At 32.5% G+C, this 53,785-nt stretch overlaps 1 protein-coding gene across 1 annotated transcript; it reads right to left on the bottom strand.

Annotated features, from left to right (window-relative positions):
- Window positions 1-16,464: 16,464 nt before the first annotated feature.
- LOC129232567 (neutral alpha-glucosidase AB-like) lies at window positions 16,465-43,851 on the bottom strand (the record flags this gene model as incomplete). Its single annotated transcript, XM_054866700.1, has 7 exons — window positions 43,770-43,851; window positions 41,587-41,691; window positions 38,438-38,674; window positions 28,342-28,515; window positions 26,557-26,596; window positions 16,888-16,981; window positions 16,465-16,561 (listed from the first exon to the last, which is right to left on the bottom strand). Coding segments are annotated over exons 1-7 (764 nt in total), but the record flags the coding sequence as incomplete, so codon positions are not given.
- Window positions 43,852-53,785: the final 9,934 nt, after the last annotated feature.

Genomic DNA, 53,785 nt, shown 5'->3' with positions numbered 1-53,785 from the left:
AAAAAAGAAACTGGTGGAAATTTTATTTTTTTAAAGTGAAATATAGTTATATATTCTGAATCCTTGCCACGTCACGAACAAAAATATGTCAAAAAAAGTCAGCTAAAAAATTTAGTTTTCCCGGAAAAAAATCAAACAGCTGCAATGCAAAAAAAGAAACTGGTGGAAATTTTATTTTTTTAAAGTGAAATATAGTTATATATTCTGAATCCTTGCCACGTCACGAACAAAAATATGTCAAAAAAAGTCAGCTAAAAAATTTAGTTTTCCCGGAAAAAAATCAAACAGCTGCAATGCAAAAAAAGAAACTGGTGGAAATTTTATTTTTTAAAGTGAAATATAGTTATATATTCTGAATCCTTGCCACGTCACGAACAAAAATATGTCAAAAAAAGTCAGCTAAAAAATTTAGTTTTCCCGGAAAAAAATCAAACAGCTGCAATGCAAAAAAAGAAACTGGTGGAAATTTTATTTTTTAAAGTGAAATATAGTTATATATTCTGAATCCTTGCCACGTCACGAACAAAAATATGCCAAAAAAAGTCAGCTAAAAAATTTAGTTTTCCCGGAAAAAATTCAAACAGCTGCAATGCAAAAAAAGAAACTGGTGGAAATTTTATTTTTTTAAAGGTAAATATAGTTATATATTCTGAATCCTTGCCACGTCACGAACAAAAATATGTCAAAAAAAGTCAGCTAAAAAATTTAGTTTTCCCGGAAAAAAATCAAACAGCTGCAATGCAAAAAAAGAAGCTGGTGGAAATTTTATTTTTTTTGAAGTGAAATATAGTTATATATTCTGAATCCTTGCCACGTCACGAACAAAAATATGTAAAAAAAAGTCAGCTAAAAAATTTAGTTTTCCCGGAAAAAAATCAAACAGCTGCAATGCAAAAAAAGAAACTGGTGGAAATTTTATTTTTTTAAAGTGAAATATAGTTATATATTCTGAATCCTTGCCACGTCACGAACAAAAATATGTCAAAAAAAGCCAGCTAAAAAATTTAGTTTTCCCGGAAAAAAAATCAAACAGCTGCAATGCAAAAAAAGAAACTGGTGGAAATTTTATATTTTTAAAGTTAAATATAGTTATATATTCTGAATCCTTGCCACGTCACGAACAAAAATATGTCAAAAAAAGTCAGCTAAAAAATTTAGTTTTCCCGGAAAAAAATCAAACAGCTGCAATGCAAAAAAAAGAAACTGGTGGAAATTTTATTTTTTTAAAGGTAAATATAGTTATATATTCTGAATCCTTGCCACGTCACGAACAAAAATATGTCAAAAAAAGTCAGCTAAAAAATTTAGTTTTCCCGGAAAAAAATCAAACAGCTGCAATGCAAAAAAAGAAACTGGTGGAAATTTTATTTTTTTAAAGGTAAATATAGTTATATATTCTGAATCCTTGCCACGTCACGAACAAAAATATGTCAAAAAAAGTCAGCTAAAAAATTTAGTTTTCCCGGAAAAAAATCAAACAGCTGCAATGCAAAAAAAGAAACTGGTGGAAATTTTATTTTTTTAAAGGTAAATATAGTTATATATTCTGAATCCTTGCCACGTCACGAACAAAAATATGTCAAAAAAAATCAGCTAAAAAATTTAGTTTTCCCGGAAACAAATCAAACAGCTGCAATGCAAAAAAAGAAACTGGTGGAAATTTTATTTTTTTAAAGTGAAATATAGTTATATATTCTGAATCCTTGCCACGTCACGAACAAAAATATGTCAAAAAAAGTCAGCTAAAAAATTTAGTTTTCCCGGAAAAAAATCAAACAGCTGCAATGCAAAAAAAGAAACTGGTGGAAATTTTATTTTTTTAAAGTGAAATATAGTTATATATTCTGAATCCTTGCCACGTCACGAACAAAAATATGTCAAAAAAAGTCAGCTAAAAAATTTAGTTTTCCCGGAAAAAAATTAAACAGCTGCAATGCAAAAAAAGAAACTGGTGGAAATTTTATTTTTTTAAAGTGAAATATAGTTATATATTCTGAATCCTTGCCACGTCACGAACAAAAATATGTCAAAAAAAGTCAGCTAAAAAATTTAGTTTTCCCGGAAAAAAATCAAACAGCTGCAATGCAAAAAAAGAAACTGGTGGAAATTTTATTTTTTTAAAGTGAAATATAGTTATATATTCTGAATCCTTGCCACGTCACGAACAAAAATATGTCAAAAAAAGTTAGCTAAAAAATTAATTTTCCCGGAAAAAATCAAACAGCTGCAATGCAAAAAAAGAAACTGGTGGAAATTTTATTTTTTTAAAGTGAAATATAGTTATATATTCTGAATCCTTGCCACGTCACGAACAAAAATATGTCAAAAAAAGTCAGCTAAAAAATTTAGTTTTCCCGGAAAAAAATCAAACAGCTGCAATGCAAAAAAAGAAACTGGTGGAAATTTTATTTTTTTAAAGTGAAATATAGTTATATATTCTGAATCCTTGCCACGTCACGAACAAAAATATGTCAAAAAAAGTCAGCTAAAAAATTTAGTTTTCCCGGAAAAAAATCAAACAGCTGCAATGCAAAAAAAGAAACTGGTAGAAATTTTATTTTTTTAAAGTGAAATATAGTTATATATTCTGAATCCTTGCCACGTCACGAACAAAAATATGTCAAAAAAAGTCAGCTAAAAAATTTAGTTTTCCCGGAAAAAAATCAAACAGCTGCAATGCAAAAAAAGAAACTGGTGGAAATTTTATTTTTTAAAGTGAAATATAGTTATATATTCTGAATCCTTGCCACGTCACGAACAAAAATATGTCAAAAAAAGTCAGCTAAAAAATTTAGTTTTCCCGGAAAAAAATCAAACAGCTGCAATGCAAAAAAAAGAAACTGGTGGAAATTTTATTTTTTAAAGTGAAATATAGTTATATATTCTGAATCCTTGCCACGTCACGAACAAAAATATGCCAAAAAAAGTCAGCTTAAAAATTTAGTTTTCCCGGAAAAAATTCAAACAGCTGCAATGCAAAAAAAGAAACTGGTGGAAATTTTATTTTTTTAAAGGTAAATATAGTTATATATTCTGAATCCTTGCCACGTCACGAACAAAAATATGTCAAAAAAAGTCAGCTAAAAAATTTAGTTTTCCCGGAAAAAAATCAAACAGCTGCAATGCAAAAAAAGAAGCTGGTGGAAATTTTATTTTTTTTAAAGTGAAATATAGTTATATATTCTGAATCCTTGCCACGTCACGAACAAAAATATGTCAAAAAAAGTCAGCTAAAAAATTTAGTTTTCCCGGAAAAAAATCAAACAGCTGCAATGCAAAAAAAGAAACTGGTGGAAATTTTATTTTTTTAAAGTGAAATATAGTTATATATTCTGAATCCTTGCCACGTCACGAACAAAAATATGTCAAAAAAAGTCAGCTAAAAAATTTAGTTTTCCCGGAAAAAAATCAAACAGCTGCAATGCAAAAAAAGAAACTGGTGGAAATTTTATATTTTTAAAGTTAAATATAGTTATATATTCTGAATCCTTGCCACGTCACGAACAAAAATATGTCAAAAAAAGTCAGCTAAAAAATTTAGTTTTCCCGGAAAAAAATCAAACAGCTGCAATGCAAAAAAAGAAACTGGTGGAAATTTTATTTTTTTAAAGGTAAATATAGTTATATATTCTGAATCCTTGCCACGTCACGAACAAAAATATGTCAAAAAAAGTCAGCTAAAAAATTTAGTTTTCCCGGAAAAAAATCAAACAGCTGCAATGCAAAAAAAGAAACTGGTGGAAATTTTATTTTTTTAAAGGTAAATATAGTTATATATTCTGAATCCTTGCCACGTCACGAACAAAAATATGTCAAAAAAAGTCAGCTAAAAAATTTAGTTTTCCCGGAAAAAAATCAAACAGCTGCAATGCAAAAAAAGAAACTGGTGGAAATTTTATTTTTTTAAAGGTAAATATAGTTATATATTCTGAATCCTTGCCACGTCACGAACAAAAATATGTCAAAAAAAGTCAGCTAAAAAATTTAGTTTTCCCGGAAAAAAATCAAACAGCTGCAATGCAAAAAAAGAAGCTGGTGGAAATTTTATTTTTTTAAAGTGAAATATAGTTATATATTCTGAATCCTTGCCACGTCACGAACAAAAATATGTCAAAAAAAGTCAGCTAAAAAATTTAGTTTTCCCGGAAAAAAATCAAACAGCTGCAATGCAAAAAAAGAAACTGGTGGAAATTTTATTTTTTTAAAGTGAAATATAGTTATATATTCTGAATCCTTGCCACGTCACGAACAAAAATATGTCAAAAAAAGTCAGCTAAAAAATTTAGTTTTCCCGGAAAAAAATTAAACAGCTGCAATGCAAAAAAAGAAACTGGTGGAAATTTTATTTTTTTAAAGTGAAATATAGTTATATATTCTGAATCCTTGCCACGTCACGAACAAAAATATGTCAAAAAAAGTCAGCTAAAAAATTTAGTTTTCCCGGAAAAAAATCAAACAGCTGCAATGCAAAAAAAGAGACTGGTGGAAATTTTATTTTTTTAAAGTTAAATATAGTTATATATTCTGAATCCTTGCCACGTCACGAACAAAAATATGTCAAAAAAAGTCAGCTAAAAAATTTAGTTTTCCCGGAAAAAAATCAAACAGCTGCAATGCAAAAAAAGAAACTGGTGGAAATTTTATTTTTTTAAAGGTAAATATAGTTATATATTCTGAATCCTTGCCACGTCACGAACAAAAATATGCCAAAAAAAGTCAGCTAAAAAATTTAGTTTTCCCGGAAAAAAATTAAACAGCTGCAATGCAAAAAAAGAAACTGGTGGAAATTTTATTTTTTTAAAGTGAAATATAGTTATATATTCTGAATCCTTGCCACGTCACGAACAAAAATATGTCAAAAAAAGTCAGCTAAAAAATTTAGTTTTCCCGGAAAAAAATCAAACAGCTGCAATGCAAAAAAAGAAACTGGTGGAAATTTTATTTTTTAAAGTGAAATATAGTTATATATTCTGAATCCTTGCCACGTCACGAACAAAAATATGTCAAAAAAAGTCAGCTAAAAAATTTAGTTTTCCCGGAAAAAAATCAAACAGCTGCAATGCAAAAAAAAGAAACTGGTGGAAATTTTATTTTTTAAAGTGAAATATAGTTATATATTCTGAATCCTTGCCACGTCACGAACAAAAATATGCCAAAAAAAGTCAGCTAAAAAATTTAGTTTTCCCGGAAAAAATTCAAACAGCTGCAATGCAAAAAAAGAAACTGGTGGAAATTTTATTTTTTTAAAGGTAAATATAGTTATATATTCTGAATCCTTGCCACGTCACGAACAAAAATATGTCAAAAAAAGTCAGCTAAAAAATTTAGTTTTCCCGGAAAAAAATCAAACAGCTGCAATGCAAAAAAAGAAGCTGGTGGAAATTTTATTTTTTTTAAAGTGAAATATAGTTATATATTCTGAATCCTTGCCACGTCACGAACAAAAATATGTCAAAAAAAGTCAGCTAAAAAATTTAGTTTTCCCGGAAAAAAATCAAACAGCTGCAATGCAAAAAAAGAAACTGGTGGAAATTTTATTTTTTTAAAGTGAAATATAGTTATATATTCTGAATCCTTGCCACGTCACGAACAAAAATATGTCAAAAAAAGTCAGCTAAAAAATTTAGTTTTCCCGGAAAAAAATCAAACAGCTGCAATGCAAAAAAAGAAACTGGTGGAAATTTTGTATTTTTAAAGTTAAATATAGTTATATATTCTGAATCCTTGCCACGTCACGAACAAAAATATGTCAAAAAAAGTCAGCTAAAAAATTTAGTTTTCCCGGAAAAAAATCAAACAGGTGCAATGCAAAAAAAGAAACTGGTGGAAATTTTATTTTTTTAAAGGTAAATATAGTTATATATTCTGAATCCTTGCCACGTCACGAACAAAAATATGTCAAAAAAAGTCAGCTAAAAAATTTAGTTTTCCCGGAAAAAAATCAAACAGCTGCAATGCAAAAAAAGAAACTGGTGGAAATTTTATTTTTTTAAAGGTAAATATAGTTATATATTCTGAATCCTTGCCACGTCACGAACAAAAATATGTCAAAAAAAGTCAGCTAAAAAATTTAGTTTTCCCGGAAAAAAATCAAACAGCTGCAATGCAAAAAAAGAAACTGGTGGAAATTTTATTTTTTTAAAGGTAAATATAGTTATATATTCTGAATCCTTGCCACGTCACGAACAAAAATATGTCAAAAAAAGTCAGCTAAAAAATTTAGTTTTCCCGGAAAAAAATCAAACAGCTGCAATGCAAAAAAAGAAGCTGGTGGAAATTTTATTTTTTTAAAGTGAAATATAGTTATATATTCTGAATCCTTGCCACGTCACGAACAAAAATATGTCAAAAAAAGTCAGCTAAAAAATTTAGTTTTCCCGGAAAAAAATCAAACAGCTGCAATGCAAAAAAAGAAACTGGTGGAAATTTTATTTTTTTAAAGTGAAATATAGTTATATATTCTGAATCCTTGCCACGTCACGAACAAAAATATGTCAAAAAAAGTCAGCTAAAAAATTTAGTTTTCCCGGAAAAAAATTAAACAGCTGCAATGCAAAAAAAGAAACTGGTGGAAATTTTATTTTTTTAAAGTGAAATATAGTTATATATTCTGAATCCTTGCCACGTCACGAACAAAAATATGTCAAAAAAAGTCAGCTAAAAAATTTAGTTTTCCCGGAAAAAAATCAAACAGCTGCAATGCAAAAAAAGAGACTGGTGGAAATTTTATTTTTTTAAAGTTAAATATAGTTATATATTCTGAATCCTTGCCACGTCACGAACAAAAATATGTCAAAAAAAGTCAGCTAAAAAATTTAGTTTTCCCGGAAAAAAATCAAACAGCTGCAATGCAAAAAAAGAAACTGGTGGAAATTTTATTTTTTTAAAGGTAAATATAGTTATATATTCTGAATCCTTGCCACGTCACGAACAAAAATATGTCAAAAAAAGTCAGCTAAAAAATTTAGTTTTCCCGGAAAAAAATCAAACAGCTGCAATGCAAAAAAAGAAACTGGTGGAAATTTTATTTTTTTAAAGGTAAATATAGTTATATATTCTGAATCCTTGCCACGTCACGAACAAAAATATGTCAAAAAAAGTCAGCTAAAAAATTTAGTTTTCCCGGAAAAAAATCAAACAGCTGCAATGCAAAAAAAGAAGCTGGTGGAAATTTTATTTTTTTAAAGTGAAATATAGTTATATATTCTGAATCCTTGCCACGTCACGAACAAAAATATGTCAAAAAAAGTCAGCTAAAAATTTAGTTTTCCCGGAAAAAAATCAAACAGCTGCAATGCAAAAAAAGAAACTGGTGGAAATTTTATTTTTTTAAAGTGAAATATAGTTATATATTCTGAATCCTTGCCACGTCACGAACAAAAATATGTCAAAAAAAGTCAGCTAAAATATTTAGTTTTCCCGGAAAAAAATCAAACAGCTGCAATGCAAAAAAAGAAACTGGTGGAAATTTTATTTTTTAAAGTGAAATATAGTTATATATTCTGAATCCTTGCCACGTCAAGAACAAAAATATGTCAAAAAAAGTCAGCTAAAAAATTTAGTTTTCCCGGAAAAAAATCAAACAGCTGCAATGCAAAAAAAGAAACTGGTGGAAATTTTATTTTTTTAAAGTGAAATATAGTTATATATTCTGAATCCTTGCCACGTCACGAACAAAAATATGTCAAAAAAAGTCAGCTAAAAAATTTAGTTTTCCCGGCAAAAAATCAAACAGCTGCAATGCAAAAAAAAAACTGGTGGAAATTTTATTTTTTTAAAGTGAAATATAGTTATATATTCTGAATCCTTGCCACGTCACGAACAAAAATATGTCAAAAAAAGTCAGCTAAAAAATTTAGTTTTCCCGGAAAAAAATCAAACAGCTGCAATGCAAAAAAAGAAACTGGTGGAAATTTTATTTTTTTAAAGTGAAATATAGTTATATATTCTGAATCCTTGCCACGTCACGAACAAAAATATGTCAAAAAAAGTCAGCTAAAAAATTTAGTTTTCCCGGAAAAAAATCAAACAGCTGCAATGCAAAAAAAGAAACTGGTGGAAATTTTATTTTTTTAAAGTGAAATATAGTTATATATTCTGAATCCTTGCCACGTCACGAACAAAAATATGTCAAAAAAAGTCAGCTAAAAAATTTAGTTTTCCCGGAAAAAAATCAAACAGCTGCAATGCAAAAAAAGAAACTGGTGGAAATTTTATTTTTTTTAAGTGAAATATAGTTATATATTCTGAATCCTTGCCACGTCACGAACAAAAATATGTCAAAAAAAAGTCAGCTAAAAAATTTAGTTTTCCCGGAAAAAATCAAACAGCTGCAATGCAAAAAAAGAAACTGGTGGAAATTTTATTTTTTTTAAAGTGAAATATAGTTATATATTCTGAATCCTTGCCACGTCACGAACAAAAATATGCCAAAAAAAGTCAGCTAAAAAATTTAGTTTTCCCAGAAAAAAATCAAACAGCTGCAATGCAAAAAAAGAAACTGGTGGAAATTTTATTCTTTTAAAGTGAAATATAGTTATATATTCTGAATCCTTGCCACGTCACGAACAAAAATATGTCAAAAAAAAGTCAGCTGAAAAATTTAGTTTTCCCGGAAAAAAATCAAACAGCTGCAATGCAAAAAAAGAAACTGGTGGAAATTTTATTTTTTTAAAGTGAAATATAGTTATATATTCTGAATCCTTGCCACGTCACGAACAAAAATATGTCAAAAAAAGTCAGCTAAAGAATTTAGTTTTCCCGGAAAAAAATCAAACAGCTGCAATTCAAAACAAGAAGTTCCGTCTAGAACTAGACGAGCCTACTTTCCCGTATACCCATACTACTTTCTAGTACCTGATCAATATTCTCAAAAATAGCTAAAATCGCAATTTTTTTCAAACATATTTTTTTTAATATTTTAAGCTGATTTCTAGGAATAAAATATTCCTTACTTTTCTTCAAAAAAACGAACAAATAAAATAGCAGCACCTTTTAAACAAAGCAGCTAATACACTTCTTTCCATTAAAAAAATTTTTTTAACAGCTTTCAAAACGAAAAAATAATAATAAGTTCATTAAAATAAATACATCATATAAAAAAAATCGTTTCTTTTTCCCCTGTTGCCGAAAATAATTTTTTAAACGAATTAATGCACTTACCAAAATAAAAAAAAAAACAATAAAATGTCAACTTAAAGAAATAATTTTCATTGTCAAAAAAAAAAAAAAAAATCGTCTGCGCATATTTTACGAGTTTATTCACCGAAAACTAAATACCTAAATTAAAACTTTAGCGTGAAAATAAAAACAAATCATATCAACAATAATTATTTCACAGTTAAAACCACAGCAGCGGAGTCGGAGTCGGAGTCAATCTCATTTTGGGATAAAAGAGTCGGAGTCAAATATCCAAGAATCGGAGTCAGTCATTTGTCCTCCGTGTATAAATGTTTGCCAAAGCTACGAAGTCAGAGTCGAAGTCGGGGAGTCGGAGTCCGATTAATTGTCGGGAACAGGAGTCAGAGTCAGTGTCAGGTCCCCCTAAATTCTCGGAGTCGGAGTCGGGAGTTGGTCGTCAAGAGCTATTTCCAACAAAGTTTGTTTGAAGTAAATCCGCCTTCAAGTACGGAATCTACATTGACTTTCAGTTTCCCCATAGGCGCTAATGTTAAGGGATTTGAACTGTTCAAAATTGAACGGAAAATTGTTCAAATCAAAAAGATATCTTATATACAAGTTTTTTATCAAAAGCTTTTTCCTACAAAGTTTGTTTGAAGCAAATTCGCCTCACAGTTCGGAATTGCTTTAAATTTCCCCGTAGGCGCTAATATTAAGTTTTTTTGAACTGTTCAAAATTGAACAAAAAATAGTTCAAATCAAAAAGTGAAATATGGGAATGAGGTGTCCTCGCCGAGATCTTTCGAACAAAAAAAAGTTTGTTCGAATCGGACTATTCATTCAAAAGTTATTAGGGGGGGACAGACAGACAGACCGACAGACAGACCGACAGACAGACAGACAGACAGACCGACAGACAGACAGACAGACCGACAGACATTTTTCCCCATCTCAATACCCTACTTTCCAATTTTTAATTTTTCAATATTCATTTAATTATTTTATTTATTTTTGACTTTTTTTTGTTTTTCACGATATTTTTAAGATGCATTAAGCCTTCTTTCATGCTTTTTTCTTCTTTTTCTGACTTTTACTGGGAAAGTAGGCTAAAAACGAATATTGTTTTATTGTCTTGATGATTTTTACCCCCTCCTTGTTGCAACATTTTTGTCACGGAAAAAAACATGATGGCAAACATAACATTTTTATCAATGACAGAGATCAGTTTCTAATGTTTCTTTGTGCATAAATGGGAAGGCATGTAGTTTCTCTCAATCCTCACCATGCAACAAAAATATTCAATCGGAAATTGTTTACGAAATTGAGAGTGAGGGGGAGCACCTTGCATGAAATGCCTGCATATATCTCTTTCTCGCCCTCTTCCATTGATAAGGTGCCCTGAGTACAATAACTTACAGTAGATACGCCACATCGGTATAATTGCCGCACCCAGAAAAGAGTATGAGTCTGTCAAAAAAATTTTAAAGAAAATGTGCGGAATGCCGCATTGCCATAAACGCATCAGCACATAAAAATGATAAGCAACACCTCGATCAGAGGATTATCAGAGTAGAAAATACCCATGAAAAAGAAGAAAAAATTCCGTAATTATTTGCTTGTGGCACTATCCCCCAACTTTTAAAAAAAGTCAAGAAATAAAAACGGAATCTAGCATTTAAATTGATTTCCGATTTTTGGAGAAAAATCGGAAACGTTTTGCTCATCTAGGTTTTGCAGTTTTTTTTTTTTTTTTTTTTTGCAAATACTCTTTGCAAAGGAAAAAAAATGAAATGTCATCGATTTTATAATTATGTTTACGATTTAGAATGAACATTGAACAATAATCATATTTATGTATGAAAAAAGTTAATTTCCTCGATTCGTTTTGAAGTGGTCCGTTTTTGCGAATTTCTGTTATCTGTAGCTTTTATTTTGAACTAACATTAATAAAATATGTACAGTGTACAGGTTTTTCATTTTTTGCTTCCTTACGTTCCTTTTAAGGTTTTACATTGCCTTTCTGTTTAAATAGAGCTCCATTTCACTTGTAATCAACAAAACAAAAAATTGGCGAATAGGAAATTTACGGCTTTTCCAGCACTTTTTGAAGTTGGCCGTTTTTTTTTAAATTAAAGCTTCTAATTGACGGGTAAATAATATATATTTGCATCAGATTGTGACAGTATCTATTTCTTTACTGTTTCGTTAAAGCAGTAGGAGGAGGAGATAAAAAGAAAAGTCGATCATAAACGCTGCAACGGCAAAAAAGTCGCTAACCAAAATTTAACTTTAAACACGCAAACGCCGCGCCGCGGCGTTCCTTCCAGAAATTACCGCAGTCAGTCAATGAAAAGCTCAGGATCCGCTTGTTCCTTTTGCTTTTCAAAATTGAAACATGTAGAAAATTATAGATGCGGCATTGTAAAAATAAGAATCAATGCACAATTAGAAATGCTATACTAAAGAAAGAAAAAGTAGGAAAAAAAAGGAAAGAGTAGGAAAATAAGGAGAGAGCTCTAAAAAGTAGGAAAAAGTAGGAAAAATAGGAACTCTTCGGGGGTCTGTATCAGACCCCGAAGTGGTTTTTTGAGGGGAAAAAGTAGGAAATAAGGAATCAAAAATTAAAAAAGTAGGAAAAATAGGAAAAAAATCACTTAAAAAAGTAGGAAAAAATAGGAAGAGATAGGACTACACACACGTCAAGACGACTGACAATCATTAGTATGAAATATAAACTGGAGGAAACAGATATTAATTACAAAAATATGAAAATAAAATCTAAACAAAGAAACACCTTTCACCAATACAGTAACAAAATTTTTAAGTGTGAAAGAATAAAATGCAACATAGCAATCGCAAAAAAAAAAAAAAAAAAAAAATACAAAAGCAAAGCAAATATTAAATTAGTTTTAGTTAAAAATAATCAGCTGCTGACATGCATTCTTGCACAAACAGAGGCAAATGTTTGAATTCGGGAAAAAAAAAAAAAAAGGAAAACCACTGAAAATGCAGAACTAAATTAAATGTGTTCTTAAATATGGGACATAAAATTTATAATAAAATAATTTTACTAAATAAATAACGAAATAAGTCAACTAAAGGTTTTGTACAATGTTATGTATTTTTAGCATTCAACATGCATTTTTACTTCAGGCACGTCATTTATGGGGGTCAATTTCTCCCCTCCCTGGCTTTGGAAAATTAATGCTTAGCTATACAAGTTGGTGCGGTTTTTGCTGTTTGAGGATAAAATTTGCATTCAATTTTCATCCTTCGCTAGCCACCTCCGGGGGGGGGGGGGGGGGGAATCAAAGTGATGAGCCAGCTTTAATTTTAATCAAGCAATAAAAACGAATATTGTTTTAATGATTTGATGATTTTTACCTCCTTCTTGTTCCAAAATTTTTGTCACGAAAATAAAAGGAAACATCCATGCATGGTAAACATAACATTTTAATTAAAGACAAAAATCAGTTACTAATGTTTCTCTGCGCATAAAAGGGAAGGCATGTAGTTTATCTCAGTCCTCACCATACAACAAAAATATTCATTCGGAAATTGTTCACGAAATTGAGAGTGAGGGGGGAGCACCTGGCATCAATGCCTGCATATATCTTTTTCTCCCCCCTCCCTTTGATCAGGCGCACTAAGTACAATAACTTACAGTAGATACGCCGCATCGGTATAGTTGCCGTACCCCGAAAAGAGTAAGAGTCTGTCAAAAAAATTTTAAATGTTCAGAAATGTCGCATTGCTACAAACACAGCACATAATGATGAGCAACTCCTCGATATTGATGATATATCAGAGTAGAAAATACCCATTAAAAAAAAAATACATATTAGTTTGTAGCTCTATCCCCCAACTTGTAAAAATGTGAAGAAATAAAAACAAAATATTGCATTTAAATTGATTTCCGATTTTTCTCCAAAATTCAGAAACGTTTTGTCCATTCAGGTTTTGCCGCTTTTTTTTTTTTTTTTTTTTTTTGCAAATACACTCTTTGCAAGGAGAGAAAATGAAATTTTATTCATTTTATAATCATGTTTACGATTTAGAATGAACAATAATCATATTTATGTACGAAAAAAGTTTCCGCGATTATTTTTGAAGTGGTATTTATTTTGTACTAACATCAATAAAATATGTACATTGTACAAGTTTTTCATTTTTTGCTTCCTTATGTTCCTTTTAAGGTTTTACATTGCCTTTCTGTTTAAATAGAGCTCCATTTCACTTGTAATCATACAAAAAATTGGCGAATAGGAAATTCGGTTTTTCCCGCATTTTTTGAACAGTCGGCCGTTTACTTTAATTAAAGCTTCTAACTGATGGGTAAATAATATATAATTGCATCAGAATGTGCCAGTATCTATTTTTTCATAGTTTCGTTAATACAGTAGGACTGAAGTCAGGGCGATAAAAAGAAAAGTCGATCAAAAACGCCGCAACGGCAAAAAAGTCACTCACGAAAATTTAACTTTTAAACACACAAACGCCGCGGCGCGGCGTTCCTTCCAGAAATTACTGTAGTCACTCAATGAAAAGCTAAGGATCCGTTTGTTCCTTTTACTTTTCAAAATCAAAACATGCAGAAAATTATCGGTGCGGCTTTGTAAAAACAAGAATCAATGCACAATTAGAAGTGCTATACTAAAGAAAGAAAAAGTAGGAAAAAAAAGGAAAAAGTAGGAAAATAAGGAGAGAGCTCAAAAAAGTAGGAAAAAGTAGGAAAAATAGGAACTCTTCGGGGTCTGCAGATAGTTTAAAACAAAATGTTGATTTAATTACATTCAAAATCTTCTTTGTTTGATACTTAAGTGTTATAAGAAGGTCGAGTGCTTAATATTTCGTTAACGTGAAGCTTTTCAAGTATATTTGGAAAAGTATTGAACCTTAAAAAAGCACGAGTTGACAAAAAAATAATTCTTTTAAAGCCGAGCGAGGCTCGGTCGTCCAGGTACTCAAGACTTTATATGTTAATAATATGCAATCAATATAACAGTAAGCAACTCCCACAAAGTAATACATTTAAGCCACATAAAATACATAACTACTTTTGAAAACCTGAATGTATAGATTTTGATTAAGTTAGATGCTTAAAAAAAAAGTTTGTGGTTATATTTAAAAACTTTCAAATTGTTTTAAACTTCTTAAACACAATTGGGTGATTCTCCAAAATCCTAACAATATTGTGTCCAGGTAGCACATAACACAAAAATTGTTTACATCAGAAAGTGTTTTTTAATAGTTAGAAATAAATTATCTGATGTTACTCTACACTTTTGGCAAGTCTGCGTCTGTTTTTTCAAATGGACTTAAATTATTTAAAAATTTTATATCAACATTCTGCACATTCAATTTGTAGTACAAAATTAAGCATACTTAAAGGTGTGAAATAGCATTTGTTAAATAAATTAAATTATGTAAATTATCAAGGTACATAGTTTTAAACTTCGACCCTAGGTTTTGATATCATTCTCCTGTCCTAGGAATGAGTTAAATTATTATAGATAAAACAAGACTTCCTTGATGCACACACACATCAGCTTCCTTCCGACATCAACCTTCCTTCTTGTGAACCGAAGCAAAAAATGTTTTACACAGATTTATTTCCCCATTATTGGCAATTGTAATGTGATTCAGTGGTTAACTCTTTAAATATCACCAACACTGGCCAAATTAAAACCAGATACAAAAATTTAAAATAAAAAAAAATCGCCAAATTTTTTACCAAGTTGCCGACAAAACTTGGCGGCAAAAAATTTGGCGATATATCGCCAAGTGTTTGACAAATTATAACACCACTTGAGTATACATCGAAATTAACAATGATTTCCCCCAAAAAGGTGTAAAAGACCCCCTTCAGAACATCCGAATGCAACCAAACAGGAAGGCACACAACTAGACCCCACTAGGAGTGTATGTACCAAAATTCCACTGAATATATACTAGGGAGCACCCATGAGCAAATTGACCAATTACTAATCATTCTGCAAAAGATAATCAGTTGATGGCAATTAATTGTAATGTCACTTAACATACATGGTTCCAGCACAATATAAGATTTTTTTTTTCAAGGAGCACTTACAGACTTTTCAAAATAGTAAAATTATAGAAGCTGATTAGTTTCAGTCCATATAAAAGTTTCCGCAATCGAAAAAATCCTTTATATCACAATATAAAAGTTTTGAAATCAATGTTTAATGGTGTGGGCAGTAAAGGTCAGATTGACTATTTATTGAGACTGACCTAAAATACACAACAAAAGCATAGTATTTATTTTAATGAAGTCTGATATAACAAATTCAAAAGTAAACTTAAATTTATTTTAAAAGTTTACGGTGCAATATGATGAAAGATATTTTAATTGGTTTGATTGCTTTATGCAGGTCATAATTTTGAGTCCTTAATGTCTACAAAATTTTGTACCTAATACATTCTTTTTCGCTGCAAGCAATTCAAGATTTCTTCAATTTAAAGCTGCAATTTCAGCAAATAATCGGGCTGTTTGCTGTGGCAAATTACATAACGAATTAAGTTTTTAAAAAATGAACAAACTCAAAATCAAAACAAATTAAGCAGATTTAAGGCTGCATATGTTAAACTACCTTCCAACTTTTAAAATAATTGAAGATTTGACAAGATGCAAAAGAAGTGAAATCATAAAAACTGCATGAAATTTTCGGAGCTCAGTGTTGGCAAAATTTTCATTGAATGAGTTATTAATTGTGAAAATTCAGTTTAGTGGAAGGTTTAAATACGTAGATTCCTTCAATGCACTAAATTTGACTCCAATTTTTCAGAAAAGAAAAGGTTTTTTTCAAATTAATCCAATTTTTCCAGAAATTATTGGACTTTTGGGGTACGCAAATAAAATCCAAGAAACTTGTTCAGTGAAAAGGGAGGCAAAAATACTTTTGGCAAAGTTTTTAAAGTGTCTTTTTCAAAATGAATATATAATTCAAGGACTAAACATGCATGTTAACGTTCTTCAGGGTTTTCAAGCACTTGAAAATGAAACTTTTTACTTCAAACAGTTTTCAAGGTTTTTTAAAAGTATATGAACTATCTACTACAATTTTCCGTCGACTTTTTTCTTTTTAGTTAATTTTAGCTCTTCAGAATTAATTTTTTATATATTTTTATTTCTGCGAGAGTTGATTTTATGTATTTTTATATTATGATGTAAATCAATCAATTCAAATTATTGGCACCTTAATTTTGACAATATTAATAGATTAACAATACACTCTAAGTCTATTCTAATCACATACGTAAAAGAACAAAAGAAAAAAATTATGCAAAAGAAAATAACTCTATACATAGAAAATTCTTCCTTACTTGGTTGTTCTTAAGGGGAAAACATCAGCATGTTCTGGTATGCCATAAACATGCTTGAATCCAACGAATGAAAAATCCATTCCAACCGAAGAAGGACCTAAATTTAAATCAGTTTTTTAAATTCAACTGCAATTTTAGGGGAAAGATGCACGCGAATACAAAAATAAAAACTTGTTAAATGTTAATTTCAGTGATTAATGAAAAAAAAAATTTACCATAAAATAAAACTAGTTTTGAAATTAATATTTTTTAATAATGTCAAAGTCTTAGAACATTTCCAGCTAAAATTTCGCATTCAAGGAATAAATAGTTTTTAGAAAAAGTTGAAGCTTAATTTATATCATACATTCTTAAACATCCTTTTAAGTAGTTTTAACACTAGTAAATTAACACAGCGGGCACAAATATTTTTAACATACATACCATATGGTTTAGAATCTGTATGCCCTTTGAATGTCTCCTCCCATAGTGTATCTTTAAACTGTTCTTCTTCAGGGGGTACTGGAGGCTGCTGCTGCTAAAACAAGGCAATGGGAAAATATCAAAAACCTGATGAAAGTTTTCATATTTCTTTTTTTACAATAACAAAAAAGAAATTGGACTAAGCATCAGCAGTCCGCAAAGTCCAGGCTCAGTATGTAACTAGCAGATCGATCTTCAGATTTCAAGTCAAAAACTGAGCCCATGCAAAAAAAATGTTGAGCTTTTATATCAAGTTGTGTTACTTAGAATAAAAACAAATTCAAAAATCTTGATTGGCACTGATAACAGAATGTTTAAAGACTAACTATCATTTAACATTCAATGAATTAAGAGCAAACAATTCTGAATTTAGCAGACATATTTGGATTTTTAAGAACATTTTAAAGTCTTGAAAAAATAAGCACTTATTTCAAACTGTTAAGATACCTTTCAAATCACAGGTAAAATTTTAGTAACAAAACTATTACTACCTATCAATTAAACGTTGAAAGAGCTTGATAAAACGTTGAAGAACTTTATAATCTTCAAGTATTTGTTAGAAGTTTTTGTTGACTGAGTTTTTGTTAAACATCTAATCCCAGAAGCAGAATTTGTTCAGCAGTCTGCAACGTAGATTTTTAAGTCTGTGTTAAAACCAAAAAATATTGCGCAAGGTAAACCAGAAAATTTTGAGCAAGATAAATGCCTAGAAATAGTGCTAAATTTTAAAATTACTGAAAAGCTGCAATATAAAAGAGAAAACAGAGGAACAGGTAGCCAGTTGTCAGAACAAAACTTTTTAACCTCACAGCTAGTTTTCTATCTGTTTCATTTTAAAGTTCCTTTTTCTACATGGTGGTAACAAAATCTGGGAAATAAAGTTCCCTGATAACTCCCAGAATGAGCTCCAAAATTTTCCCTGATTTTGCAATCGTGATTTTCACACAGATGTAAAGAATAACAACAATTAATGCAGCACAAAATTTGCAAAAATAACTGCGGACTCATTTTTAGATTACAAAGAACCTTTTTAGCAAAGCAAAAAGAGGAAGTAATTGATAAAAAACATTCGACTAGGGGCAACAAGCAATGTTTCAATGAACTGGGGTCTTTTATCCTTAAACTCCTCTCTTAACACAGAAAAGGGATAAATCCTTGCAACCAGGCTTGGAGTAATCGCCGATTACGTAATCGTAATCTGCGTAATCGATTACATTTTTGTGTAATTGTAATCATAATCATAATCTGTAAATGGGACACTCGTAATCTTGTAATCGTAATTTTAATCAAGTGTTTCTTGCATAATCATAATAGTAATCTAAGTTTAGATAATCGTAATTTTGTTCCGTAATCGTGTAATCCCAACTTGCTGAAAGTGAAAACTTTCAAGTTGCGTTTCTACAATGCTATGCAGACGATGGGATCTGGACTGAGGAAAAGATAAGACTTCAATAGAAACGTACAAAGGACTAGACAGCAGAGCCTTTAGGCCCTGCTGTTAAAAGGGCTCGTTGGCGAAGGGTCATAAACATGCCGCATCTTAGTGGGTTTTGTACCCTGTAGGTGTCATTGACAGGAACGCGTCCCCAAGTTGGATTGGTCATCAATTTTCCTTTTCATCTGTGAAGGACAGACAAACAAGCGGAGCTACCGCCTCGGAAAGAGAACAATATCAACAGTGCCGTACAAGCACGTTTTCGTTTTGACAAAGTTCTAAAAAAACAGTTTTATGCCTTTGGTGTTTTTTTTTTTTTTACTTTCATTGGCGGAAGAGGAGGAATTTTGTCAAAAGAAGAGCGAATTTGGATTTGCACTTCAGTGCTCATTCACACGCACTATCTTAGCGTTTCTTTGATTTTTGTGATGACATCACACTGGTAAGTGATTTTTCAAAATATTTTCACATCTAATTTAATCTTAAATTAATGCTTTATATTTCAATGCTGATACTTTTTAATAGGTATTTAAGAGAAAAAAGTTTGCATTTAAAGAATTTAAAAACATTTGTTTTAACCTTTGTAAAAGCATTTGCTTTTGAAAAATATCATTATAAAATGCTTATGCATGTGGGGGAAAAAATAATGCCTGGAAATCATAGCAAAATTTATTATACTCATTTTTACTTTTTAAAGTGCTTTACAATTATATTGCTTTAAGAGTGTTCAAGCACTATCTTGAGGACCTCCTGACCAAAAATTTGCAATACTGTAATACGACAGTAAAAAAACTGTTGTCAGCACTAACTTCTAGAACGGCGGTTCCCAACCTTTTTCTCTTTGCGAACCCCTTGGAACAGGCAAAAAAGTTCGCGAACCCCCTGATGTTGAAATTAGTAACATGTAAGAAACAATAAAAAAACAGCATGTTTGCTTTCCATTTTTTGCAGCATTTGATTGCAATAAACAAAAATATAATTGTAAAATATCATTAAGTGCAAACATTAATAAAAAGTTAAAACTACATCTACAAGAAAAATTATAAACAAGAAGTTTTATAAAGCAACTGTTTTTTTTAAGCATACTTTAAATTGGGGAAAAAATCCTTAATGCGATATTTGTGGCTGTTTGACGGAACAAAGAAACTGAAAGTTTGGTTCAATGTCTGACAGTTTGAGTCTTAAATCAGGCTCTGCATTCAATCTGCTTCGGTATTTATCTTTGAGATAAGTATAGGAGGAAAATCCTTTCTCGCACAGATATGTTGTACAAAATGGTAATAAAATTCGGGTAATAATTTTGGTAATAATTTTTTGGACAAAACGGTATTGTCATTTCTTACACTGAGCCAGAAGTCAATTAACGAGAGCTCTTTAAAGGTAGTTTTCAATGAATTATCACAGGATAACTCGATGAGCATTTCCTTTTCAGGTAATGTCAGGGTATTCTCTAAGCATGGATTTCCTTCAAAAGGATTGCGTTTGAGAGAGGGACGTTACCCCTATTAGGAAAATACTCGTCAAAAGTTAGTTCAAGATGTTGCAGATGTTCACATACATTTCTTTTAACGCTTTCATCAAGTTTCATTGAGTTTTCTGATAAAAAACTACTAAGAGAAGTGAAACAAAAAAACTCGCCCATTTCCAGGCATTGGATCCAGAAATTCAATTTTTTTACCATAGCTTCAATTTTATCATATACAACGAAAATATTAACAACTGCACCTTGCAAGGATAGATTTAATTCATTTAATTTTGAAAAGATGTCAGCTAAATATGCAAGTCTTTGCATCCAAAGAGGATCGAATATGCAAGTGGACAAGTGAAATGGATGATCAACAAAAAATGCTTGGACTTCTGACTTCAATTCAAATAAGCGTGTCAAAATTTTGCCACGGGAAAGCCATCTAACTTCTGTGTGAAGAAGTAAAGTAACATGAAGGCTTCCCAATTCCTCACAAAGCGCGTGAAATAGACGGCAGTTTGTGGCACGTGATTTTATGCAATTTACAATTTTTACCGCATCATTTAAAGTAGCGGATAATTCTGCGGGAATACGCTTACATGCTAATGCTTGTCTATGAGTGCAGCAATGAGTCCATTCAATTTTCTCGTTGATCTTCTTTACTCGCACCACAAAGCCAACAAATTTTCCTGTCATTGATTTTGCACCATCCGTGCACACACCCACACACAAAGACCAATCTATTCCATTTTCTTCAAAGTAACTGTTGACCAGTTCGAAAATTGCTTCTCCAGTTGTGTTGGTTTTCAAAGGTTTTGCAAATAGTACATCTTCTTTAATTGTATCATTAAAAATATACCTAACATAGACAAGTAATATTGCAGCGTTTGCTACATCAGTCGACTCATCAAGCTGGATCGCAAAATTATTCTCTTTTATTCTATTCACAAGTTCTTTCTCCACATTACTTGCCAAATCAATAATTCTGTGTGATGCTTTGTTGTTTGATAGCGGAACCAGGTCAATTTTTTTTGCTGACTTTTCTCCCAGCATACACTTAGCAATATCTTTAGCACACGGTCCAATTAAATTTTCTGCAATTGTATGTGGCTGTCCAGATCTTGCAATTCTATAACTGACTCGATATGAAGCTTCAAGGGCCATTTTACTATCTTCGTTGGATTCTAACAGGAACGTAGAGACGCTACACTTTTTATTATATTCCAATTTTCTTTTAAAATATTCGATAGGTTTGTCCTTGTGTGTCGGATGCTTTGTTTCGAGGTGTCTTCTCAGAAGTGACGGTTTCAAACTGCTGTTCGCTAGAACTTCGTTGCAGAGAAGACAAAGCGGTCTACGTTCAGACTCTTCTCCAGTAAAATAAAAGCCCATTTGTAAATAGTCACTGTCATATTTTCGCCTTTTTCCTTTTTTCTCCCCTAGTTCACTTTTCTGTTTAGTCGGGGGAGGCGGCAGTTCATTACAGCTATCTATTTCAATATCCTGTGTTGATTCGAAAGAAGTTTGGAGCCTTTTGCTGTCATGTCTGCTATTCGATGACTGAATTCGACGGAAATTCCCGAGTTATATTTCAACCAGATTAGAAATAATACCCCTATGATGCATTGTTTGAGAATTCTTTATTTTTTTCGACATATGTATATTATGTATATTGTTTGATTGACTCCACGCGATGGCGCCTTTTTAAGGTCATCGTGATCCCCGCCACAGCTTAATACAACGTTTCTGCATGGCGCCTCGCAATAAAGAAGGAAGGATATCTCTTTTTGTTGTCTATCAAAAAAAAAAAAAAAAATGAGAATTTCTTTTTAACCAAGATTATAAAACCGCTGAAAGATTTTTTTTTTTTTTTTGAGCTTAATACAACAGTCTGGCGCGTTTTCAAATTAAAAAAAAAAAATTAGTAACTATGTGTGCAAATTGAATATTTTATAATTTTTTACCAAGCTAGGAAAAATCCACCATTGCATCGAAATTTTCGCGAACCCCCTTCCTTCACCTCGCGAACCCCTGGGGGTTCACGAACCACCGGTTGGGAACCTCTGTTCTAGAATGAGTCACTATGAAGAATCGGAAGCATTTCAAGTGGCTTCATTTTTAGACCCAAGGCTCAAATGCAACTGGTACAATTCAAGCACAAAAAATAAAATAAAAGAAATTATCGAGGAAGAAATAATGTCTAACAAAGACTGTCATAACATTTGCACTGAATCAGAAGATAAGGACACAAAAGATGTGTCACCAAAACAGCCTGCAAAAAAAAAGGGAAATTGTTCGCATTTTTAGAAAAACCAGCCAGCACTTACAATAATAATAATTCTTTAATACAGGAGAAAATCGAAAGCGAAATAAATGCGTATGAAACTAGCGTACCAAATGGGCATAATATTGATCCCCTATAATACTGGGGATCCAATATTCATGTATACCCATTACTGAGCAAAATTGCTCCCAAGTACTTTTCAATTTGTGCATCATCTGAACCTGTTGAGCGGTTATTCAGTATTGCCTGAAAGTTTTATACCTCACAGAGAATGAGGATGAAACATGATACATTTAAAGCATTGGTATTATTAAAATGCAATAAAAAATTGTCTTGATTGCAGTATTTATTTTGAACATTTATTTTCCTATCATTTATTTATACTATTTGAATATATTTTAATACTATGCATGTTTTGCAAAATTAAATACATAGGGTTTTTTTTTTCAAAAATAGGTTGAATTAAATAATATTATAGCAAATTGTAGAGAATAGAATGTAGAAATATAGTACATAAATTTTAGAAACTGTATTGGTTGTATGAAAAATAATAATGAAAATTTAAATCATGTACAAAATGCATTATAATGTGGCAAGTCATTTGGATATGGGACACCTAATTACCTGTGCAGGATATATGGTCAAAATAGTTATGTAGCATTTAAAAGCACAATCAAAAATCATAATTTTTTAACTATGACATTGTTGCCGCAAAATAATAATGAGAATAATATAGTATATGTGTGCATGTATTTTCCTCTCACGAGTCTGTAATCGTAATCAAAATCGTAATCGGCACATCGTAATTGTAATAGATTACATTTTTGACATAATCTAATCGTTTCTGTAATCGTAATTACGTTTTGGCAGAGGATTATAATCGTAATCATAATTGTAATCTCCTATTTTTCGAGCTGGTAATCATAATCGTAATCGATTACATTTTCTCGTAATCAACTCCAAGCCTGCTTGCAACCCTAAAATATGTGTCAGTTTTTTTTTTTTTTTTTTGCAAGTTTTATACTGTACTTAAATGGTTTCTCCTACTGTAATCCACTATAATATTAAAATCTGTTCGCGTCTGTCTGTCTGAAGATCTATCTTCTCGAGAACCACTGCAAATCGGAAGTCAAACGAGATACCGATCAATTCGAAATTTTCCAAAGAAAACAATAGGACCAATCTCATAATTGTATGACTTTAATTAGCAGAGATATTAATTAAAATGTTAATTAACATAACGCTATTCAGGAATTTTTATTTCTTTCCTGTTGCCATTTTGCATATGGTTGAGCAAATAAAATTCTAATAATTGTGTCAAAAGGGATTTTTTTTGGCTGCTGTCCAAATCTTAAAACAACGTTTCCATCTAGAATTTCATTTTTAATTAGTTTAAAATTGGTTGCTCTATTCGGACATTTATCGTCTGTCCTTTCTTATTTTTTCACATTCAACGTTCTTAACTCTTTGCAGCATATGAAAAATGTTTCTTTAGTAATGTTTATTGATAGAAGCGTAAGTTTATCATTCACCGGCCTCATATTTCGGTACATTTAGGATGTGCGACTAATTATGTTTATTTTGTTGGACTTTTTTCCGTCACATGGGTGAGTTTTTGAATTGTAATAAATCTCTTTTTCCTTCCTGTTTCGATTTTTGCAATACAGTTTGTATCGTTAAAAGAGCACGTTAAATTAAGATTGTTTGGATTTCTTTAAGTGAAACAGAGTTGAACAAAAAATATTGTTTTTAAGGATTTTAACTAAAGCTTAATTGGAATCTGATGGCTTGATATTAAATTAATGCTTACTGCTATTTAATAAGTCTTGGTGCTTTAGTTTCACGTAATCAACAAAAAAGTGTGTGTCATTTTATGTAAAAAGCTGATTGTAATTGTACATAAATATTTCAGATATATTCTATCAGATTTAATTCAGTTTAAAGTGAGCACATATTATAGTTGAGAATGCATATATTTTCATCTTTTGTGCTAATTGAAAATACTCATAACTTGTATTATTGATAAATATGGTTAACGTTAAAGAGGTTTTTGCCAAAAATATGCTCTACTGGTGTTTTGCAAACCTTGCATTACGCGTAATTATTTACTCCTTAGCGCTTTAGAAACTGATGTCAGAATAATACAAAAACATCAATTGAACAGCTCTTTCATTTTTTAAGTAGCCTGTGCAACGCCGGGCACGCAGGCTAGTTGAGTATTAATCTTTGAACATTTGCTAAAATTGATTGCTAAGGTTTCTCAAACAACTTACTATTTCCTGAACAGTAGATAACATAAAGTACAGCACATAAAAATACTAGGCTATTTTGTCCCATTTAGTTTTTCAATTATAGTGGTTTGTTGGGGAAAAAATTTCTTTTGTTTTGCTCAATGGAAGAAAATTTCAACAAAGAAAACTATCAAAACTAACTGATTTGGTGACAGAAAATAATAATTTTCCCTGATATAAGGAAAAGACTTATATCACCACATAATTCATTATTTAATCCAGAAATTAAAATATCCCTGAGAATACCCACCTGAGTTACCACCCTGTTTCTACTTTAAATTTAACAGATTTGTTTAGAAAGCCAAAGAAACAACAAAAAATCTTTTCAATTCAGAAGCAGACTTCATAAAGAAGCTATGAAGGGGGTCGCAGCATCGCTGTTTCTGCTAAAAGTCGTCTGAAAAAGGATATTTTAACGCCTTTACATATGTATTTCACTAATTGAAAACATGAAATAAGCATCAAAAATTTAGTCAAGCTTATTTTTATGCTTTGTATTCTAAATAAAAATTTAGCACTGCGAAAAGGGTGGGGAGAAGCAATTGGAAGGGAATGATTTTTTATAAATCGCAAATGTTCATCTTTATTTTAAGGAATTGATCACTATGGTTTTTATATATTTCACTCTTCCAAAATAAATTTCACTTCTCAAAAAAAACATCAAGTGTTTTCATGCCTTGAATAAAATCCTAGCTATATGTCTAGGTATTACCATTAGTCATGAAAAAAGTATCTAGATTTTTAAGCATGACAGCATTTTCCCCCCTCTAAAAATTTTAAGACTGCACCACAGGTTTTGTACGTAAAAATGACAGGAAATTTATGAGCAATTGTTTTGAAAGTGTAGTCGCATAATTCTGTTGAATTTAATTTTTTAAAGTAAAAAACATTCTCAAGTGAGCTAGTCTCTTTATAGTAAATAAAAGTAAGGTTTCAAAGAAATTCTAGAAGGAAGTCTGTGGCAGGCCAGCGTCTAGGAGACCCCATAGCACCTACAGCCTTGAAATTTTGTACGAAACTACTTCGAGCCCAGCGGATGTGCACTTGGGGTTTTGTTTCTTTTAATTCAAATTAGTTTTTTTTGTAATTAATTTTTCAAGCTTAAATTTTGCCTAAATTGGCTATTATTGCCCATTAAAGGGGTGAAAAATAATTTTAACATATTGATATTATATATGGTTGGAAAGAGTAGAATTTCCCCCGTGATACGCAATTTGTTTCAATGCTCTACCTTAAATACGGCGGGAGTTATTAGCGTTTTTAGCTCGAAATTTTTTAGGCTTAGCTAAAATTTAGGCGTTACTTTCTTCATTAAATCTATCAGTAAAAAGTGAATAATTGTCCCACAGTTTTCTTTTTGACTCCACTGGAAAGAGCTGATTTTTTTAACTCCAGATCTAACTCGACCTATGGTCGAAAAACTAAGCTTCTATCTCTGAAGGAAAAAAGTTACAAGTCTTAAAAAGCAAGTTAGAATAATATCTCCATTAAAATTATTAATGTTTTATTTGGCGTTGTCATAGTTACATGTTTTCAATTTGCTTTCTTCTTCTTTCTTATTCACAAACTTTAAGCATTTCGATTTTAACCGAAAATCTTAGGTTCAACTCAATTCAAGCTCCGAGCTACAGAGCAAAATATGTTACTAGAGACCACGAATATGAATGCGACTTTTCAAATGCACAAAACCGCACTTTTGCAATGTTTAGAAGCCCCTTAGCCCTTACGGCTCTGCAAGTTGGTACAAGTTATTTTGAAACCAGGGGAAGGGGTGCTTTTCGATCCAAAGAGAGCTCATAATGTGTTTTTAAACTGTATTTTTCTTATTGACGATTTAAATCTTTGCGAATCAAATAAGATTGTGAAGCAATTTTCGGGGTTTTGTGAGCGTTAGCAGAGTTCCCTAGTGAAAAATTAGCTTTAAATTGCAGAGTAATTTTTTTTTTTTTTTTTTTGCTGATCAGTTGAAGACGAAACATTTAGCAGGGGTGAAATCAATCACCAGAAGTCAAATCCAATGCTAATTAGAAGCTGTTTAGTATTTTGATATCCTACTGTTCCATAAACAAGAAATATTTAATGTAAGATCAGATTTCATATACTTTATACGTACAAATATTCTCGAACCAAATAAACTAAAAAGTATCTTAATTACTTGTATTTCATTCTGCTCTTCTCCTTCTTCAGTTGGTTTCCTGTACAAAAGAGAAATGCATGATAATGTACTGAACTTGAAAATATTAAATAAACATGCAAACTTTTCAAATAATATAAGATCCCTTCAAGCACTTACATAACTAAAAAATAGTTGGAAACTTCTAAAAAAACTGAAGAAATAAAATGAAGAATCCTAAGTTAATAGAAAAAAACAATACATAAATATTTAAAATTTAGACTACTGTTCGCAAAGTAATAGCTATTCTACTTAACTACTTTATTAACTAACATAATTATTCAGCAAACAGAAACTAAATTTTCAGAAATTTCACAACATATACAATTATAAGAATTTTTTGTTTAACAGGGTTGATTCAAGTTTTCTTTCTTGTGTCTCTATTTGCCACAAGCAAAAACCAGGTTTGTGAATTTTCTTTATTTTTTCCAAAAAATTAAATCATTATATCATAAGGAGCATTTTAATTATCACAAAAATAATAATAATAATAAACCACTTGCAGAAGATCTTTTCTGCAAATGGTTTTAAAATTTTGGAAAATAAGAGAATTTATTTACATATGTTTTGTTTTTAGATGAGTTTATCAAGCTAAAAAGACGCTTAAAACAAAATTCTGTAAAAGGTACAATTTTAAGACACTAAATTTTGTGAAAGGGTCCTAAAGCGAACCCAATTTACGTCTGGCTTGAACAGTGGTTCAAAAACTTAAATCAGTAAATATCTAGGTTTTCAAAAAAAATATTATTATTATTATTATTTTAATGATTCAAAAGAATCAGTTTACAAAATAAAAAAAAATTTTAAAAACTGCTTTTTTAATATTATAAGCAACAAAATTTAGCCCCATAAAATAGATATTAATTTTTATTCTGTAATATCAGCTTAGCGTGCAAAAATTTTCATTTTAAGTTACAAAATTATAATAGTTTTTGAATAATGATATTTTTTTATCCAACTATAAAATGGCATTAAAAGATCTTTGCCTGCAAATGCTAAAAGCACATGGAAACATGAATAATGTTTTTAAATATTGATCACTTTATTTCTTTAAATATCTGAATATTTAAAAACATGTTAAAATGCACAAATGGCAATAAAAATTGCAGAAACCAAGTTTCAGGGTTACAAGTTTGCTTTTACACTTCAAAAAAAAAAAAAAAAAAAAAAAAACCCTTATAAAATAAAAGAAAAGAATTTATGGATGTTAATTCATGCAACAAATGTTTTGCTTTATTTTCCCCACAAAACTACTTCCTTGTAATTTTTACTGCAATTTGAACTTTAAACCTTAAATGTGTCTTTCTTTTTTTTTTTTTTTTTTTGCATAAAGGTTAGAACTTTCATTATATCCAGAAATTTATTTTTAAAAAATCCAAAAGCAAGAAATATAAGAGGCAAAATACTCGGAACTCAAGTATTGAACAATATAAATTCAATAAATGAGAATTGACAGGAATTAGTGCTGATTAGTTTTCTGTGTCAATCCCAAATCAAATACTATTTTGCGGCATAAATTCACTTTTAGATAAGTTTTTATTTTATTTATTTCTTTTCTCCAAATATTTTTCCTCGACACAAAATCCTGTTCCCTATCATACTGTTTCACAACCTGTTTCTATCAGTCACCACAGATGCTGAAAAACATGATTTTTTAAAGAAACTAATAACATTTTTAAAAAATATCAGCTACAAAACTAAAACCATTTTTAATGACAAATAAAATTCCACAAACATGATCCAAAAAAAGAAAAGTAATTTTCTTACGGATTAGATTTTGGACGATAATGTTCAAACTTCATTAATCCACGAGCATTTGCACTTATAACGAGTTGATCACCAGAAAAAATATCAATTCTAAAAGGACTGCCATTAAGAATAACTTTATTAGAACCAAATGTAAGGATTATTTTCTCTGAATCTTGAGAAATTACTTCTAACCTGTAAATGAAAAAAAATAAAACATTTAGAAATATGTTGCAAACTTAGAATAATTCATAACATTTAACACCTTCTGGTAATACTTTCACACTTTCCATACATTAACTTTTCAAATCAGTTTTCGGGCAAAAAAGAGAGCAATGGTCCTATGCTTGTGATAGAATAAACTAGGAAAAAATACTTGACATTTACTACAAATTGTTAGTTACATGCAGTCATTGTGAGACACATGAAGATCAAGTAGATTCTTTATAACAGCAGCAGTGGCACAGCACCTCCATTATCGACTACCTGTAAATAAGCCATGTTTTTTCTCCCAAAGGATTGCTCAAATTAGATCTGTATAGAACCCAAAAATCAGGAAGTTTAAAAATTAGAACTTTTTAAGTTTAAAAAAAAATGTTTAAAAGCAGGCATTAGCTTTTTTAGTTTTATAATAATAAACATTTGCTGCAGCAGGTAAAAATTCAGGAAGTCCGAGAAAATTGAGAACATTTTTCTGCAACTTTGAGAGGTAGCAATTTTAAAAAGGTTACTTAAAATAAAATTGTTTCAAAAATGATCAGGCAAATACATTTTCCATATTCGTGTGTGGAAGGTTTCGTTTTCGTGTTTGTGATTGTTTAATGTAGGGATTTTGATTTTTTCCAAAATTCTAATCACTGAAAAAACCCTATTTTGTGGAATCTGGTTGACTTGATAAAAACTCAGGAGATAGTTACTTCATTCAGGGAGAAGGCATAAACATTCGAGAGTCTCCTCGACAAATCAGGAGAGTTGGCAATTTTGTGATGTGACCAACTTGTTCACTATTTCTAATCAACAACATCGAAGTTTCTTAATTTGTCAGATCATTTTGACAACAAATATCAACTCAAATTTAGAAGTCATTCAGTATAAATTCCGGCCAACAATTTTTATTTGCCAACTAAATAGCCTGAAGTGGGTGCTATTTTTCATACCTGACTTAAACTAGCAAAGATACAAAATTTTATAAAAATCCGAACCTAGGTGTCAAACGACGTTTTTTACATAAGACAGACCCAAAACAATATTAATATAATTTGAAACATTACACAAAATCATTGCCTGGAAACCTCAATTATCTTCTTTATACAATACTAGCTGCATTGCCCGGCTTTGCTCGGTACACCTTGAAAATAAAAATCGTGCGTTCCACAGACCTAAATAAATAAAATAATTAAAAAAAACACCGTGCAAAATTTCCCTCCCAAACAATGATGACAGATATTAAAATACTTTTAAGAAATTAAATCGAAAAAGATGGATTTAAAAAACGTAACCATGAAAACTCAAAATAAAATAAGTTTAAGGAATTAAAATGCGAAAGAAAATGATTAACAATTTGAATGGACATGAGATGTTTTTTTTTAATTTAATTTAAAAAGGCTTGTAACTTTTTTTCCTTTTGAGACAGAAGCGTAATTTTTCGACCTTAGGTCGAAATAGATCTGGAGTAAAAAATGTCGCATTTTCCAATGGTGTCAAAAAGAAAACTGTGGGACAATTCCTTTACTTTTTATTGATAGATGGAATGAAGTAAATAGTGCCTAAATTTCAGCTAAGCCTTAAAAAATTCGAGTTAAAAATGCGAATAATTCCCGCCGTAATTAAGTTACAGCATTGGAATAAATTGCGTAGAACATGGAAAATTCTAAACTTCCCAACGATACATAATATTAATGTGTGTGCAAGTAATTTTTCACCCCCATATTCAGGAATTCGAGCCTAAATTGGAATTTAAATAATACCTACTCATCGTTTTTTTTTTTTTTTTTGAACTAGTCTGTAAACCTTTTCAGGACTTCCAGTGAATTCTGCCGGGTAGTTCTCGAGTTTTGCGAGTTCAAACACACAGACGCTTTTTTGGACACTTCATTTTATACTATGCAGAGAAACGTTAAAAATACATTGAGATGAACAATATTTCTACTCTTTAGCAATGTGGATAAAGTCACATTCATTTTAATCCAATTCTGAAGTGACAAAAAGCCATGAAGTTGCTTAAATGCTCCTAATCTATAGACACTTCCTGGGAAGTATGAATGACAGAAGTAGCATGTCCCTATGCAATATATACAGGTGTGATAGGAATATTATATCCTCATCCCAGATCACTAATTGATCTAAAAACATACAGATTTCTTTTCATTTCTTTTTTGGAAAAAATATCTAAACTAGACCCTCTTATGGAAGCCAAGAGGGCAAAACAAACTGGTAGCTAATGTAGAATCAGCACAGACCAGCCGAGTGACCGAAGCAATGGTTCGGTTCAACTCAAAAATTGATGGCAAGGCATTGTATATTCAGTAAATTACTGCCCATTAGCCAGGGCTAAAGCAGAAATACATGAAATACACCGCCAGCTCAGTCATTTCCAGCCGAGGACTGCAGTTTCGTGCTTATTAGCACTCATCAGCCTGGCATAGGAAAGTGACTGAGCTTCAGATGGAAAACCTCTTATGGAAGCCAAGAGGGCCAAACAAACTGGTAGCTAATGTAGAATTAGCACAGACCAGCCGAGTGACCGAAGCAATGGTTCGGTTCAACTCGAAAATTGATGGCAAAGCATGGTATATTCAGTAAATTACCGCCCATTAGCCAGGGCTATTCTACATTAGCTACCAGTTTGTTTGGCCCTCTTGGCTTCCATAAGAGGTTTTCCATCTGAAGCTCAGTCACTTTCCTATGCCAGGCTGATGAGTTTTAATAAGCACGAAACTGCAGTCCTTGGCTGGAAATGACTGAGCTGGCGGTGTATTTCATGTATCTCTGCTTTAGCCCTGGCTAATGGACAGTAATTTACTGAATATACCATGCCTTGCCATCAATTTTCGAGTTCAACGGAACAATTGCTTCGGCCACTCGGCTGGTCTGTGCTAATTCTTCATTAGCTACCAGTTTGTTTGGCCCTCTTGGCTTCCATAAGAGATTTTCCATCTCCAGCTCAGTCACTTTCCTATGCCGGGCTGATGAGTGCTAATAAGCACAAAACTGCAGTCCTCGGCTGGAAATGACTGAGCTGGCGGTGTATTTCATGTATTTCTGCTTTAGCCCTGGCTAATAGTGATGGGCATAATCGAGATCTTTTGATAATCGAGATCTCGGGAATCGAGTACTTCTGATAATCGAGTGATTGATAATCGAGATCTTTTCAAGTCGATCACTCGAGTGATTGATAATCGAGATCTTTTGAATTCGAGAACTCAAGCGATTTACTTCTCGAGATCTTTGGAATCGAGTACTCGAGCGATTGACTTCTCGAGATCTTTGGAATCGAGTACTCGAGCGATTGACTTCTCGAGATCTTTGGAATCGAGTACTCGAGCGATTGACTTCTCGAGATCTTTTGAATCGAGTACTCGAGCAATGGACTTCTCGAGATCTTTTAAATCGAGATCTCGAGATGTTTTAAATCGAGATCTCGAGACGTTTTTAATCGAGATCTCGAGATGTTTGAATCGAGTACTCAAGTAGTTCATTTTCTGAGCTTTTCCAGAATTGAGTAGACTGCTACAGGGGCGCCCCACTATAAGGGGGAGGGGGCATGATGCGGCCTGCGCCATTGGCCGGTTTTTTCAGAGTGTTTTTTATCTAATTTTCGGGTGGGGTGGGGGCATGGCGCAGCCTGTGCCATTAAAATTTTTAGGGCTGGGTTTTTGAGAGGGTTCTTTAAATCTCATTTTCGGGAGGGGGTGGGGGGTCCATGGCGCTGCCTGCGAAACCGAAATTTCTATAAAAGTGGTTTTTTGAGAGGGTTTTTTAAATCGCATTTTGGGAGGGGGGGGGAGCTCTTTCTAGGACGGATGCTCCGTAACATTTGAGAGGGTGCACCATCGCCCTGCGAAGGGGGGGGGGGGTGGATACCTTTGACTTTTGGAACAGTTGAATTCCCGAGTTGTATTGGCAGGGGTGCGCACGAAATAGGAATGGGCCATCAAGCCTATCATTTAGGGGTATAATAAGGGGCGAACCCTCCTGGCTTTTAGAAGTTATTGTACTCATATAAATGAAATTCTTACTCTTATTCGGCATAATATGCAACTCGTAGGATACTCTTTAATCCCTCCTCCTCTCTTGTAAAGTTCGAAATAACGGCCTGCCCCCCTCCCCCAATTCCTTGAAAAAGTCTAGTTTTTACGTTTCAGTGGGTCTAGTTTTTTTGTTGTTTTCCGATAAAATGAGCAGATACACCCTTGCCCCCCTACCCTCCGGAAAAGTTCGAAACGCAGTTTTAGGGGGTCAATTTGATAGATTTTAGTCTTCATTTAGGGGTCGCAATCTTTGGGGGATGCTGGTTCGACGAGATTCCCTGTTAGCTTGTCAGAAACTAGGAGTTCGGCATTTGGGCGACCCGGCTCGGACTAGTTTAAACTTTTATAGGTTTACTGGTAGCGGCTAGAAAACTGGCAATGTGCCCTTGACTGTTGGTAGCCCTCAGGGGGCGCCCCGTAGCGATTGAAATGGTATCACCCCCCTCCCCCTTTCATTTCAATTTCTGTAACGGATTGATTTCTCAATTTTTTTTTTTTTTTTTTTTTTTTTTTACATTCATTTTGAGTGATTTATTCGAACGGTCATGTATTTAAACTAATGATTCTCAGATATCACGTGGTTATTTCAAATGGTTTCGGGCACTCAAACACAAAGTTAATATTGTAAACAAGTAGGGGAATCGTTGCTCTCTCTGCGCAAAAGGACTCATTTATTCTTATTTATTGCTTTGCTTTTTTTTATGTTCTTGTTAATAGTGGAATTATATTTATCTGACTGATACATGTGGAGGGCGGGTAAAATATTTCTGGCTGCTTTTTCCAGCAGATTGGGATTCCCGGCACATTGAAAGTTATAAGTGTGGCTTGAATTGCATTGAAGTTCATGATTATTTTTTTTCTTTCTTGATTCGCTCTTTGTTATTTTTCTTTTTCATTCGCTGACTTGGGAAATATGTAATAACAGTATAAAAGTGTAGGGAGTAAAGTTGAAATATTTCTGAGAGCATTAAAAAGAAATATGGAAGTTTGTCGTGTGGAATTAATATTAGCTTCCACGCTTTGGCCCATATTTTTATAAATAAAAATAACATTTTATACAGATTTTTTTTTCTTTCAAATTCCATACGTAAGATATTTATGACTTTTGTGCGTAGCATTTATTTTCGCGTGCGTAGTTGAATTTAAATGTTTTTCTTGTTTTACTCGCTTCTGTTTAAGTCATATTCCTTATATTTTCAATATATTTTCATAAATGTTGATTAGTATATTATTCACTCAACTTAAAAATTTGGAGTCAATTGATGTGCTGATTTTATGAGATTTATTTATTTATTTATTTATTGTAAAGTTGAGGCAAAACTGCTGAAAATGCTTTGGCTCGCGACGGTCCATTTCGGAACTTAGTTTCACAGCTGCGCTTGATTTTCCGTGCGTTGGTCCTCAAAAAGGTTTAAATTGATTACCAACTTTCTCTAAAAAGCAGATTACGTATCCGGTTTTCAAATCATCCGAGACGCTCGATAACCGAACATTCGACAACAAGCAATATATTAAACAAGGATCCCCCACGATTGAGAGGGCAGAGGGGGAGGGGGGGGTTCATGGTGCAGACCATGCCATTGAAGTTTTGAAGAGGAGAGGGTAACTTATAAGAGGGCATTTAGTCTTATTTTATGGGGCTCTAGTTCTGGGGGTTCTCCGTCGCATTTGACAGATGAATGTCATCGCCAGGGGGGGGGGGGGAATGGGCACCACTGCATTTTAAACACATTGCGTTTAAACGTTCCACAAACGTTTTAACATGACTGTCACAGCGTTAACAATCGTTTTAAAACCTTTATCTCAACAAAGTGTGCTCTCTGAGTAACCCCATTCGAAAAAAAGCACTTGAGAAGCTATTATTTGATTCTGAAACTTTAGAGAATGAGAGGGGTGTCCGTCCGTCCCTGTGAGCAATGGCACGCATCTTATGAAAATTTCTCCCTCCCCCCCTCCCCCTAAGAAACAATAATCCGAAAAAGACCTAAGACCACCTTAAATTTTCAATTACACAACTGGTTACTTACTGGTTCAATATATTTTTAAGTTTAACAATTCTCAAGTTTAAACCTGCTAGTGTCGCCCAAAGACCCGCCCATATTATCGTTATCCCTCACTTTTTAATAAAATTTGTACATATTTGATCTTAATAATTGTCAAGTTCAAAACAGTATGGAAAGCGTTTCTCTACCCTTTGTTTCAAGATTTCACTACCGGATCACTAAAGGGCCGGATACAGAAAACCATTTTTTGGGGGGAGAGGGGGCTCATGTTGAAGAAAGCCCCCACCCCCCACGCCCCATGAACGAAATTCCCGTTTTTGGTACGAAAAATGTCTGAATCTGTTTGGGAGTCAATAAAAAGCACCAAATCGGTCAGGAATAAGGCACCTGATTGGGAATAAACGTTGCGAATTAATTTCATGAGCAATGAAACGAAGTAGTAGTAGTTCAAATATTTACTTTGAAAAATAATTAATGAGATGAAAAGATACTGTCATCGTTGACATTTTATGCATGAAGTGTTTTGAACACAATGTGTACGGATACTGTTGTCGACGGTTTTAGGGTGGCGGGACATGACCCCCATGATTTTCCCGTTGTATCCGCCACTCACACAACACATACCCCTCCATAAATCCGCTCATATGATAATAAACAATTTTCGTTCGAAAAATATCGTTTGATTATTAAGGAATCTCTCAATTATCGAAAATTCGACGCCAAACATTCAACTATATCCCCATTCGAATAAAGCAAGCGAAAAGCATTCATTGTATTTTAAAATCATTCCAAATCTATCCATCCCAAGAGCGAAGGCGCACCACCTATGAAGCTCTTCCCCAAGAGCAATACCACCAAATGAGACAAAATCCCCTAAAAATTACAATCCCGCAGTTTGCGTCAAAACTCCCCCCCCCTCCCTCCCCTCTTATTTGCACCCATAGGAAGGAATTACACAAGTAAATCACTTGTTTTACTAAGGAATAAGTAAATACTTTAGTGCCGAGAAGTAACATGAAATAACAAACGTTTTGTGTCCCAGAGTACTGCTGAAACGTGCTTTGGAGTTTTTTAAGGTACCCTTTTTTGAACAAAATAGTAAGCTTTTGCGTGCAAGGAGCCATTCATTAGTTACGTAAGGATGATTTTGGCATTTTTTTGACCCCCCTCCCACCATGTAAAAGTATGTAAGATTTTTCAAACCGCTCCCCCTATTCTTAGGTAAGATTGATTCCATTCCGTTTTTCAAAACAATAAAATAACGAATCTAACATCACTGGGAATCGAAATTAAATTCACTATCATTAAATTAATCCTTTTTGTGTAATGAAATATATACTAAAAAATTGGAATCTAGACTGAATGTTTTTTCGACATTTTTTTTTTTTTTTTGTGTATGATGCGATAATTATTAAAAATAAAACATGCTATGCATAGTGCGATTCTTTTATCATGTTTTACACGATTCATTCTTCGTAAAACAAATAAAAAACAGCTCATCCTAATAAGTTTTTTTATTTTCCAAACGCAAATAAAATATATAATTCCCGTCAAACTACTTGACTGCACAATTTCAAATGTAAAACATCAACTTGGAAAATATTGCGTGAGAATGGGTTTGAAGTCCCCCTCCCTCTGGGGACCCTTACGTAATTAATGAATGGTCCCTAAAGACATCCAGTAATGTTCTTACATCCACAATCTCACTATTTTGCGTTGAAAAAAGGGTTCCTTGAAACCCCGAAACACGTGTCTGCAGTAATCTGTATAGTTGGGCTCTAAAACGTTTGTTGTTTGCCTGTTACATCTGTATCATTACCTAATGGTATAGTCGAAGGTGGACGTAAGCGGAAAGACTTCCCTCAGGTTTTCAACTTAAGTATTCCACCTTTTTACCTGAAATATAATTTTAATTTTAATGCCTCTCAAGTTGGAACCTTATTAGCGCGCCCACTTCCACCAAACATATCATTAGACTACCAAAGCATCCCAAATAATCATTTGATAATCAAGCATTCGACAGCATACATTCAATTATAACACTAGTCGAATGAAACATCATTAACTTTTCAAAGCTAGCCCTCTGACCCCCCTAAATGACGGATCCGCCCCTGCAACTGAAACTCTTCAGAAGCAGAGGTGCCCACCCGCCCTGAGGACAAGGGCACCCCCTCAATATCGCATAGACCACCCCACCCGCCAAAAAAAAGCGAAAAAATATCCCTCAAAACACTTCCCCCCCCCCCCTCAAAAAGGACATTCCCTAAAAAAGATTAACGTCCATTGAGAATTTCAATGGCGCAGTCTGCGCTATGACCCACCTCCCCTGTGGGCACCTCAGCTCAACCCGTCACTCCAAATTTTTCTGGGGAAAGGGTTAAAGGGTCTCAATGCATATCTTTTCGGAAGGCAACAAAAACCATGACCATTCATAAATAAAATCATTAACTTTTCAAAGCCAGCCCTCTGACCCCCTAAATGACGGATCCACCCCTGCAATTGAATCACTTCAGAAGCAGGGGTGCCCCCTGACGACAAGGGCGCACCCCCTCAATATCACAGAGCCCCCCGAAAAATAAGAAAAATACCCCTTAAAACACCCCTTCTCCCTAAAAATGTCAATGGCGCAGTCTGCGCCACGATCCCCACCTTCCAAGGTGGGTACCCCTGTCAGAAGTCAACTATATTGAGAGGTTCATTCAATTCTCAAATCGATCAAAAATTACACTGCTCGAGTGATTGAGATCTCGAGAACTCAATATCTCGAGAGCTTAACATCTCGAGAACTCAACATCTCGAGAACTCAACATCTCGAGAAGTTCAAAGCGAGAACTCGAGCAGTTGATCGCTCGAGCACTCGGAAAGGACAAACGAGAACTCGAGCAGTTGATCGCTCGAGAACTCGGAAAGTGATAATCGAGAACTCGAGAAGTTCATCGCTCGAGAACTCGAAAAGTGATAATCGAGAACTCGAGATACGATAATCGAGAACTCATGATAATCGAGCTCTCGAATGATTTTGAATAATCGAGTGATTCGATTATGAGTACTCGATTATGCCCATCACTACTGGCTAATGGGCGGTAATTTACTGAATACACATAAGGGGTTTTTTTGTTTGTTTTTTTGTAATAAAATACAAATTGTATCTCTTAATGAGTTCTGCCAGGGGTGAAATGAAAAAACTTTTCAAAGGATAGAAGTTAAAATATTTTTCGGTAACTATCTAAAAACATTAGCAAAAATAATATTCAATAACTAAGGTGGGAGAACTCAAGTTGAGCATTATTTAAATACAGTGAATACCTGCCACCATGAATACCTAAACAGTGAAATATCGGCTTCAATAAAATCAATTTTTAGCATTTTTTAAATTTGAATTACATTGCACGAATTCTCTTACAGCAGACAAAATGTGTGCTCAGTTGAAGTTTGTTGTAATGGGATTTCACTGTAACTCTTAAACATTTAACAAATTGCTAAATTTATTACAATCAACAACCATCATATACTAAGACTTCAAATGAAACCATATCAAAAACAATTATAACATTTAAGTAGCTATTAGAAGTTCTAAGTTCAGCGTATTAAAATAAAAATGAAGATATTTGTAGAAGATTGGAGAAGAGGATCACATTTTTCTGTCTTTTATTATCTAAAATTTGTAAAAGACAGAAATCCATCTATGGATGGAAAACTTTCACGCATGCAACACAATATGATTTCCATCCATAGACAGATAATTTCAATCCTGAAAATATGCCTTAAAATAAATGTTTGTAATCTACAACTGTAAAAGAAATTTCACAAAAACTAAGATTAACAGTATGAGATACAATTAAAAAAGAAAAAATATATATTTACTTTGATTCTTCAATCCTGTCAACGAGAGCTTCCCGCGCTTCAAATCTGTGTCGAATAGTATTCAGTTCCTTGATCTTGAAGCGCATCGAGTTGTCTTTCAGAACTATTAAGTCAAATTTAAGCTGGATACCATTTTGGGAATTAACAATAATACCTTCAAGACTAGTTTCATAGATTTTGAAGCTGCTCATCTCCAAGTAATAGGGGGAGTGACCAGGAGTGATACTGCGATGGCGCCTGGAAATAAAGTTGGAAACTATTTTTACAAATTCAACAAATAGATATAAAACATTGAACATAAAATACTGATACTTTGAGTTTATACAGTACATAGAAAGTTGCCCTATTTTTACGAATCAAAGAGTCTGCATAAAAGTTGCAGTTTGGCTATCTTTTGGTATATTTATTATATTTTCCTTAAAAAATGCAATCGAGTTAAACTCATTGTTTTCCCTTTTTTAAAGAAGTTAATGAATTAGTATAAAATGAAAAAATCAATTATTACTTCAGAATAGGCAGTGTAGTAAAAATTATACATAAAAAATAGGACCCTGAAGGAAATTGCTTCTACTAATGAGGTGTTTTTGCTACTACTAAGTGAATATCAGACCCAAATACATAGAAAGCGATGCAAATGCCATATGCACAAAGTTTTCCAGAGTGTTTTACATTTTATCTGGGTCTGATAAGACTAATAATGAGGTTTTTTTATTTGATTTTTTTTTAAGAGTCTGTTCTTGTAAAAATGAATTTTTTAAGTCTGTTTCTCTAATGGGGAATGGTTTTGTAAATACAGTAAACTCCCGATTATCCGTGGAATAGGGTGGCACGCTATCCGTTAATAATCTGAAAATTAGGTTAGGAGAGATCGCAATCCTCAAAGTGAAGGCATCAAAAGTATAAAAACGGCTTGTAAAAGAAATATTTTTGATAAAATTATTTTGGGCCTATGATAGGAATATCATTAATTTCTTAAATCTTTAAAATTAAATCATCGATTCAGCATTTTAATTTATGACTCGTACTAGAAAATGGAATTTTGCTTTAAATATTTCAAATCAGCGTTGCAACAAAAATAAGAGACTTTTCATTTATTTGTATTTTAATAAAGCAAAGTTAGCTTGAAACAAGAATAAAATATGATTCTCATATTAGATGTAAAAACATTGCTGTGAATAAAAGAGTTAAAGTTAAATCATCCTTATGAACATCGAAAAATCAAATACATATAATTTTCTCCCAAAATAAGTTGCACATTGCAACCAACGTAGAAACGAAAATATTGCAAAGCTGGCAAAATGATGAAAACATTTTCTAAGTCACTATTAACACCAGATACTAAATGGTGATAATTTTGAAGTTGGTATATTTATTGCTTGCAGGAGTGCAGATTTTTTTTTTTTTTTTTTTTGCAAAATTAGCAGATTTTGTATAAGTTAAATTTACTACTCTCTAATTTAACTTTAAAAAAGGTTCCAAAATATATTGGTTTTATACACGAGAAACATGCATTATTTTGATTTCAGATTTTCTCTTTCAATAAACAATTTGCAAGATCCGTTTTTGTTTATCAGAATTTTGTGAAGGGTCCGTTTTGGTTGAACGGAATTTTGTGAAAGGTCCGTTTGGGTTGATTGGATTTTTGAGAAGGGTCTGTTAACGGACCCAAATTTCCTCTGGCCAGACCCCTGAGATTGTCAGGCATTTCTACACGATTATTTATTGATAACATTACATGTTACTATAATTATCAATCTGATAATTATAGTAACATGTAATATAATAAAATATAACATATATCAAGAAGAGAATTTATCAATTTATGTAAAATTACAGATAAATAAAAACCAAATAAATTATTTAATATATTAAATTGCTCATAGAATGAATTTTTATTTTTTATTAATTTTAAATTAATAATTACTTTTAATGGAAATAAATTTAGAATATTAAAAAAATGAATTAACATTTTACAAAAGGCAAAACAGATAAACATTTTCTGTTTTTAATTGGCATAAAGTAAAAATATAGCCAGTAAAAAAAATTTTTAACCAGGTATTCAGTATTCGTCTGAATATGCAGTTAGAATTCTGACCACCTATTCGGTAAAATATTGTATTTGATGCATCTTTAGTGAAACTGTCAAAAACCTGCCAACCCTGAAAAAAGGTCATACAATTTATTATGAAATTAATCAACTGCATTGACAAAGCAAATATCATATTTTACTTTTTCCCCCTTTAATAGTACAGTAGAAGACCGTTATAACGCCGACCTGTATAACGCAATTCTCTATAAACCGCACTACTTTTCAGAAGTAAACAATAGGTTTTAAAGTTTAAAAAATCCCTCTGTTTTGCTTTGCAAACATAAAAATGGTTAGGCAAATTAAATTTTGAAAGTTTTTCATCTTTCCATCTTATTTCAAAGCTTTTAAATTGAAAATCAGTACTCATAGTAAACAGAAAATACCAGATGGCTCTTGAAAATGCAACTGTTATGCAAACCATGAAGCTAGCAGAAGTGCAGGATTTTGATTGTGAAACATGTTTATTTGTAAATAACTAATTGTAATATTGGTGCTTTAATACTCATTGCACATAAAACTCATTCTGAAGTGCTAATGTATAGATATATTCTGAATATTAGTTTCAAAATTTATGAAATGATCTATATAACGCAAAAACATGTATAACGCAAAAGCTCTGATCCCAAGGTGCGCGTTATAACGGTCTTCTACTGTATTCACATACTTGAATGTTATATTTGAAATAATATTCTGAATCCTGATATCATACCAAAAACAAATAATATATTTTAAAGATTTTGTAAAGCATTTGGTACTAATGTATAGTCACAACAAGGTTCAAAAGTATCCATCGTGTTTATCTGACACTCTCCCTCACATTCTAAACATAAAACATCGCAACTATGTTTTGCTCAAATAGCATTTTCTCTTAATAAATAAAAAATTCTTTGAAAAAATATCAGCAGAAGTCAACCTTGTTGCAATAATATAAAATAGTCAACAAATTAGTTATAGGTACCTAATATTACATAATTTAATTCAAATAATTATATTAAAATGAACATAAGTGATCCAGTAAGAAATGAATTTTTTTTAAAGTGATAATTAAACAAAAGCTTACTTGCAAAAACCACTTTGATCGCATGTTTTGAAGTTTCCTCTGTCTACACAATTTACTAAGGCTTGAATGTTCAATATGATAAAAAGTTGAATAATCCAAATATACCTGAAATAAACATTTTCTATTTAATAAGGATTGTAAGTCCATACAAATGCTTTATGTTTTTGAATTATAAAATTAAAAAAACTACAAAGTTACTCAACATTTAAACGTTCTTTAATGTACGGAATAACATAAGTCATGGAGCCAGGGTAGTTCAGTGGTTAACATAAGTCATACTTGTCAACCTTAAGAAATATAAAAACTTTTTAGCATTTAACTTCCTCAATTTTTAATTTGTGTACCACAGAAAACGATAGTTATTTGAATGATTATTGCATTGAGCGACCATGTAGTTTCTTTCATTCAAACCTGTTTATTAAATCAAATTATTTACTACATTTACATTATATACGAACATTTTTTTTTCCACCCCCTTAAAATTTAAGAACATTTTACATCTATGTCCACCATTGTTTTTTTGACACAAAAAGAGAATGAATGTAAATTTGTTTCAAACCTTTTCTTTTAATGACTATCACTAAACCCAAAGCTGAGCTTCCTTATTCTCCAAACATTTTTTTTTTTTTTTTTTTTTCAACTACAACATTGCATGTAGAATACAAAATAAATACAATTGCCCTTTTAGCAACAAAACTTTCTGTAAGCACTCTTTAAATGGAAAGGGACCTTCATCAGGAAGCAATGAGCTAGGAAACACTATATGTATGCAAAATTTAAACTATACAATTGTAAGTAGCAGCGAAACAACCACTTAACATGATTTCACAGCAAGTATTTTTCTCTTTACAATGTTTCCAACAGAAATTCAACCAATTCCTTTTCGAGAGCATAAGAAAATGTTAAATGCACAATAGCAACATTTTTTCCACCAATTTATAGTACAGTCGGATCCTGCTACAACGCGATCCGACTTACGCAAAATGGCTATAACGCGAGTTTTTCATGAGTAATGAATTTTTTTAATGCGGACACAAATTACTCGCCTGCAACATGAAATTTTTCAGAAAAAAGCAGCAGAGAGTTAGAATGGGTTTCGTTGACACTAAATATTGGTTTTGTGAATGGACTTTCATCCCTTTAGCATCAATGAAAGCGGAATTTCACCCACTGTATTAGTCTAAACCATGCTTTGCTTTAGTTTATACAAATAACCGCTCCGATTCTTAACTTTTCTTTTTTTTTCATTTTACATATGATTGTTGATAAAATAAATTCTGATAACATTCTGATCGCGCTGCATAAACCTTCATTTTTTAAATTACAAATATATTTACTATATCTATAGTGTTAAGTGCTATAATAATGCTGTAGTGTACATACTGTAAGTACCCATACTGCTTTAATTTAAGTTTCTCTCACCCATTAATCATTGATTTTGTGCTAAATTACAGAATTTTATGTCAAATAATAACGCTTTTTCTAAAATACAGAAAAAGTCGATTCTTTGTAAAAGATACTGCAATATATAGATAATAAATGGTTTAAAACAATATGAGGGGTTTTTACAAAGTCTGAAACAATTGGGTATGCTTATAAAAAAAATTACTAAACATACCTTGTTCCACAACGCGAAATTCCGACTTACGCGAAGTGTCATGGAACGCATCCCTCGCGTAAGTCGGGACTCGACTGTATACATTATATGAGAATTTTAAATGAGACCTATAACAACAATCACGAAGACCTTCAGAAGTTTAAATAACCTGTAACAAAAAGCATCTAAGTCTTTTCATAAACCTCTTGGTTAAAATAAACCGTAATAAACGCAAGGTAAGCATGCGAGCAATTTAAATCAAGTATGAATCAGAGATATAACGAGAAGCATCGTGTATGAATAATGAAAACACAAAAAAGCTACGCACGATCGATGTTTGATGGCGAAAAGTAATATTAAACAAAATGAATTTTCTTTTCCACTTTAAAGTAATACATTCTTTTCTGAACGAAATGTTACAATTTTATCACACGCAGAAGCAAACAAAAGAGTTTTAAGGTTATAAAACTTAACGCTAAAACGCAATTTCGAAGTCTCTCGCGAACATAAAAAGCAAAGAAATAATGTATTACATCATTTAACAAGTATCAATGAACCATGTTTCTCTGGTAAAATAACTACAAACCATTTATACGTGGCCATGGGGACATAAATTTAAGGTGAAAGGCAAAGTCTGCCGCCGAAGGAACAAGCACCACCGAATAACCGTATCTATAAACAAAAGAGTTGAGATGTCACAACTTTTGGTTCTGATGGAGTTTGGCGACATGAAAATTTAAAATAATAGGCGAACTACATCTTAAAATGGCATCAAACAACTTTAAAACCTGACAAAAATGTCGAATACTACTACATTTTTTTATTTTCAATCTCGCCAAAGCAACCACGTTATCGTAACCCCGCCGAAAATTCGCCAGGAAGGGGGAGAAACGAGGATAGGATAATGAATTGTTTTTGAACGTTGATCGTATTAAAGAGGTATGAGTTTTCGAAAATATTGCTTCAAAATCTTTTTTTTTTTTCAAAGGAAAGGAAAGTCTTGAGCGAGACTGCAGCGACTCTTGCAGTTTGGTGACAGCCCCGTTTTCTACCTGCCTTCGATCGCCAAACAACTATTTTTCTCAACTGACCGGCAAATGGAAAACCCTTCGTAGGGTTGCATTGAAACTGTGCTAAGCTAAGCATATTCACGACTTTTAACGTTGCTTCAGTGTGATTGTTTACGTTTAGTGTAAACAACTCTATTTTGACTCGTGTAGTGCAATTATGAATTCAGTTCAAATGACAATTGTACAAAAAAGGAAGTGATTGTTCATGAATTTGAATTACTGTTTGGTTTTCAGTGGATGATTTCGGCGGTCAAGTTTTAAAATTAATTTGTTGAGTTTAATAAGTACTCTTGTCGGAGAGTTTTGCTTGAAAATTTCGTATCTTTCTCCTAACTATCTGTATTATTGGTATACGAGATGAACTGCTCAGATGTAAAAAAGTTTGGAGTGTGAACTTCCTCAATATAAAGCATTACTCATGTGAACAAGTAAGTTTTAAATTTTCTCATTGCCCGTTAAAGAACGATCCCATTCCTCATTCAGTAACTTTCACGCTGTGAATTGGTGACCGGAAAGAGCTTAATAACATATTTTATATTAGGAATACAGTGAAACCTGTGTAAGTTGACCACTTGCGGTGCAATACTTTGTTGGTCAACTTAGACAGGTGGTCAACTTATAGAGGGTAGTAATGGAAGCTTTTTTTTTTTTGCCATTTCTTGTCCCATGCATTTATTTTTTAACTAACTGGAATACTTTAAACTCACTTTCATTGTTTAACATTTTAAAACAATAAGGGAAAATGTTGTTTAAATATTTTTAGAGATTATTTACCAGACTGACTCGTAAAGTCAGTTTTCGTATCATACAAATTTAAAATTTCTGTGAATTGATTTTTAAAAAAAATGCTTCATTGCTTATGAAAAACTACTTACTGATATTAACAATTCTTAAAAATTCATAACAAATCAAAAGTGACTCAAATTCCAGGGTTCGTACGCTCCTTCAAAGCACCTCCAATACTCCTTCATTTAGGAAATTTTTTTGAAGGGCCCTTCAAACTCCTTCATTTTGGTTTTAACTCCTTCAAAACTCCTTCTTTTTTGGTTCAAGACTACATAATTGTCCTTTATGACAGTAATTTAAAATACTTCGATCGACAACTTAACTTTGTCACAGGGGCGAAGGTATAAGAGCGATTTTAATGTAGTAATTTGATATATTTTTTTCATAAAGATGTGATTTACAAATTGGTTATAGAAGTCATAAAAGCTGAATGTGAAAATATTATTAGATGATGACTAAGACATTTCATAAGTGAATTAAATCATGCTTAAATGGTACTTGACTATTTTGACAAATATTATGATTATTGCTTTTTACTCCGCCACACTCTCAGTAGCAAAAGTCAGTTTGTTCAATACTTAAGTATTAAAAAATACATTAGTAGATGTACTATATTAAGTGATTTTGTTAAAAAAAAGCAATTGTTTTGTGAATTGCAGTTTTTACATTGTAAAAAGAGTCATCCACAAAGGATGTCATGCCTTGAGAGGAGACAGGCTCAAGAAATTGTGACAAGGGAAAGAGAGGGTGCCAAAAAAGTGACATCACAGTTATTATAACAATATGTTTATGAAAGATAAGACATGTGACAAGGGAAGGAGAAAGGTAAAGTGTGACGAAGGGGAAAGGGGTTCAAATCTGTTGAAAAAAAGTGACAAAATTTATAAGGATAGCTCAAAATTACTCCTTCAAAATATCATTTTACTCCTTCAAAACTCCTCCAAAACTCCTTCATTTAATTTCTGAAATTGAGTACGAACCCTGAATTCTTCATTTGATTTTTTCTTGCACATTTGTAACCATAGTAATCTATTTTTCAACAAAATAACTCCTTATTGAAGTTTGGCTCATTTTCTGGGACTTAACATTAGCCCAATGTTTTTCGATTGCAACATAAATATTCATAGGTTTTTCCAAAATGGTCTGGTTGCTTATTTGAGGCATAACTGATGAAACTTTTAGCACATTTAATGCTTTTGCCTAGTGGTCGACTTACAAAAGGTTTTTTACAATACTCCAAACCAAAGCTGGTGTATATTAGTGGTCAAGATAGACAGGTGGTCAAGATAGAGAGGTGGTCAAGTTACAGAGGTTTTCCTTCATTACATAAGATAAGACTAATTCCGTTCTTGACAAAAGCGGTCAACTTAGACAGGTGGTCAACTTTACAGGTTTTACTGTACTTCTTTTCTGTAGATCACAGTGTGAGAAGTTTTTAAAATATAAACATAGTTTTGTTTGAAATGTCCTGTTTTCTGAAGTGACGGAACAAAACACTGCATGCTTCCACCAGAAATCACTGAGTGAAGTTGTTGAAGAATTCTGATATTACTGAATTAAATCATGCATAACTATTTAATATGTACCGCGTGCGGTAGCTATTTAAGGGCACACATTCTAGAAGCCACTTTTTTCTGTGTTTTACAGAAACATAGATTTTTTAGTTGGAGATAGACATGGCGGGCCGTATTCTTACTTTCTTACTCGGGAAATGAAGGGACATTCTGTTATTGTCTTCTTGGCTGCAGTGCAGAACGATTCAAAAATTGCTGCATTCTTGAAGGTTGCCCGATTATTTGTATACGAAGTTTGTAGAGAATTGGGAACTGCAAGGGGGGATGTGGTAACAGTTAAGGAAACGACAGTGTCGGGACACCAGAATTTGTCAACTGTTCCATGCTGCTAGCAATGAGGACCCTGGGAAATCGATGAGGGCAGTCACTAATGAGCTGCAGTTTGATGAGACTACTATCGGACGTGCAGTTCGTAAGGACCTCCGTTACAAAACAAAAATGATGCGGAGAATACAATTTATCTCTGACAGGACCAAGGTTAACTGCTTGACTAGAGCCAAAACCCTTCTGAAAAAGCTCAAACATCCGAGGAGGTAGGACTGCTCTAGTTTTTCTCAGATGAGAAGAACTTTGCTTAGGGGCAAAAGGTAAACTCCAAAAATGATTATTGGCTACGTGTAAAAGCCCTGATGAGTTACCAACAATTATGCATACTAGAGATGAGTTCAGTCTCCTTTTTGAGAGCCTGGGCCTGCCCGAACCCAAAATTTTATAACTGAGCCCACCCGAGTCTGGGTGATATTGTCTCGGACCAAAATCCGAGTCCGGCCGATCCCAAAAGAAATTTTCTTATATCAAAAACCGAGCCTTCTACAGTCTGACATGATCTCTCGGTTAATGAAAAATGTTATGTCAAATGTTCTTCATTAACAGAAGTTTCTAAATTTTCTCAAAATGCTCCACTTCAAATGCATTACTGTATGGCATATTGCAATAGTAATTGCAAAAAAACACTATAAATAAGTATTAATTTATTTTCTGTTTTTTTTCTTTTTTTCTTTTTTTTCGTTAAATTTTCACATTGATTGAACCAATTTAAACATTCCTTTTATTTTCTCACAGTAGGAAAATGTTTATTTGCTTTGAATTTGTTTGGAGATTGACGATTGAATACCTTAGCTTGAGTCTGAGCCCGAAACTTATTTTCGGTTCTAGAGCTCGAGCCCACCTCAGGCCCGGCTGAGCCCGTCTCATCTCTAATGCATACCAAATTTTCAGCATCTGAAAGTTCTTGGTGTTATTAGTAGTGAAGGAGATGTGATGCAGCTTACACATTTTTTTTTTTTTTTTTTTTGATAAGGTGCCAGAGTTAACACCCTTGCTTACACCAAGATATTAGTTGTCAAGCCCTAGAACCAGTTTTGGACTGTCCAAAACTGGTTTAGGACAGAACAGGTGGTTTTTACCGTCCAAAAGTGTCTTAAACTGTCCAAAACTGCTAAAGCTAGAAGGGTATAATCTAATTAAATTAGTTTTTACTGTAATATTCATAATGCATGAATATAGATGTTAATGAGTATTTGATGATATTTTTCTCAAAAATGTTCATTTAAAAATATTTTACTTTAAAAACAGTCAATAACCATATTGCATAAAAACTTCCTTATGTAACAGTTGGTAGAGGTATGAAAGGCAGGGTTAGAAAATATCTGGATATTTTCGAAAATGTCGAAAATATCCTATGTTTTGGTATATATCGGATATTTTGATATGTATATCCTATATTTTCAATTGGCACAAATTAACGTCTTCAAAATAGTAAATGCATTCTCAAATCACTCTTTCTTTTCTTATATTGTTATTACAATATTTAGATTTAAAATATAAGGTTTCTTTCATTATCGATATCTAATATTTCATTTAACATTTCTATCAATTTTAATGAAATCAGTTTAGCATTAGCTGCTATACTCATTTTTCTTTTGTTAGCTAGTTTTACATAGTTACATAATTCAGAAATAAAAAATATGCTTTGGTCGGTGCACAGTCAAAAGGCATTTTCTTTTTTTTCTGACCAACATTTAATATTTAACTAGGCACTTTTAATATGAATTACAATTGTTACATTATTAATATTTCCATGAATATAAAATTTAAAAAGGGATTATATTACTTTGTTATATTAATGATGTATTAATACATCATAAAAATATAGTACATCACTTTTTGGTTATTGTTAATAATAAATAAACATATTACTATGATCAATATAATTTTATATTGAAAATACTGTAGTTGAAAAAATAAATATCAAAATATCATGATTTTTTCAAAATAAACATCAGATATACAGGGTGTCAAAAAAGTCCTTGACACATTTGAAAAATTCATAGAAAACCAACAAATTGTCTTATGAATTTGCGGTTTGCACATCAATACTTCACAGGTTGAAGATTTTTTATGACATTGCAAAAAATAAAAATAAAAAAGGGAAAAAAGAAGAAAACTTTTAAATTGTTTTTGTTGACATGGGAAAACCCAAAACTAATGAAAATTACTAAACGAAAAATTACAAGCATAGCATATACTGACACCCTGGTTGCGAAATGCCTTTTTTCTTCTTTTTTCCCTTTTTTCATTTTTTTTTTTCTATGTGATAAAACAAAAGCTCTTGAACCTGTGAAGTATTATGGTGCAAATGGCAAATTCATACGACAATTTGTTGGTTTTCTATGAATTTTTTAAATGTGTCAAGGACTTTTCGAACACCCTGTATATTGTGATATATATCATGATATACACTCTGGAACATTGAAAATAGCTCCCCAAGAAGGAAACATTGGATTGAAGTCAAATTTAATATACAGACTAATATAGGTGAGGTACATTTGATCCCAAAATCTGGACAATTAAACAAATACAGGGTAAGGAATGAGATAAATACAGTGCTACTTGAATAGCGCATTGGACCCCCTTTTGCTGCAATACAAGCCACTACACGGTCCGGCATTGAGCTAATTAAACGTTTGGTGTTGTCCTGAGGCAGATGGACCCGAAAACTTTGAACAGCCACTTCTAAATCTTCCACAGAGTAGCACGGCGGCATCGGCTTTTCAGGTGATCCCATACATGCTTTATAGGGGACAAGTCGGGGGAGCGGGCTGGCCATGGAAGAGTCTCAAAAGGACGTAAGAAGTCTTGAGCAACTCTAGCTGTATGCGACCAAGCATTATCTTGCTGGAAAATTGCCTCTGAGAGACCACTTAGGAACGGTCCTACACGTTGTTGCAGAATTTCATTAACATAACGCTGACCCGTTAACGTTCCAAGTACCCCCAACTAGAGTGGATCGACTATCATAGGTTATGCCCCCCTCCCCCCAGACCATTATACCAACCGTGCGGGCAGTGTGTCGTACGATAAAATGGGTGGAATGGTACTTTTCTCCAGGGCGCTTCCACACCCGTGCACGGTTATCATCTAACCCCAAAACAAACCAGGATTCATCACTGAACACCACCTTTTGCCAGTCAAGGACATCTCACATCGCTCTGGCTTTGCACCATTGTAGATGGAGTAACCTATGTTTTGGTGTTAAAGGGAGAACACGAAAAGGACGCTTGGACTGCAGATTCACTTCCGCTAGATGTCTAGAAATGGTTCCAAGAACAACTGCTACCCCTAGGTCTGCTTGAATGGTCGAACGAGTCTCTGTGGGATCCAGGAGTGTTTGCCAGACCATCCTTCAATTCTCTCTCCTCGTCATCTTTCTGATCGCTCCAGACCTGGTTTTTCGCTCGTAAGTACTGTTTTGTGTCTACTTCTTCCAACAGTTTCTAACGGAACACTCTGAATGATCCACCTAGGCAGCAACACGACTCGTCGACCAACCCGCTATGTTCATGCCGATGATCAAACCTTTCTCAAACTCACTTACCTGGGAGAAACGTTTTCTAACTCGCCTTCATGGCATCCTTCAATCATTATTGTTTTCCGACAAACAGGATGTAATTGTAACATTTATTAATCTTAAATTATGCTCTGGTTTATATAGCACCTTTTTCCCGATTGCACCGATACTGTGGGTAAACGATCATGCACACTGACACCAAACTAGGATCATTTGCATATCAGATGTCACTCTTCTTATATGCAATGTTTTGCGATTGTACCTTTGTTCTTTCTTGGGGTGCTATTTTCAATGTTCCTGAGCATATATCGACTGATATATATTGGCCAATCCTGGTGAAAGGAAATTCGCAACACTATCAAGACAACTAATTTCAGTTACATTTATAACTCAAAGGAATGTTATTAAATTCAATATTTAGGTGCAAAAAAAAAGCTCAATTTTTTAAAATGGTTTTTGCAAATAAGTTTTACTTGATGTTTTAACAAAAATTACTTTTTAAATCATAGATTAGAGAACAAGAAATTGATGTTTTCAGTAAGTTACCACCCTATAGCCTGGGCTAAGGCAGGAATACATGAAATACACCGCCAGCTCAGTCATTTCAGCTGAGGACTGCAGTTTTGTGCTTATTAGCACTCATCAGCCCGGCATAGGGAGTGACTGAGCTGGATGTAGAAAATCTCTTAAGGAAGCCAAAAGTACCAAACAAACTGGTAGCTAATATAGAATTAGCACACCAGATGAGTGACCGAAACAATGGTTCGGTTCAACTCGAAGATTGAAGGCAAGGCATGGTATTTTCGTTGTGAAAAATCCAAATTAAAAAAATCCAAATCAATGTAGATGGTAGTTGATAGGAGGGATGTTATAGAACACAAAAGGATCGCCAGAAAAATGACAAAAAGTATTTTTAGAAATAATTTTGGCTTCAGAAGGCGTGAGAACGATTTTATCAGATGCGTGGACAGGAGGTGGAAAGTCCAAATATTTTGTTAGTAGCCCAAAAAAGTTACACAAAACATTACTAATGGATACATTGGAAAATTACAACTGAACAGCAACAGTTAAAGAAAAATGATGAATAAAGCAGAAAGTAAAAAGGTTCAAAATGAATACATTGTACTGCTCTGAGAAAAAAGAACTTTGAGATTGATTAGGAGTTAAAAATTTGAAGATGAATATAATTCGAAAAAAAAATGCGATTTTATCACAAGCGCATAAATGCAATGTTCCATACTAGTCACCATTCAAAAGACTGATGCATTGGATGCAATGTAGGGGAGCACACTATGTCTGGTTATGACCCAGATGCCTTCTCAGGTGGGTCTCTTGTACAGTCCCATTGGAAACAAACAACAAAAAAAAAAAATCACACTTATGATTCACTTGTAGGTACTAAAAAATACTTTCCATGTTTAAGAATGCATGATTTAATATTACTTTTTTATTTATAGTAGATAGCTATAATTATGAGGAATTAATTTACAAGAATTTGTTCTTGGTTATTTGTAAATATCAGTTGTATTTTTTATAATAGTTAAAGATTTTCAAACAATATTCTTCTATAGAAATTTCTAAGTACTATGAGGAAATGAAATTACGAGGTTTTACTCTTAGTTAAATTATTACGAAGGTATTAGGTGCAAATATGAATATTAAACATTCCTTAACAATTAATGCATAAAATCTTCATGATTTTCCTAATATAAAATTGTTTTTCGTTACCAAAAGTAATAAAAACTAAAAATACCTGGTTTAAACCAAAAAAAAAACGGATTTTTTTACGGAGGGGGGGGGGGGCAAAAAAATCGATTTTTATACCAACCTTGGCCAGGATTCCCATTAGAGGGGGGAAGCTTAAGTGCAAAAAATATACCCATTTTTAGTTGTCCCCCCTCCCCAGTCTAGACCATAGAAATTGCTTGAAACTATAGTCGTCCTCTCCCCCTAAAAAATCGTTTTATGTTTTTTTTTTTTTTTTTTTTTTTGGTCAGATGAGGGCTGAATTTTTTATGGATCTTCCCAGAAATTTTTCAAAATTGAAGTCCTAAAATTACATTTTTAAATTATTTTTGATGACATTTGGAAAGAGCGTGGGAGTCTGAGGTTCTCTTCTAGGAAAGGGCAATTGCCCCTCCGTAGAAGACGCCCTCGTTAGATTTATGCAGAGATAGATTAAAATTCGAATAAACTAATAATTAATAGTCAATTAATTAATTTGATCATAGAACATTGCATTGTCATCGGGTCTGAGGCTGCATGGCAAATTTCAAAAGAATCCGACCGCCGTAAGTGATCGAAATTTGAGTTGCAAGATTCCGTTACAAGATACATACGTACATGCAGGTGAAGCTAATAAAAGCTTTTTAATTTAAAAAAAAAAGTTATTTCAATAAGAAAGATGTAGTTTATATTTTGTATTAAACTTCAAATAGCTGTTTCTTACCAAGTTAGAACAATAGTGTAAAATTATGCAACCAAGTACTAAAATGTTGGAGACTGAAAAGTGCAAATGAAGTGCCTTAAATAATTTCAATTGATGCAGTGAGAAGCAAAGGGATGTAAGTGGCAAAATTAAAAAATTGGAGATAACCAGTACACATGGTAGGTGAACCTCTCTGTTTTAGGGCAAGAGATGGTACTAGTAGCCCTGGTATTTGCTGCTATACAGCATGATTTAGCAAAAAATTTCAATGAAAGCCTACCTAGGAAGTTATTTTAAACGCATTTTACTCAAAACTTGAAGATATCCACTTAACATCCCTTTGCTTCTCACTGCCTCAATTGTTCTAGGGTCTTTGAAAATAATTAGATAAGCCTTTGAAACTCCTAAGCAAAATGTGATTCAATTTTATTTCTTATCAAGTATGTAAATTACGAATTATCCAAATGGGCAGTATGTTACTCTGTTGTTACCTATTTTCTAAATATGTACATTATTTTTATTAGAGCATTTTTTACTATTTATCATTTAATGTTTAATTAATTGTTCTGTTTGGCGGTGGATTGGAGGGGTGATCAAAATCTAACTGTACCGAAAGCCGATGTCAGCAAGTAACAATTTTCACCTCCCTCGCTCTTTTTTTTTTGTCGACTGCTGTCATTGATTTGTTGACACAAAAACATTTTTTACTGTCTATTATCTTAATTGGCAAAAGAGTATATAACTTTTAAAATGTTTTGTTTGCCTATTTTATTCCGATATTTTTGTAGTTCCAATTACCTCTTACAATGGCTTTAAATGCAGAATTTTATGCCTATTTTTCAAGTTTTCTTCCGTGCGAGAAACCCCTCCGAGCCCCCTACAATTATGGATATT

Source organism: Uloborus diversus, unplaced genomic scaffold (genome assembly GCF_026930045.1).
Source record: "Uloborus diversus isolate 005 unplaced genomic scaffold, Udiv.v.3.1 scaffold_1281, whole genome shotgun sequence".
NCBI classification, from domain to species: Eukaryota; Metazoa; Arthropoda; class Arachnida; order Araneae; family Uloboridae; genus Uloborus; species Uloborus diversus.
Note: the sequence above shows the minus strand (reverse complement) of the source record. Positions and strands in the feature narration are given on the sequence as shown.